Source organism: Oncorhynchus tshawytscha, linkage group LG33 (assembly GCF_018296145.1).
Source record: "Oncorhynchus tshawytscha isolate Ot180627B linkage group LG33, Otsh_v2.0, whole genome shotgun sequence".
NCBI classification, from domain to species: Eukaryota; Metazoa; Chordata; class Actinopteri; order Salmoniformes; family Salmonidae; genus Oncorhynchus; species Oncorhynchus tshawytscha.
In genome coordinates, this window is record NC_056461.1 from 8,734,407 (window position 1) to 8,798,483 (window position 64,077).

General features: G+C 45.2%; 3 protein-coding genes across 7 annotated transcripts in view; 2 read left to right on the top strand and 1 right to left on the bottom strand.

Annotated features, from left to right (window-relative positions):
• Nucleotides 1-283: 283 nt before the first annotated feature.
• On the bottom strand, nt 284-9,291 carry tmem167a (transmembrane protein 167A). The gene is made up of 4 exons (XM_024397180.2): nt 9,171-9,291; nt 8,491-8,600; nt 1,045-1,079; nt 284-840 (listed from the first exon to the last, which is right to left on the bottom strand). Exons 1-4 carry the CDS (start codon nt 9,171-9,173, stop codon nt 770-772), a joined length of 219 nt encoding a protein of 72 aa, XP_024252948.1. The 5' UTR covers nt 9,174-9,291; the 3' UTR covers nt 284-769.
• On the top strand, nt 9,264-40,348 carry xrcc4 (X-ray repair complementing defective repair in Chinese hamster cells 4). Its single transcript, XM_042311262.1, has 8 exons — nt 9,264-9,400; nt 10,931-11,079; nt 11,174-11,361; nt 16,165-16,331; nt 17,026-17,157; nt 18,097-18,227; nt 24,663-24,807; nt 39,017-40,348. Exons 2-8 carry the CDS (start codon nt 10,938-10,940, stop codon nt 39,120-39,122), a joined length of 1,011 nt encoding a protein of 336 aa, XP_042167196.1. The 5' UTR covers nt 9,264-9,400; nt 10,931-10,937; the 3' UTR covers nt 39,123-40,348.
• A 2,313-nt stretch (nt 40,349-42,661) lies between these two features.
• Nucleotides 42,662-64,077, top strand: part of LOC112230844 (versican core protein) — a 33,084-nt gene continuing 11,668 nt past the window's right edge. For 4 of the 5 annotated variants that reach the window (XM_042311004.1, XM_042311007.1, XM_042311006.1 and 1 more), the window contains exons 1-11: nt 42,662-42,872; nt 47,982-48,053; nt 48,754-49,131; nt 50,238-50,412; nt 50,563-50,690; nt 50,798-51,091; nt 56,811-57,791; nt 61,646-61,824; nt 61,995-63,483; nt 63,645-63,758; nt 63,888-64,001. In XM_042311004.1, coding sequence (XP_042166938.1) covers nt 42,854-42,872; nt 47,982-48,053; nt 48,754-49,131; nt 50,238-50,412; nt 50,563-50,690; nt 50,798-51,091; nt 56,811-57,791; nt 61,646-61,824; nt 61,995-63,483; nt 63,645-63,758; nt 63,888-64,001 — 3,943 coding nt within the window. In that variant the 5' untranslated portion in view covers nt 42,662-42,853. The remainder of the gene's footprint in view (nt 42,873-47,981; nt 48,054-48,753; nt 49,132-50,237; nt 50,413-50,562; nt 50,691-50,797; nt 51,092-56,810; nt 57,792-61,645; nt 61,825-61,994; nt 63,484-63,644; nt 63,759-63,887; nt 64,002-64,077) is intronic. The other variant, XM_042311005.1, reaches the window with a different exon arrangement.

Below are 64,077 nucleotides of genomic sequence, written 5' to 3' on the forward strand. Positions count from 1 at the left end.
CCATTTGATTTGATCACGACTGCAATAAAGACAACCTGGAACCTCAACCACAGGGTTGTGTTTCACCAAGCAGGATCGATCAGCTAACTAGGTAACACTAATCAAATACTTATTTTCTGAATGGGAAAGAGAACATACGTTGAATACAGAGTTAATTATTTTGGAAAGTGAACTGGCAAACTCATTGATCCTGCTTGGTAACATACACACACCCTGTGATCAATGAGGAAAACAGACTCCCGTGCACGAGGCACGAGTTGGACCGTCAACAGTGGTCGAGTAGTCTCATCCACCGGGTCTTTAATGTACAGAAACACACACACACAAAAAAAACACAGTCAACTATCAAACACTGCTCTCCAACCTCTGGCCATCTACCACATGGCCCTCATTACAGAGGGGAGGGAAAGACATGGGGCGATCCCTACGGGATAATAACACAACGAAAAACAACAACAAACAACAACTGTCTGTTTACAGAGAGGTCCAGGAGGCCATTTTAACAACTGAATTGTGAAATGGCCACCAGGAGAAGAGGAGGAAAGAGGATGGAAGACGGAGGCTTGTGTTGTTCTCCAGAGAGGGTCCTTGTGTGTCACTACAGTCCGTTATCCACACCCCACATGACACCCCACTCAAATGAAACTGGGGGGGGACAACGGTGTCCCATGCAGGTCTCCTCTGCGATCGCGGTCTCATACTGCTGCCATCTTCTTCAGTCTTCCACTAGGAATCCCACAGTGCTTAGCGTGCGGGGAAGTGTGGGCTGTTAATCGGAGAAGAGGATGGAGAGGGCCATGATGACACAACAAACCGCCACGTACGGACTCTTCCTCTCACCTGGTGGTTCAGAGGGGATGATGGGAGACTTCAGAAGTTAACATGGAAATACTCAATACTTTCAAGGTGTGGTGAATAACCCTACGACAACACTAAACCAAGACTGACTAATAAAAGTGTAAGCAACATATACATGGCCATCACAAGTCTTCTAGAGCTGTGTTCTAGATGATACAACTATTGATTATGTAACAAACAGTGTACCTATTCTGGAACATTTCCAAAAGATACCCAAGAACCTGAAAAGAGGGGAGAGATATGATAATTAGCTACATACTGTTTTAAGTACTGTTTTTACATAACCAGCAATGTTTTAAAGTGGCAATCAGCAGTTTAAACAATAAAGCATTCTACCCGCTCGTTTCGGTAAAAAGCTGAGGAATGGGCCTGGAGAAATGTAACCACTCAAATTCATAGACAGAGGTATGGATGCAAGGACTGACTAAGGCTGTTATGGTGACCATATTGCCACCACACCGGTGGTCACGAGTCATGAAGGCAGTCAAATTCCACGTGACCGTTTAGTCACAGTATTTAGGCTTCTTCAAGCTCGGATGCTCATTTAGTAGTCCACCAAACTTGCTAACTGCCTGGTACTCAGCACTCTAGTGTCCCTCTGATCACTGACATACATGCAAATGTATCAAAAATCTAGTCAAACACTTCCTGAGAGTCAATGAGCTCAAGTTGCACAACATTTCTATAGGCTATGCAATTACGTGAGAAAACAGAATGATGGCCTCTTAAAAAGAGGGGGATCTCATCAACTTTCGCCATTTAAGTGCATAGATGACATGCATCCCCCCCGTTTCGAGACAGGTGCATGATAATGGTCCATTCTAAATCAAAACACACACATATACTAAATAATATATGTAAAGACAAGATTAAGTCAAGAATAGTCTGATGGGTGAGAATATTAGCCTATCACTTGTGAATGATGCCCAGCGTAAGGCAAGAAACAATGCATACCCTATTTTTTGCGACTTTTTCAAATCATAGCTGCACACCTCATGTAGCCTAGCCCATAGGCATATACAGTGCATTCGAAAAGTATTCAGACTCATTGACTTTATATACATTTTTACATTAGGCGTATTCTAAAATGAAATATATATATATATATATACTTTTTTTAAGCATGGTGTTGGCAGCATCATGATGTGGGGATGTTTTTCTGACTGGGACTGGGAGACTAGTCAGGAACGAGGGAAAGATGAACGGAGCAAAGTACAGAGAGATCCTTATTAAAAACCTGTTCCAGAGTGCTCAGGACCTCAGACTGGGGCGAAGGTTCATCTTACAACAGGACGACGACCCTAAACACACAGCCAAGACAACACAGGAGTGGCTTTGGGACAAGTCTCCGAATGTCCTTGAGTGGCCCGGCCAGAGTCCAGACTTGAACCCGATTTAACATCTCTGGAGAGACCTGACAATAGCTGTGCAGCGATGCTCCCCACATAACCTGACAGAGCTTGAGAGGATCTGCAAAGAAGAATGGGAGAAACTCCCTAAATACAGGTGCCAAGCTTGTAGCGTCATACCCAATAAGACTCAAGGATGTAATCGCTGCCAAAGGTGATTCAACGTACTTAAAAGGGTCTGAATACCTATGTAAATCTTTTTTTTATATACATTTGCAAAAATTCTAAAAACTTTTTTGCTTTGTCATTATGGGGTATTGTGTGTAATTGATGAGGGGGAAAAACAATTTAATCCGTTTTAGAATAAGGCTTTAACGTAACAAAATGTGGAAAAATTCAAGGGGTCTGAATCATTTGAAGGCATTGTATGTTTTGATAATGTTTGTATCACAACTAAAGTGGCCAAATAACTTCTTAAAATTAAGCACATTAACACAACGGGTGTAGAGTGTAACTGGCATACATAAGCAGCACATGAGTTTGAAGAAAATGAACCTTTATAATAAAAAGCATTAAATGCATAATCGTATTACAAGTCACTTTTGATAATGGTGTTTTCCCGCTCGCTAATGGAACATTCACGCTTATAGCATATGCCGTGTGCGCATTGCTGTGCTCAAAATGTGAAGAAATAGCCTAATAGTTGATCAACATTAAGCTAAACATTGATCTGCTGCGTGTGGTTGTATTCATTTGGGATCCATCTCATCCCACAACTGTCCCAGTATTTATTTCTTGCACAGAATAGGTCAACTTTTGTACTATGGGGGATAGTAGATTGACCAAGGCTAGTGCTTTTGCTGTTCATTAGGCATACTCATCTTGTTGGCTGCCGAAAAGTAAATGTGGACAGTTCTTCCAATATCTTCAACATGCGCCTCGGAATTGAAAAAGGACACTCGCAGTTGCGTCCCTGATGTTTCTGTCTTCACTTGTAGCCTATGAGAAAGACCCGATCACATGACGGAGAGCCATGTGAGTGAGAGGTGCTTTGGAGCAAGCAGAGAGAAGGGAATTATAATTATTATATTCAGCCCAAGGGGACAGCCACCGCAAAAGGCACAACAGCCACCTCAACATTTATTTTTGTTAGGTGCATCACGGGGAATGCCGCATGGAAATTCGAGGCATTTTCAAGTGCTTGTCAAATTGTGAATGAGAGACTGATGAAGTGTGTACAGCCTGTAAAAAAAACAAAGCAGAGCTCACACCTTTCATGCTACTTTTTTCAAATTTTTAGAGTCACATCATGCAGCCTTAGAATGTATTAGAAATCTAAACATATAGCCCAACGTTTGTATCACAACTAAAGTTAAATTAATAACTCTAAATTAAGCATTATAGGAGCACCTGTTTTTGTTAACCACTCAACACAGAATAGCCGCATTTGCCCACTCCCTCACATCGTTTGGAGAAAATATTATTTATATTTTATTCAATTGTATTCTTCATACTATAAAATAATGCCACGGAAGTCTAAGAAAATCTTGTCTGCTAAATTAACTAGTGTTGCCCACAGCCATATGGCATAGCCAGATCAGTACCTAACATAAGGACAAGTCAGAGTATTCTATTCTGTTCTTCTGAAATAGACTACATTTTCTTCATATCATGTTTCTTTAGACCCGTCTAAAATAAATAATGGATTCATTGTGAAGGTGTAGACTATATTACATGGATTTATTAGACTTAGACTAATACTAATTAGATAAAAAATTGTAGATGTTCCGAAGGTCTGTATCAATGGCTTGTAGGCTGTGTGGAAGCCAGAAGATGCTAAAATGTGTTTATGTTAATTAAGGGTCAATTACCATGAGACCGGAAGTTATCTGCTTGACAATCCCCGGCTGACAATTTCTAGGACTGACCATCCATATTTTTCACAAATATAGATTTAACCATGTTTTGAGTCTATACAATTTTTGTTTAGATTTGCTTTTTTGGAATAAAACAAGCTTATATATGTGAGAGAGAGAGACAGAGATATTCGGGGTTCTGATGGGGTGCGACAGTTGAACTAAGCTGATGAGACATTTATAAGTGATCTTCTTCAAGAACCAATGGGTACATGACATGAATACATGCTACATACATCCAAAAATGTATGTAGCAACTACAGATTGCCCCTCGAAGGAGCAAACTGGCAAAGAGTAGCCCAAGAGAGAGAGAGAGAGAGATTGAGACACAGATCTACACCGAGTGTACAAAACACTAAGAACATATCCTTCTATGATATAGACTGACCAGGGGAATGCTGTCATCTCTTACTTATGTCACTTGCTAAAGGACAGGTTCACCCATTTTTGACCCATATTGTTTTTGTGCATCTCTGAGTGATGTTCTACCAATTCCCTGGGTCATTTCATGTTTTTATGTGTATCTGAGTTATTGGCGTTCAAGCCGGCAGAAATCCGGCCGGTATTACGTAGCACCATGATAAAGTCGCTCTCACTACACTGGAAGTCAATAGGAATACAGCATTTAGTTTACGAAAAAGTCAATCATACATGTCAGATTTCAATATTGGCCGATGTCATAACTGGGGAGGGCGTCTTCTCTCGAATGAGCCATTGATCATATTTTTGCGATACTTCTACCGCGAGAAATGTGTAATTTAACAGAGGGTCTGGCACATTTTTCCTATTCGTCTGCCTCTTTAGTCCAGGGTGGATATCATGGTGCAGTTGCCAGAGATACTATAGAAATGAGATAGGAATCCAATGAATGAAGGAACGTATAAAGCCCCACCCAGCAGCAGACTGTCGACCAATCGGCGTTATGCTGTGTCGCACAGTTGCTAAGCTAATCGTCACGCGGTTGCTAAACTAATTGTCACGCAATCCCTTCTCAAAGTCCGTGTATATGTTGAGAATCAAGCTTATTTTCTTCTAAAGTAAGTCATGTCAAAATGCCAAAGCTATACGATGCTACAGATAGCAAGTGAATTATCTCACACTCAGAAAGGATTTGTAATGTTGTACTTCTTGTTGACAAAATTCGTGCTAATATTGGGTTTTTGAGCAAGTGCCCAATAGACTCCCATTAGGGTTGGGCGATATATCAAATTAATTTTATTAATTTGAATATATGTTTTTGCGTGATATTCCAGGATGATCAATGGAAAGCTGGAGCTCAATTTCAAGTCTCATTGCAAAGGGTCTGTATGTTATTTTACAATGTAGGAAATAGTACAAATAAAGAAAAACCCTTGAATGAGTAGGTGTGTCCAAACTTTTGACTGGTACTGTGTGTAAATAAGGTATGTTTTTTTAATGTTTTTTTATTTGTAATACATTTGCCAAAATTTCTAAAAACCTGTTTTCACTTTATCATTACGGGGTATTGTGTGTAGATTGATGAGTGGGAACAAATTATTTAACCGATTTTTGAATAAGGCTGTAACGTAACAAAATGTGAGAAAGTCAAGCGGCTAGTTCCGAATGCACTGTATATCGTGAATCACACAAGTTTGAAAAAATATTTTTAGGCCACATCGCAATGCCCTAACTGTGTGTAGCTACGTTTGCTAGCTAGCCTGCTAGCCCATAGAGAGAGCATTGCGGATTTTCCATGATGCTACCAAACTTATAATAACACCAAATTTAAACATTTGAATGACAATTTTTGTTTCCCTCACAAAAAATATTGTTGTCACATATTAGTGTTATTTAACACCGTAAATTAAAGGAATAAGTGGTTTTGGGTGAGTTTTTCCTTTAATTCCACTTTAGTCAGTGAAGATAAAGAGACAGGTTAAAGAAGGATTTTTAAGCCTTTTTACAATTGAGACATATACACAATCTGTGTGCCATTCATAGAGGGAATGGGCAAGTCAAAAGATTTAAGTGTCATTGAATGGGGTATGGTAGTATGTGCCAGGCACACCGGTTTGTGTCAAGAGCTGCAACGCTGCTTGTTTTTTTTTTTTACCCTCAACAGTGTCCCGTGTGTATCAAGAATGGTCTACCATCCAAAGGACATCCAGCAAACTTGCCAACTGTGGAAAGCATTGGAGTCAACATGGGCCAGCATCCCTGTGGAATGCTTTCCACACCTTGTAGAGTCCATGTCCAGACGAATTGAGGCTGTTCTGAGGGCACTGTACAGTGGATAGGTCCATATACTGTGCACATTTTTTTTGTTTGGGGGGGGGGGGCCCTAGCACTACACAGCTGATTCAAATTCAAATCACCAACTAATCATCAAGCTTTGATCATTTGAATCAGCTGTGCAGTGTTAGGGCAAAAACCAAAACGTGCACCCGGGGGCTTCCCAGGACCGAGTTTGGGAAACCCTGTGTTAGAGGTCAGAGTGTAGACGGCATGTAAGTGCTCCTCGTGGAGTCTGTCTCCACTGGAGAGGCTTAAACCCACAACAGAGCACACTATCCAGCTCTCCATTCCTCATCGTTGTCTATCTGTCTGTCGAAGGGGTTTAGCCCCCCCAGAACAGCTACTGCAGACAGAGCATCACAATGGTTCAGCCAGCACTCCTACACCCCCCCAAAATCCTTCCTTCTCTTCTCTTTCTTTAGCCAACAGAGGATCAGTGGCTTGTCTAAACACACACTCAGCACCAGATCACTTCTGATACCCGTCCCCGTAGAAATAGAGATGAATAAAAATAATTAAATGCATATCCAATGTTTGGGTTCGTAGAACACATTTAGAAAGCGGGACAGATTGGCCTTTTGTCTTTCACATAATGACAGATAGCATATCATGGTGCTTTTCTCTAGGTTTCAAAGTACTTACATTCTGTGGGGGCATTCCATCCACCACAAATGTATAACATCCAATTTCCCAACACGAGAAATGAGACCAATGGGAAATGGGACTCCTAAGTACTAGCGTAAATAGTCTGTGGCCTGTTAGACCACCATATATCTGTCATCCAGCTGAGCCAATCTGCCATTGGTTTATAAACACTAAGCAGTCAGTCATCAGTCAGAGATTGGAGGGTTAGGGCTCCAATTTCCCTCAAGGCCCCATTCTGGGTCCCTCCCGACACACACACACACACATACATACAACCCAACAACAACACAGGCCTACATTTTTCTGGGCATTGGGCATTGGGCAGTGAGTGAGTGAGTGAGTGAGTGGCATGTTAACACCAGCACTGTAATGCCCAGGCAGTTTGTCAGTCTAATTTGTCTTGGAGAGTGTGTGTGCCGACCTCAGATGACTGGCTCACAATAATTCCCTAATTTCCCCCTAACCCAACATGTGGCACACAGCTTGTTGCATTAGCCTCCCTTACCCACTCAGAGTTGGGAAAAGAGAGAAAGAGTTGAGGAAAATTGAGGAAGAAAAACTGAACTGTTGTTTTTAATCAGCCCCCCCCCCCCAAGAACAGCATTGAACCGATGTGATGTGTATACACTGTGGTCCCAAACACCACACAGCTCTTATTCACTCACTGCTGAGAGGATTTAGAAACAGTCACTTATCTAGTTGGTGACAGTCGTGTTCATTACAGCTGGTAGCCACAAACAATTCCTATTATCTTCAATGGAAAACAAACACAAAGTTCCATTATCCTTCCCAGAGCATTACATAGATGAAAAGGAATACAGTCGACAAAGCCAGAGGATCTGAGTAGAGCGCTACAGATCTGAAGAGGAGTCTTTTGAGGGAGTTAGCTGGCTACCCAGTGTGAGATTTGGTTATGGGTTCAGAGAATAGAGATAAAAGTGCTTGGACAGGCATGATGGGTTGGGGGGGTGCTTAATACAATATATAATAATATAATAATATAATACAATTATTTTATGGATAGGAGAGAGTGTGTGTGTGTGGGGGGTGGGGGGGTGCTTGTGTGTTGATCTCGGCACATGGAAATGTGGCACTGACTCGCTCATGGATTGATGTTTCAGCACTGTCTGAATGAAGACAAAGCCTTCGATTAGCCGTGTGCAACAGGCACGTGCAGTTACAAGCCTGCTAGAGTTAGCGGCAGGCGGATGAGCAATATGAACCGCTGTAGTACGGATGAAGCCTGAGCTGCAATGTGAAGCGAACTGAAGCTTTGGAACACCCTGAGTAGATCTAGCTTCCTTAGCAGTATACCCCTCTGGGCTGTGGAAGGGTAGCTACAGACTAGGACAGTAACTCAGCAGGATAATACTGTCTTATTCTTCTCTGGCAGGCTAGGGGCCAGCTATGGTTCTGAGGTGTGACCTAGAGCTTTAGTTCAGTGCAATAACACTGTCTGTACGTACCCGGTCTTGTTCTTGTCCAGGAGACTAGGGGTCATGGCTCTGAGGTAGGCACAGGTACAGATGAGCAGTAGGATCACTGTTAACAGGCTCTGGAAGTTAAATATGGCAGACTGGAGAGGGAATGGGAGGTTATTACTGGTTCAACATCCATCGTCACTCTAGGATGCATCTATGACTCCACATAACCTGGGTAGCTAAATCATAATGTATGTAATACCTATTGCAAAGTCATCAAATAAGTTTCAATCACAGATAAATACAAGAAAGGCTACTTCAGGGCTGTTAGTTGAAGGCTTTTTAGGTTGTCAACACAAGTTTCCAGGTGTATTGTGTTAAACGTTGGGCTTTGGCTCTCTTTCAGTTGGACACGTTCCTGACTGAATGAGGGAAATCTAGACTGTAAAATAACTGTAAAACAGAACGCCCTATTCTGGATGAAACAAGCTAGCTGGCTACTACTAGCTATCTACTATAGATTGTAATAGGAACGTCTTGTAAAACAGGGATAACGTTACCACTTCCATATTAGACACAAAACATGTATTTATTTGGAGGGTGACGTTAGTTAATCTACTTCTTCGATACGGTTTAATAGCGGTTGGCATCCAATACATGTTACATCACCGCCACCAAGTTATTTAATCAAATGTTATACTTAAGAATTGAATTAAACATTTTACCATGTCGGAGCTAGGTATGCTAGCTAGCTAGCTGCTACGGCGCCACCTCACACTTCCGTAGCGTCGTAGACAGATGACGTTGTACGGAACAAGGAAGAGACGAACTGAAACTGCGGCGTCTGGCGATTTAAACTAGATTTAACACCGGTTGTAGGTTTAAATATCAGAAGTCGACCATCGGATATTAAAAGACACAACCAACTATCTAAAGAAGGCTAGTGCAGTTTGAGGTAGGTGGGACACTGACGTACTTGATACATGTTCAAATGACCACACGTGTGCTGTGCTACGTTGCTTGAGCTTTGTTTACAAACAAGTCTGATGTATGTAAACACACAACTCTAACAATCAACTTTACTGACTTTATTGTCCCCATGGGGACATGTTGTTGCAGTGTCATGTACATGTTTAAAGTGGCGTTTAAATCCAAAACACATTGACAATACAACTTTCATAACAGTTACATACCAATAAAAAGAGACTAGCCTGCTAGCCTTACTGGGTCGATAGGAACATTAGCCCGAGCTATTTAGGAGGGATATCACACCTGGCACAAATGATTGTCTAGTTGTGTTTTTCTTGCCGATGGGTGCCCTATACCTGCGCCTAGAGGGGAGTAGTTCAAAGTCAGAGGACAGAGGGTGGCTTGGGTATAAAATTGGTGCCATTAAGACTCATTTAGCAACATAATCGGCAGAATGAATAATTACAACCATGGCATTCAGTAATGATGGCCAATGAAGTAGTTTACTATGATAATCTCATGTTAGTGGAGCTTTGTCATGCATTCTGCTCGCACCACGTAACATGGCCCAGTCCCAAATCAACCCTTAGACCCCACTCTAGTGTAGTCTACCCTTACCCCACCCCAGATACTTACTGTAGGCTACATGCTGGTGCCAATTGCCTGTCTGTCAAAACAAAATAGAACCTAAAAGGGAAGATAATTCCCAAAGCCAAAGATCGGTGCATCTACATTCTCCATCTCTACTTTGATGGTGTTGTTTTAGTGACTGAATAAAAGAATTCACTAGGAAGATAGGAATTGAGGAAATTCTGAGACCGAGGTTTCAGCACAGGTGTGAACAGGAAAGGGGAGTGACAGAAATATGTGTCATTGCTGGCTGGCTGGGGTGTGGGTACAGGTGTTACTAGGGATTAATGAATGACTGTCGAACAGGGTGTCAGATGGGTGGGTTAAACTCCATGGTTCTCCTTATTTACAATGCTGCACATCTGAACTCTCATCGCGGTCACTGAGCTCTAAGGTGTGCAACTTGGTGTTACTGACTGTCACTGTGGATGAGTATAGTGACTGGTCCAAGGGGAGGGGAGGCAGAGCGTTTTACTGTTTGGCTGGCATCTAACGCAGGCTGTGCTGCCAGCCTGCCAAGAGAATGATGAAATAATGTCCATGAGCTAATTAGCAGGACTGCACTGTCATTTTCACATCCACCCACTGGCGGCAGGTAGCCTAGCAGTTAAGAGCATTGGGCCATTAACCGAAAGGTCAAAACCCCAAGCTGACTAGGTGAATTAAAAAAATATATGTTGATGTGCCCTTGAGCAGGGCACTTGACCCTAATTGCTCTGGATAACCCTATGTCGCTCTGGATAAGAGCGTCTGCTAAATGTAAAGGTAAACAATGATCACAATTGTCACAAATATCCCAACTTTGTTTTTATTTCCAATACTTTGTTTAGAGCCAAACAGAATTACGGACGGAATGACCTCAGGTGCCTGTGCTGTTTTTCTGCAGGTGTGAGATGCATGTGACGGTGCGTGAGGTCTGTATCTCCTCGGAGTCAGAGACTTCCTACTTCCTGCGAGTGGAATGGAGGGGGCGGGACTTAGGCTCTGGCTTCCTGTTACTGCTCACCGATGGACAGAATGCATGGAGAGGAGAGGGTAAACACACACACCTGACGAACACGCACGCACAAACATGACCACACACCTGTCTAAACACTCACCTGAATCTTCCCTCCCTCCCTGTCTGTAGTATCAGAGGATGCAGTGAGGGAGGAGGCTGAGGAGTTGGAGATGCAGACAGATCGTTACATCCAGGACCTCCAGCAGGCCCTGACTGGGACTGGACCCTCTACTGACTACAGCTTCACCTTGACCCATAACCCCGGCCCAATGGCCAACATGACCCTGGCCTACGAGAAGGTGCAGAGGGACATCTCGGTGAGTGGCGTGGCAATGTGTTTTTTGGCCCCAACAAGTTTTTAACGACTATCCTGAACCTTGACCTTTACCATAGCCCTTAACCCTATCAAATGTTTTACTTGTGGTATTTATTTGAGCAAGTTAGCCATCCATCATGTGATATCTGATCTGTGTACAGTGTCGCATGCACTTTGAGGTTCATGTGATGTCGTCACTAGAATGAACACGGATGATGTTTGTATATGATCTCATCCTTAAGAGTTGTTCATGGAAGTGAGAGTGAACTGTGTCTCCCATAGCCTCATGTTGTATCTCGTATCATATCTCATGTCCCCAGTTCCTCTCAGGACCCTCTAACTACCACTAATTGAGCTAATGAACCCAGGAAGACATTCATGTAGTGAAGCGCCGCTGTAGGAGGTTACCATGCCGTAGAAGTGTTGTTCTTATTGTTAGTAACTGTAGTCTTCCCTTCCCATAGCTGTTATAGGCTAGGGGTATTAAGCCCTCCGATAGGATTAGTGTCATATAACTGTAAAAACAAACAAAATGGAGGCCAGTGGTATGATGAAATACAGGTAGTTATTATTATTCCAACAGTGGAATATTTGTCTCTCATCTTCACAGTATATTAGAACACAAGTCAGTCAGGCAGTCATATCAACAGCGGGGTTGTATTGGATCCTTCAGGAGTGTGTTGTTGTTGACCAGTGATGACGCAATCCTAAGATATTGTCTTCCTCCGACTCCCTGCTTCGACAGGAAAATTGTACTGTAGAATACGATCACTATGGAGGTAAAACACACACGTAGCCAACTTAGTGACAGTCCGTGTGCTCAGAGGTCAACCCCACACACACACACACACACACACACACACACACACACACACATACACTTTGTGCTTTGTTGCCATAGTAATAGGGTAATGACAGAATGTAACTCCTAGTGCATGTGTTTCAATAGAAAAGGGAAATGAATAGGACTGACTGCTTCAGAAACGAGAGTTTTGGACCAGGACGTTTACAGAAGTTTCTGTGATGCATCATCTCAGATGAAAAAGTCCAAACTGTTTTCTGTTGCTCAACAGTTTATAAAAAGATGAATTCATTCATCATAGAGATATGACTCATTATCAAATGATCCAAGTCTAATGGCTGGTCTTGCAACAGCAGTGTGTGTGTGTGTGTGCATGTGTGTGTGCCTGTTGTGTAATTTCTGCAGAGAGTGAGCGTTGATTGACACCAGCTGTAAGAAAAGGGTAACCTTACAATACCCTTGTAGAACTGTATACTGTAGAACCATATAGAACCCTGTAAAACAGTCCTGGATAAGGAGAAGTAGGAACATCGGGGTGGTTGTTGTTTGGTAGATGTGAAGATGGGAATGTGATCCTCCTCTTTTTACTGCACCTCACTGGCCCATAGCAACAGCCCCAGGAAGTCTCCCACATCGCTGCGAGGGTATTATCACCATTACCATACCAGCAGTGATGTGTAACCTCAAACAGCAACATGTACTTGACAATAAACAGTCATATTATGGCCCACAGGGCAGCCATTTTCCACTAGTCAGTGGGTTTCCTCGGATCAATGATATTGTGCAACTTTACATTTGATTTTCATTTGGGAGAACCATTCAAGCATTTTTATAGAATGTGAACAACTGAATGTTGTTGACTTCTCATCCTTTCTGTTTTCCTCTGTCATCTCTTCTTTATCTTCTTGTTGATTTTGATGCAGTCTGTCTCTCAGATCTTGTTGAGAGTAGCTTTGTGTGTGTGAGGATATGTGGAATCACAGGTCTAAACGACCCCCTGAACCCGCTGGTCATTCCCTCTGAGACCTGCTTTGAAAACCAACTCCAGAACCAGCATGTGGATCCATTTCACAAGGCCGCAGGGCCAGACGGATTAACATGACGTGTACTCCGAGCATGCGCTGACCAGCTGGCAAGTGTCTTCACTAACATTTTCAACCTGTCCCTGACCGAGTCTGTAATACCAACATGTATCAAGCCGACCACCATAGTCCCTGTGCCCAAGAACACTTAGGTAACCTGCCTAAATGACTACCAACCCGTAGCACTTACGTTTGTCGCCATGAAGTGCTTTGAAAGGCTGGTCATGGCTCACATCAACACCATTATCCCAGAAACCCTAGAGCCACTCCAATTCACATACCGCCTCAACAGATCCCCAGATGATGCAATCTCTATTGCACTCCACACTGCCCTTTACCACCTGGACATCTGTGGATCTGTTGAGAATGCTATTCATTGACTACAGCTCAGCTTTCAACACCATCGTGCCCTCAAAGCTCATCACTAAGGTAAGGACCCTGGGACTAAACACCTCCCTGTGCTTCTGGATTCCTGGACTTCCTGACGGGCCGCCCCTAGGTGGTAAAGGTAGGGAACAACACATCCGCCACGCTGATCCTCAACACTGGGGCCCCTCTGGGGTGAGTGCTCAGTCCCCTCCTGTACTCCCTGTTTACTCATGACTGCATGGCCAGGCACGGCTCCAACACTATCAAGTTTGCAGACGACACAACAGTGGTAGGCCTGATTCCACGATAACGACAAGAGAGCCTATAGGGAGGAGGTCAGAGACCTGGTTGTGTGGTGACAGGACAACAACCTCTCTCTCAACGTGGTTAAGACGTGATTAAGATTGTGGACTACAGGAATAGGAGGACTGAGCATGTCCCCATTCTCATCGACGGGGCTGTAGTGGAACTATCATGGTCCAAACACACTAAGACAGTCGTGAAGAGGGCACAACAAAGCCTATACAAATCAAATTGTATTTGTCACATGTGCCGAATACAACACGTGTAGACCTTACAGTGAAATGCTTACCTATAGGCCCTTAACCAACAATGCAGTTTTAAGAAAATACCAACAAAAAAAGTAAGCGATAAGAATAACAAATAATTAAAGAGCAGCAGTAAAATGCAATAGCGGGGCCATATACAGGGGATATCGGTACAGAGTCAATGTGCAGGGGCACAGGTTAGTTGAGGTAATATGTACATGTGGTATAGTTATTAAAGTGACTATGTATAGATAATAACAGAGAGTAGCAGCAGTGTAGAAGGGGGGGCAATGCAAATAGTCTTGGTAGCCATTTGATTAGCTGTTCAGGAGTCTTATGGCTTGGGGGTAGAAGCTGTTTAGAAGCATCTTGGACCTAGACTTGGCGCTCCGGTACTGCTTGCTGTGGAATAGCAGAGAGAACAGTCTATGACTAGGGTGGCTGGAGATTTTGGCAATTTTTAGGGCCTTCCTCTGACACTGCCTGGTATAGAGGTCCTGAATGGCAGGAAGGTTGGCCCCAGTGACCCAGTGATGCAACCCGTCAGGATGCTCTCAATGGTGCAGCTGTAGAACCTTTTGAGAATCTGAGGACCCATGCCAAATCTTTTCAGTCTCCTGAGGGGGAAATGAAGGACCCTGGGACTAAACTAGAGGTCGACAGATTATGATTTTTCAACGCCGATACCGATTATTGGAGGACCAAAAAAAGTGGATACCGATTAAAATCGGCTGATTTAAAATATATATATGTAATAAGGACAATTACAACAATACTGAATGAACAATGAACACTTTTATTTTAACTTAATATAATACATAAATAAAATCTATTTAGTCTCAAATAAATAATGAAACATGCTCAATTTGGTTTAAATAATGCAAAAACACAGTATTGGAGAAAAAAGTAAATGTGCAATATGTGCCATGTAAAAAAGCTAGTGTTTAAGTTCCTTGCTCAGAACATGAGAATATATGAAAGCTAGTGGTTCAATATTCCCAGTTAAGAAGTTTTAGGTTGTAGTTATTATAGGAATTATGACGCATCGACTATTTATCTCTATACCATTTGTATTTCATATACCTTTGACTATTGGATGTTCTAATAGGCACTTTAGTATTGCCAGCCTAATCTCAGGAGTTGATAGGCTTGGAGTCATAAACAGCGCTGTGAAGCAAGCATTGCTAAGAGCTTCTGGCAAATGCAGTAAAGTTAGAATGAATGCTTACGAGCCTGCTGCCGCCTACCACAGCTCAGTCAGACTGCTCTATCAAATCATAGACTTAATTATAATATAATAAAGACATTGTTGGTTAAGGGCTTGTAAGTAAGCATTTCACTGTAAGGTCTACTACACCTGTTGTATTCGCCGCATGTGACAAATTAACTTTGATTTGATTTACAAGAGGACTGTGTGTGTGTGTGTGTGTGTGTGGTCTATGTGTGTTTAAATGTGTGGAGGTGAATGGTTTTCATCACCAGTAGATGGACCAGTGTAAAGAGAGTCCCTGTAATGACAGACTGTGGCACAAACCAAGGTTCACCACAACACCATTATCTGCTGGCCAGTGAGCTCACCACCAATACACTACCGCTGAATCCCTCACAGCAGAAGCACCAGCATTTGTGGTCACTTTAGGAGCCACCCAGACACCACAGTGATGTAGTAGCGACAGTCTCTACCCGAATAGGTTCTTATTCTCTCCAGTAGTTAGTCACTGAGTCTGAGTTAGAGAGGCCAATACAGAGAGATTATGAAACTGTAGTTTTTCTACGACATCTAATGGAAGCTCTGCTCGAGTACAACATTCCAGAGCCAACTTGGTCCATCATAATACCGGCCAATAGTGTTTGGGGCCAAATCATTATTGACCAATCGTTTTACTGCCCATGTCTTTACCGGCCAACCAAGTAACTGTCCATCTCGTTAAGGTGGGCACGAGTATATGTGTGTGTTTACAGGTGCATATATTAACTCTCTCCCTTCCTCAACCCCCTTCCAGTTCTGCCTGGGTTCTGTGTTGCTGGGTAAGATTCCAGAGCCAGTGGAGGAGGTTAGAGCGTTACTGACTCACGGTCTGGAACGTGGAACCGCACTGCAGAACCACAACCACTTACTAAAGGAGGAGAACCACAGGCTCAAACAGGAGCTACAACACATCAATGCAGAGTAAGACCACACACACACACACACACACACACACACACACACACACAAAGAGCTCACGTCCCTCCTCTTTAAGAGTCATTACCCAATCCCCAAAACTCTCTACAGGGTAGGACCGCCACTGTATGTTGCATTGTCTAGGAACTGATTTTATGAGTGTGTGTGTGTGTGGCTGCTGAGGATGGAAAATAGCTCTGAAAGTGGGCCTTAATGACGCACAGACCTGAGAGCTCAACACAGAGGTCAAGATTGAACACACACACAAAGGTTGAGGGAACCCCTCGCAAGTGAGTGTTGAGGGCAGCTCCCCTCACCTAGACTGAATCCATGTGTTTCTAATCATCTCACTGCTGTAGTTTCTCTGATTCTGAAATAGAATATAGCGGTATTTGGTTGCGGGGGGGAATCTGTCAAGGTTCCCTGGCAACCAACACCAGACGCAACAAACCTTAACCGTGACTGGATTCAGAGGGAAAGAGTGGCTGTTGGCTGCATCAGGGCTGGAGATTTCGATTATGTCCCCTTAGGTTATGTTATGACATAAATGTCCTGTAAATGGCACAGTCATATTTCTATCCATACCAAGCCAAGGATTGTTGCTGTAAATGCATTTTATTCCATTCCCTTGTAACTCACCCTAACCCTGCTTTCTGTAAGCTCAAACACGACCTGTGTGTGTGTGCGTGCGTGTGTGTAGGTTGAAGCGGTTTGTCAGTGGGAAGGAGACACTCGAGTCAGAGCTGTACTCTCGCTTCACCCTGGTGCTGAATGAGAAGAAGGCCAAGATACGCAGTCTGCAGAAGAACCTCACACACCTGCAGGAGACCAGGTACATAGTACACACACGTCCCCCATCTATGACCCAACCTAACGTTACCCCACGGGGGGGTCTGACCGTGAGGAGCCCCTCAAGGTCACAGGATATCACTCATAACATTTCCACCCTCCTCTGTAATAAAGGGGAATGACCAAGAGGGTTTGATTTATCAACGTAGCTTCCTTTGATATATTCATCATCTATGTGATAACCCCTTCTGATATGTCCCGATGGTTTGGTCTTGGTGATTTGGCCATCTGGTGGCACATGCCAGTATGTAAGTGATGAAAGGTGTTATTTAGGTGATGAGAAAATATACAACCTATTGATACCACATTTAATCCCATACTGTTCAATATAAACTGAATACTGTTCAATATAAACTGAATGTAATAGGGTGTTGGGCCACCACAACAGCCTCAGTGCTCCTTGGCGTAGGTTCTGCAAGTGTCTGGATCTCTATTGGAGGGATACGACACCATTCTTCCAATGGGAAATTCTATAATTGGGTGTTTTGTCTATGTTGGTGGGAAACGCTAACTCGGGCGCCGCAATAGAATATTCCATAAGTGTTAAATTGGGTTGAGATCTGGTGACTGAGACATGGCATTATGGTTTATGTCGTTTATGCTCATCAAACCATTCAGTGACCACTCGTGCGCTGTGGATAGGGGGCACAACCATGGTAGCCAGAATAATGTCCAAAATAATGGCATGCCCAGCATTTTTATTCATACATGAACATTAGCATAATGGGGTGTTAATTTCTTAATTAACTCAGGAACCACACCTGTGTGGAAGCACCTGCTTTCAAAATACTCTGTATCCCTCATTTATACAAGGGTTTCCATTATTTTGCCAGTGACCTGTACTCCCAGGATGCACAACCTTCCCAAGTTGTGATCTTTAACACGTGCATGTGCGTCTGTATATCTCTCGTCTCTCTAACAGGGAAGAGGGAGAGAGCAGCAGTCCAGGGAAGGGAACGAAAAAGACGACAGGACAGACCAGAGAGGAGGATGAATATGAAGCGAGCACTGATGATGAGCAGTTACAGCCTGCTTCTATAGAACCCACCCAGGGTAGGGTATAACCCCCTCCACACACACACACACACACACACACACACACACACACACACACACACACACACACACACACTTACTTGCAGTTATATGGAGCAGCTGAGTGGGTTTTATCTGTAGGTAATGGTTGGAAGGGAAAACATTGAGAAGGATCTGAAGGAGATGGAGTGTGTGTGAATGAGTTGGGGTCGACCCCTCAGGTGCCCCCTCAAGTTAACCCAAAGGAAATTCTACAAATATTAACTTGTGTAAAGAAGAAAAAAACATTCAAGTGTCCTAAAAGCTTGTTGAAAGTAAACTTGTCACTGGCAGTGTGTTTGCTTAGTGGTCTCATAGTGATGACACCATAGTGATGACACCAGAGCATGTGTGATCTCCCTCCTGGGGAGTGTTTAGAGCAGATTTACAGTCAGATGTTACTCTGAGTTACATTAGAGCTGTGTGTGTGTGTGTGTGTGTGTGTGTGTGTGTGTGTGTGTGTGTGTGTGTGTGTGTGTGTGTGTGTGTGTGTGTGTGTGTGTGTGTGTGTGTGTGTAAGCGATAGTTGTGTGTGGTCCCCGATTGTAGTCTCTAACCACTATCTCAGAGGAGGTGGCCCTGAGGGAAGAGTTGGAGGGTGAAAGGGGTGGTTGACTAGGAATGATAATAGACCTCACAACACTGCCATCATGGAGCTCAGAAGAACCCCCCCCCCCATGTTTGTGTCCAGCCCAGTGTATGAAAGTGTTTATCCTGTACAGACTCATCATTAACCCTAAATTATAAACTGGGTGGTTTGAACCCTGAATGCTGATTGTCTGACAGCTGTGGTATATCAGATCGTATACCACTGGTATGACTCATCATATACCCTAAATTAACCCACTACACAATGTCTCTGTCTAAAAGTTTACCTTATCTTACCTTATGGTTAAGCTGTTAATTATCTATGCATAGTCAATTTACCCCACCTACATGCAGTGATGGGAAAAGTACTCAACTGTCATACTTGAGTAAAAGTGAAGATACCTTAATAGAAAATGACTCAAGTGAAAGTCACCCAGTAAAATACTACTTGAGTAAAAGTCTAAAAGTATTTGGTTTTAAATATACTTGAGTATGAAAGTAAATGGAATTTCTAAAATGTACTTCAAAATAAAAAGTAAAAGTAAATACAATTTCTACTTCCTTATATTAAGCATTTTTTTCCTTCTTTTTTTCTTTATTTACTGATAGCCAGGGGCACACTCCAACACTCATCATTTACAAACGGAGCCTGTGTGTTCAGTGAGTCGGCCAGATCAGAGTCAGTAGGATGACCAGGGATGTTCTCTTGATAAGTGTGGGAATTGGACCATTTTCCTGTCAAAACGAGTACTTTTGGGTGTCAGGGAAAATGTATGGAGTAGAAAGTACATTATTTTCTTTAGGAATATAGTGAAGTTAAAGTTGCCAAAAATATAAATAGTAAAGTACAGATAGTACTTTACACCACTGCCTACATGTACATATTACCTCGACTACCCTGTACCCCCGCATATTGACTTGGTACCGGTACCCCCTGTATATAGCCTCGTTATTTTTATTGTTCAACTTCTTTTTTTTAAACTTTAGTTTATTTAGTGAATATTTTCTGAACCGCATTGTTGGTTAAGGACTTGTAAGTAAGCATTTTACGGTAAGCGCTACAGTACACAAGTGTAAAGGGATAAAGAATATGTACATAAAGATATATGAATGGGTGATGATACAGAACGGCATAGGCAAGATGCAGTAGATGGTATCGAGTACAGTATATACATATGAGATGAGTAATGTAGGGTATGTAAACATTATATTAAGTGGCATTTTTTACATCAATTCCCATTATTAAAGTGGCTGGAGTTGAGTCAGTATGTTGGCAGCAGCCACTCAATGTTATTGGTGCCTGTTTAATAACAGTCTGATGGCCTTGAGATAGAAGCTGTTTTCAGTCTCTCGGTTCCTGCTTTGATGCACTTGTACTGACCTCGCCTTCTGGATGATAGCGGGGTGAACAGGCAGTGACTCAGGTGGTTGTTGTCCTTGATGAGCTTTATGTCCTTCCTGTGACATCGGGTGGTGTAGGTGTCCTGGAGGGCAGGTAGTTTGCCCCCGGTGATGCGTTATGCAGACCTCACTACCCTCTGGAGAGCCTTACGGTTGTGGGCGGAGCAGTTGCCGTACCAGGCGGTGATACAGCCCGACAGGATGCTCTCGATTGTGCATCTGTAAAAGTTTGTGAGTGCTTTTGGTGACAAGCCGAATTTCGTCAGCCTCCTGAGGTTAAAGAGGCGCTGCTGCTCCTTCTTCACAACTCTGTCTGTGTGGGTGGACCATTCCAGTTTGTCCGTGATGTGTACGCCGAGGAACTTAAAACTTACTACCCTCTCCACTACTGTCCCGTCGATGTGGATAGGGGGGTGCCCCCTCTGCTGTTTCCACGATCATCTCCTTTGTTTTCTTGACATTGAGTGTGAGGTTTTTTTCCTGACATCACACTCCGAGGGCCCTCACCTCCTCCCTGTAGGTCATCTCGTCATTGTTGGTAATCAAGCCTACCACTGTAGTGCCGTCCGCAAACTTGATGATTGAGTTGGAGGCGTGCATGGCCACGTAGTCGTGGGTGAACAGGGAGTACAGGAGAGGGCCCAGAACGCACCCTTGTGGAGCCACAGTGTTGAGGATCAGCGGGGTGGAGATGTTGTTACCTACTCTCACCACCTGGGGGCGGCCCGTCAGGAAGTCCAGTACCCAGTTGCACAGGGCGAGGTCAAGACCCAGGGTCTCGAGCTTAATGATGAGTTTGGAGGGTACTATGGTGTTAAATGTTAAATGTGTTACCTGCCCTCCAGGACACCTACACCACCCGATGCTACAGGAAGGCCATAAAGATCATCAAGGACATCAACCACCCGAGCCACTGCCTGTTCACCCCGCTGCCATCCAGAAGGCGAGGTCAGTACAGGTGCATCAAAGCTGGGACCGAGAGACTGAAAAACAGCTTCTATCTCAAGGCCATCAGACTGTTAAACAGCCACCACTAACATTGAGTGGCTACTGCCAACACACTGTCAATGACACTGACTCTACTCCAGCCACTTTAATCATGGGAATTGATGGGAAATGATGTAAATATATCACTAGCCACTTTAAACAATGCTACCTTATATAATGTTACTTACCTTACATTGTTCATCTCATATGCATACGTTGATACTGTACTCTATATCATCGACTGCATCCTTATGTAATACATGTATCACTAGCCACTTTAACTATGCCACTTGGTTTACATACTTATCTCATATGTATATACTGTACTCGATATCATCTACTGTATCTTGCCTATGCTGCTCTGTACCATCACTCATTCATATATCCTTATGTACATATTCTTTATCCCCTTACACTGTGTATGACAGTAGTTTTTTTTGGAATTGTTAGTTAGATTACTTGCTCGTTATTACTGCATTGTCGGAACTAGAAGCACAAGCATTTCGCTACACTCGCATTAACATCTGCTAACCATGTGTATGTGACAAATAAAATTTGATTTGATTTGATTTGATTTGAAATGCTGAGCTGTAATCGATGAACAGCATTCTCACGTAGATATTCCTCTTGTCCAGATGGGTTAGGGCAGTGTGCAGTGTGGTTGCGATTGTGTCGTCTGTGGACCTATTGGGGCGGTAAGCAAATTGGAGTGGGTCTAGGGTGTCAGGTAGGGTGGGGGTGATAGGACCATATCTTGTCTCTCAAAGCACTTCATGATGACGGAAGTGAGTGCTACTGGGCGGTAGTCATTTAGCTCAGTTACCTTAGCTTTCTTGGGAACAGGAACAACGGTGGCCCTCTTGAAGCATGAGGGGACAGCAGACTGGGATAAGGATGGATTGAATATGTCCGTAAACACACCAGCCAGCGGTACTCCAAGAATCTTGTAAATCTACGTTACACATGGCACGACGGGCAGTCATGGTATAGCTGTGTGGTGAGTGTGCACTCGTGCCTGTGTGTGTGTGTACTGAATCTGTCCGATTCTGTCTATATGACTGGTGTTATTCTTGCACCAGCGATGGCACCAGCGATGACATCAGTGAGTGATCATTGCGTAACCCTCTGTGAGTGAGAAGTGTAGCGGGCCTCTCTGACCTGCCGCCTGGAACACCGCTAACCACAACTCTACTTCTACTGCTGGAGCACTTACCGGGGTCAGGCACCACTTCTAGAGTAGACTGGGCTGGTATAGTGGGTAGGGGGCCCTTTGGGGTGGTGGGTATAGGGCCCCAAGCCCCCCTGTTTCTCCCAGCTGTGTGTTGTGATTGAGGTGGTAAATAAGGGTTATTGTTGGGCTGAGTGGAAGGTATAAATGGGCCGTTCTGGCTCAGACCGAGTTTTATTTACCTTACTTATATGGGAAGATCCCTAGAAGTCTCTTTGTCTCTCCCAGCTGTGCAATGTGATGGAGATGGTGGATTAGGGTTATAGCAGGGGTATTGGGTAGGTAGGTATTGGTTGTGTCCCTCCCTCTAACAGCTGTGTTCTATGACTGATGGGGAAATAGACATGGGTTCCTGTGTTGCTTTGGTTGCCGTGACAATGAGTCAGTTTATTAGTGTGTTGCCAGGAAGGGCATAGAAAATGGGGAAGGGGCAAAGTGGTTATGTTTTCACTAATGAGATTGAGATAAACTGTGTATGTGTGTATGTGTGTGTGTGTGTGTGTGTGTGTGTGTGTGTGTGTGTGTGTGTGTGTGTGTGTGTGTGTGTGTGTGTGTGTGTGTGTGTGTGTGTGTGTGTGTGTGTGTGTGTGTGTGTTAACACACTTTACCAGTTCATTATCTTTCTTCCAGTCTGTTTATTTCTTGGCTAGCCCCATACCAAGCTGTGTGTGTGTGTGGCTGTGTGTGGCTGTGTGTGTGTGTGTGGGGCTGTGTGTGTGTGTGGGGCTGTGTGTTGTTAACTATGTGTGACTCCGGTGTATCAGAACCCAGGTGTCACATTCTGCGCGCTCGTGTGTGTGTGTGTGTGTCTCCTCCCGCACGCGTGTGTGTGGCTGTGGGTTGTTAACTGTGTGTGACTCCAGTTTATAACGACCCAGGTGTCACATTATGGCTACAGACACCATGGATTGACCTCCCATTTACCCAATGTCTCACCCACTCCCGTTGTTAGCTTTTACTTGTATGTTGCCTGCCTGCTTGCCTGCCTGCCTGCCGAATGTGATGAATGAGGCTATTCAGTTTAACACAGTGTTTTTACAGACTGCCAGCCTGAGTGACCAGAGACTCATGTTACTGTTAAACACTGAATAGAACTCTTATTAGACTATGAGTAATAATTCTAAAGCCGGAATATGACCTCCCCTGTACTTGGCTAAATGGACTAATAAGCAAGCAGCCGTTTTGATGCTGGTGATGCTGATGGATTTCTTCTTCTCCTACTTCTCCTACCCCCCCTCCCCATCCATGTGTCTATTTCCTCCTCTCCTCCTCCCTCCACTTGTCTACTTCTTCTCCTACCCCCCTCCCCATCCATGTGTCTATGTCCCCCACTCCTCCTCCCTCCACTTGTCTACTTCTTCTCCTACCCCCCCTCCCCATCCATGTGTCTATTTCCCTCTCTCCTCCTCCCTCCACTTGTCTACTTTGGGCACGTTTCCCTATCCTCTCATCAGTCAAACGTGCTGATCTGTGGAAGGAAGGGGACACCTGAGAGGAGGGGAGGGAGGAGCACACAAACTCCTTCCTTCCTGAACAGACCAGATGTTGGTGGCTGCAGACCCAAACTCTGCTGGTGTTCACTGTGTGTTTAAGAAGCTGATAATCATGTAGCGAGCAATGTAGTAGGTGTTTTTTTAAAAACATTTTACATAGTAGAGTCAAGTATTCTGTTGTGGACGTCTGGAACTCATTTTAGTTTACGACCCAATCTTACAATTGGACTCCGTATTGACTCTGTGACTCAGTAGCTCGAAGGTTACATTTATATACTGTGCGTTCAGAAAGTATTCATACCCCTTGACTTATTCCACATTTTGTTGTATAACAGCCTAAATTGAAAATGGATTAAATATATATTTTCACATAATGACAAAGTGAAAACTTGATTTTAGAAATGTATTGAAAAGGAAATATAGAAATACCTCATTTACGTAAGTATTCACACTTTGAGGCGTCTCTATCAGCTTTGCGCATCTGGATTTTGTGATTTTTCTCCCATTGTTCCTTGCAGATTTTCTCAAGCTCTGTTACTTTAGATGGGGAGCGGCGGTGAACAGCAATCTTCAAGTCTTTCCACAGATTTTCAATGGGATTCAAGTCTGGACTTTCACATTATTGTTCCGAAGCCATTCCAGTGTTGCTTTGGGCTGTTTACTTTCTAAAGGCATTGTATTTTGACTCGTGTGTGTGTGTGTGTGTTCTCTCCTCAGGGACTTCGCGTAGCCGCAGCCCATTGGACGACAGTCTGAATGACATCCCAGACGTGGCACCCTCCCGTAAACGCCGCTTCCGCCACCTGCAACCTCCTGACACCGTTGCTAAGAGACCGACCTCGGAGCCAGCGCAGAAACCGAGGTACGGACACAACACACATACACACACACATATAGTGGCAAGGGTGTCTGAGAAACACATAGGGCTATGACATGACGATGAGTTTCCCAACATGGTCTCCTGGGTAGATCTGTGTGGTAGATCTGTTCTGAACCCTGAGTGCTGGTTTCTGTCTGCCAAACACACCCCCACTGGGCTTTGGTATTTCTCATCTCTGAAATGGGAATGTCACTTTGTTCTGCCCCCCCCTTTCACTCTCTCTTCCTCCCCACCCCTCTCTCCCTACTTTTCTCTCTCTCTCTCTCTCTCTCTCTCTCTCTCTCTCTCTCTCTCTCTCTCTCTCTCTCTCTCAGCATCTGAGACTTTTTCATAGATATGTAAAAGGCACTTGCTTTTCCACTGATATTCTGTCTCTGTCTGTGTTCATGAATGGGAAAATAACTTCATGTTACAGCTTTACACACCTAGCAGCAGGCGAGCTCTCAAACAAGACTGGATCACAACATGGGGAACTACCGTAGCTTTGAAAACCAAACTGTTTTAGCCAAATTCCATATGTGATTGTGTGATTTACATGGTAGCTGTCGTAAACTGGGTCCACTCTTGCCACCTCACAATGGTGCACTTGCGCGTATGTACGACTGCATGTATAAACCTTCTCACACATGACAGGCAGGAAAAACATTTAATCACCAGGCCAACAACGGCCAGAGAGGGTTGGAAGACCTGGGCTTTTAAATTCCCTTAAATAATCCCTATAAATAAAATACTCACCCTATAATACAGACTGTGGCTTAGCGTAGTTAAACATTGTGTATAATGCAACATTAGATGAATCCACAATGCTACGGGTTGTCTTTCGCTATTAACTCATCACTGTTGGTCAGCGGGAAGAAGGAGAAGAGATGACATGAGTGGAGTTGAGAGTAGGAGATGGGGACAAAAAGAGGATCACGAGGTTAGTTCGTAAGGATCTATTCATCATTCTGTCACCACACACTTAACTGTGTGACATCGTTCCCAGTGTCATGGATCTGCTTGTGGCTGCCATACGGTGACAGACGATGAAGACATAATGCCACCACCTCCTAGTCCTGAAGAGAGGAGAAGAAAAAGAGGAAACAAGAGGAGAGGAGATTAAAAGGAAAAGTGTATTTGTTGACCTATAGGCTCTCCATGTTCTAGTTGCGGCTGCTAGGACGTCCCTGAACCTACCCCATCAGCTGGCCTCACATTTTCCACCCCTGCAGTGTGCTAGTGGACAACCCTTACCACGGCTGGCCACCCTCCGGCCCTATCACATCTACACTGCAGCTCACTTTATTAGTGTTAAAATGCCACTGCTCTCCTGCAGGCTCAAACTGTTGGCTGACTGACTGGAGTTAAGTCACTCATGGACCCACCAGAGAGAGTTGGAAGAGAGCTTTTAAAAGCACAAGAAGTACCTTAGGAGAAAAAAACGATGAATAAAAAGACCATTCAATCTACAGACAGTAGCTTGGCATAGTTAAACAAACATGGTGTATGATGCAACGATCGATGAATACACAATGCTACTGGTTGTCTGTCGGCTATTAACACATCACTGTTGGTTTCAAGAGGGGAGGAAGGAAATGAGTGGAGGAGAGAGAGGAAAGCAGGAGACAGGAGAGCAGGAGAAGGGGACAAGGATCTCCTACTCATCATTCTGTCACCACACACTTAACTGTGTGACATTGCTTCCTGGTGTCATGGATCTGCTTGTGGCTGCCATGCAGTGACAGATGATAAAGACATAATAATACTACCTCCTAGTCCCCAAAGAGAGGAAAGGAGTGGAGGAGAGGAAAAGAGAGGAAACTGGTCGTTCCACCTCGAGGAGGAAGGGTCGTTCCACCTCAAAAAGCAGAAGAGGATTTCGACATCCACCATCTCCGACTGTTCTGAAATCATTTCTGTTAGAAACAGATACGATTAGCATTCCGGCAACATTATTTTGTTGAAATATACACTACCGTTCAAAAGTTTGCCGTCACTTAGAAATGTCCTTGTTTTTTAAAGAAAAGCACAAAATAGCATCAAATTGATCCGAAATACAGTGTAGACATTGTTAATGTTGTAAATGACTATTGTAGCTGGAAACGGCAGATTTTTAAAAATGGAATATCTACATAGGCGTGCAGAGGCCCATTATCAGCAACCATCACTCCTGTGTTCCAATGGTACGTTGTGTTAGCTAATCCTAGTTTATCATTTTAAAAGGCTAATTGATCATTAGAAAACCCTTTTGCAATTATGTTAGCACAGCTGAAAACTGTTGTACTAATTAAAGAAGCAATAAAACTGGCCTTCTTTAGACTAGTTGAGTAACTTCCGGCGCCGACAGAGATGCCGCTTCGCGTTCCTAGGAAACTATACAGTATTCTTTTTTTGTCACGTGTTATTTCTTACATTGTTACCCCAGGTAATCTTAGGTTTTATTACATACAGTCGAGAGGAACTATTGGGTATAAGAGCAACGTCAACTCACCAACATTACGACAAAGAATAGGATTTTCCCGATGTGGATCCTCTGTTTTGCCTACCACCCAGGACAATGGATCGGATCCCAGCTGGGGAACCAAAACAACGACGCCGGGCAGGCGAAGCGGTCTTCTGGTCAGGCTCCGGAGACGGGCACATTGCGCGCCGCTCCCGAGTATACTACTCACCAATGTCCAGTCTCTTGACAACAAGGTAGATGAAATCCGAGCAAGGGTAGCATTCCAGAGAGACATAAGAGACTGTAATGTTCTTTGCTTCACGGAAACATGGCTCACTCGAGACACGCTATCGGAGTCGGTACAGCCAGCTGGTTTCTTCACGCATCGCGCCGACAGAAACAAGTATCTTTCTGGTAAGAAGAAGGGTGGGGGGGGTATGCCTCATGATTAATGAGATGTGGTGTGATCATAACAACATACAGGAACTCAAGTCCTTCTGTTCACCTGACTTAGAATTCCTCACAATCAAATGCCGACCACATTATCTACCAAGAGAATTCTCTTCGATTATAATCACAGCCGCATATATTCCCCCCCAAGCAGACACATCGATGGCCCTGAACAAACTTAATTTGACTCTATGTAAACTGGGAACCACATATCCCGAGGCTGCATTAATTGTAGCTGGGGATTTTAACAAGACTAATCTGAAAACAAGACTTCTATCAGCATATCGATTGTGCTACCATGGCTGGTAAAACTCTTGATCATTGTTATTCTAACTTCCGCAACGCATATAAGGCCCTCCTCCGCCCTCCTTTCGGGAAAGCTGACCACGACTCCATTTTGTTGCTCCCTGCCTAAAGACAGAAACTAAAACAGGAAGCTCCCGCGCTCAGGTCTGTTCAACACTGGTCCGACCAATCTGATTATATGCTTCAAGATTGCTTCGATCACGTGGACTGGGATATGTTCCGCATTGCGTCAAACAACAACATTGACGAATACGCTGATTCGGTGAACGAGTTTATTAGCAAGTGTATCGGTGATGTTGTACCCACAGCATTTATTAAAACATGAAAACTGAAAGCGCGAACCACAGCTTTTAATCAGGGCAAGGAGACCGGAAACATGACCGAATACAAACAGTGTAGCTATTCCCTCCGCAAGGCAATCAAACAAGCTAAGCGTCAGTATAGAGACAAAGTACAGTCGCAATTCAACGGCTCAGACACAAGAGCTTTCTGGCAGGGTCTACAGTCAATCAAGGATTACAAAAAGAAAACCAGCCCTGGATCAGGATCTCTTGCTCCCAGACAGATTAAACAACTTCTTTGCTCGCTTTGAGGACAATATAGTGCAACTGACACGGCCCGCTACCAAAACCTGAAGACTCTCCTTCACTGCAGCCGACGTCAGTAAAACATTTAAACGTGTTAACCCTCGCAAGGCTGCAGGCCCAGACGGAATCCCCAGCCGCATACTCAGAGCATGCGCAGACCAGCTGGCTGGTGTGTTTATGGACATATTCAATCAATCCCTATACCAGTCTGCTGTTCCCACATGCTTCAAGAGGGCCACCATTGTTCCTGTTCCCAAGAAAGCTAAGGTAACTGAGCTAAACGACTACCGCCCAGTAGCACTCACTTCCGTCATCATGAAGTGCTTTGAGAGACTAGTCAAGGACCATATCACATCCACCCTACCTGACACCCTAGACCCACTCCAATTTGCTTACCGCCACAACAGGTCCACAGACGACGCAATCGCAACCACACTGCACACTGCCATAACCCATCTGGACAAGAAGAATACCTATGTGAGAATGCTGTTCATCGACTACAGCTCAGCATTTAACAACATAGTACCCTCCAAACTCGTCATCAAGCTCGAGACCCTGGGTCTCGACCTCGCCCTGTGCAACTACGACGACTTCCTGACGGGCCGCCCAAAGGTGGTGAGGGTAAGTAACAGAATCTCCACCCCGCTGATCCTCAACAGTGGGACCCCAAAAGGGTGCGTTCTGAGCCCTCTCCTGTACTCCCTGTTCACCCACGACTACGTGGCCATGCACGCCTCCAACTCAATCATCAAGTTTGCAGACGACACTACAGTGGTAGGCTTGATTACCAACAACGACGAGACGGCCTACAGGGAGGAGGTGATGACCCTCGGAGTGTGATGTCAGGAAAAAAACCTCACACTCAATGTCAAGAAAACAAAGGAGATGATCGTGGAAACAGCAGAGGGGGCACCCCCCTATCCACATCGACGGGACAGTAGTGGAGAGGGTAGTAAGTTTTAAGTTCCTCGGCGTACACATCACGGACAAACTGAATTAGTCCACCCACACAGACAGCATTGTGAAGAAGGCGCAGCAGCACCTCTTCAACCTCAGGTGGCTGAAGAAATGTTTCTTGTCAACAAAAGCACTCACAAACATTTACAGATGCACAATCGAGAGCATCCTGTCGGGCTGTATCACCGCCTGGTACGGCAACTGCTCCGCCCACAACCGTAAGGCTCTCCAGAGGGTAGTGAGGTCTGCACAACGCATCACCGGGGGCAAACTACCTGCCCTTCAGGACACTTACACCACCCGATGTCACAGGAAGGCCATAAAGATCATCAAGGACAACAACCACCTGAGTCACTGCCTGTTCACCCCGCTATCATCCAGAAGGCGAGGTCAGTACAGGTGCATCAAAGCTGGGACCGAGAGACTGAAAAACAGCTTCTATCTCAAGGCCATCAGACTGTTAAACAGCCACCACTAACATTGAGTGGCTGCTGCCAACATACTGACTCAACTCCAGCCACTTTAATAATGTAAAAATGGATGTAAAAAATGTATCACTAGCCACTTTAAACAATGCCACTTAATATAATGTTTACATACCCTACATTACTCATCTCATATGTATATACTGTACTCTATACCATCTACTGCATCTTGCCATCTTTATGTAATACATGTATCACTAGCCACTTTAAACAATGCCACTTAATATAATGTTTACATACCCTACATTACTCATCTCATATGTATATGCTATACTCGATACCATCTACTGCATCTTGCCTATGCCGTTCTGTATCATCACTCATTCATATATTTGTATGTACATATTCTTTCATTCCTTTACACTGTGTGTATAAGGTAGTTGTTGTGGAATTGTTAGGTTAGATTACTCGTTGGTTAATACTGTATTGTCAGAACTAGAATCGCAATCATTTTGCTACACTCGCATTAACATCTGCTAACCATGTGTATGTGACAAATAAAATGTTATTTGATTTGGTATCTGGAGCATCAGCATTTGTGGGTTCAATTACAGTCTCAAAATTGCCAGAAACAAAGAACTTTCTTCTGGAACTTGTCGGTCTATTCTTGTTCTGAGAAATGAAGGCTATTCCATGCGAGAAATTGCCAAGAAACTGAAGATCTCGTACAACGCTGTGTACTACTCCCTTCACAGAACAGCACAAACTGTCTCTAACCAGAATAGAAAGAGTGGGAGGCCCCGGAGCCCAACTGAGCAAGAGGACAAGTACATTAGTGTCTAGTTTGAGAAATGGATGCCTCACAAATCCTCAATGGGCAGCTTCATTTTATAGTACCCGCAATAAACACCAATCTCAACGTCAACGGCGAAGAGGTGACTCCGGGATGCTTAATTTATAGGGTTAGGGTTATAGTACCTGATGTTCGTTTTGTACCATACTTTTTTCTAACAGTAACCAGGGTTTCCGTCCAAACTTTTTATGTGAGTATAGTTTTTTTTCTATAATTTCACTCTTTTGTCCATGACAATAATCTCATCATGTAGGCTATATGTGTGCTCTAAGCAACACTGCCAATACTAGAGTTTGTACACGCTATATATTTTTGTGAGAACCATCAGTTTTTTTAATGCGATGGAACACCATTTAACTTGGATTTTTTAATTCGTTACGTTTAACCGCCAAAAGGTGTTTTATGTACACTGTCATCACTCACAGCCTTTTAACTGTAACAAGTCAATGTGATGGAAACGCATCTCTGGTGGGAAAATTCACTTTCTTCTATGCAGATTTGAGAAGATTCACATGAAAATCTGTAGCCAATTGGATGAAAACCTAGCTATTGAGTTAGACATGAGGAATCCAAAGAAATTGTCAAAGTTTGCATTTGAAACTGTGGCCAGCTAAACAAAACCAAGCATGGGTTGCTGTCATACCTGGTCCATAGCCTGTTTACAGGGTAAGAAAAACAGTATTTACTTTTGTAATTTGGGCGAACTATCCCATTAACAATGATCACCAAATAGCAGGAACAGCCCCATCTAGTGGTCAACCTGGTAATATCAGGATGCAGGATGGGATATAAACCCAACAGCTTAAATTACAAATGTCCGTGAACAGGGGGAAAAACACATGGGTGTCATGGTTTGCTGAAATGTTATGGAACGACCCGGAGAGGACAAGAGAAGGGAGTAGAGGAGAAAGAGAGGAGATTCAACAGAACGAAAAAGTATATTTGTTGGCCCATAGTCTCTCCACATTGTAGCTGCCCACTCGGCCGTTCCTGAACTTACCCAACCAGCTGACCTCACACTTTCCACTCCTGCAGTGTGCTTGAGGACAACCTGTGGAAAACACCACAGCTGGCCACCCTCCGGCCCTATCACGTCTACACTGCAGCTCACTTTATTAGTGTTAAAATACCACTGCTCTCCTGCAGGCTCTCTGGCTTTATGGTACTGCTAATTGTGTTTTAGACTGAAATGCACACACATGCTGGCACACACACACACACAATAGGTAGCTTCAGGCGGCACACATGCATACACATACACACACACACACACACAACAGGTAGCTTCAGGCGGCACACATGCATACACACACACACACACACATCAAATCAGTGTATTGATCACGTGCGCTCGGTAAAGTGAAATGCTTACTTGCAAACTCTTCTCTACTATGCAGTACAATGTCAATATCAATCGAGAATCACACCAGGTAGCTTCAGGCGGTCCAGCTGGTCATGGGAAGATTAGTACTGTACTATACGTCAACTGAAGGAGAACTAACTCTTGGCACAATAAGACCCGAAGCCATGTTTTAACTGCAGCTCTTTGTTCTGAAAGCGGTTGTTTATTTCTCAGCGTTCTTGTTGGTTGCTGATATACAAGCACAGTGTGGTCTAAATATCAGATCACATGTCCGTTGATTTTTATAAAGTATTGTGGGGGCATTGGATATTTAAGAGAAGATTCTGGGTAAAGCTAAGGAGATCGGGCACAGACTGACAGTCCAGTAGGGGCTTTGATTCGAGAAAGTCTTACACTGGGCAAAAATTTAAACGCAATATGAGCAAAAATAAAAGATCTCAGAAATGTTCCATCTGCACAAAAAGTGTATTTCTCTCACATGTTTTGCGCAAATATGTTTACATCCCTGTTACTGAGCTTTTCTCCTTTGCCATGACAACCCATCCACCTGACAGGTGTTGCATATCAATAATCTAATTAAACAGCGTCAGCTTCTTCACCTGCGGGATGGTCTGAGACGAGTGTGGGTGAGCGGTTTGCTGAGGTCAACATTGTGGAAGTAGTGACCCATGGTGTCGGTGGCATTATGGTATGGGCAGGAATAAGCTACGGACAACGAAACACAATTGCATTTTATCGATGGCAATTTGAATGCACAGAGATACCGTGACGAGATCCCGAGGTCCATTGTTGTGCCATTCATCGACCGCCCATCACCTCATGTTTCAGCATGATAAGGCACGGCCCCATGTCGCAAGGATCTGTACACAATTCCTGGAAGCTGAAAATATACCAGTTCTTCCATGGCCTGTGTACTCACCAGACATGTCACCTATTGAACATGTTTGGGATGCTCTGGATCGACGTGTATGACAGTGTGTTCCAGTTCCCACCAATATCCAGCAACTTCGCACAAGAGGAGTGGGACAACATTCCACAGGCCACAGTCAACAGCTTGATCAACTCTATGTGAAGGAGATTTGTTGCGCTGCATGAGTCAAATGGTGTCCCCCAGATACTGACTGGTTTTCTGATCTACGCCCCAACCTTTTGTTAAGGTATCTGTGACCAACAGATGCATTTCTGTATTCCTGGTCATGTGAAATCCATAGATTAGGGACTAATGAATTCATTTCAATTGACTGATTTCCATATATGAACTGTAACTCAGTGCAGTCTTTTGAAATTGTTGCATGTTGTGTCATTTATTGGTGTAAATGGTGTCATACTCAGTGGGGCTTGAGTTGTAGAGAATGTGGATCTGTCCGTTTACTGTTCTGCTGTGCCTCGGCTGATTTTTCCCATGACAAACTAACCCTCTCTGGTCTAGATTATACTGCAGTTCCCAAAACACACACACACACACGTACACACGTACAAGCCCTGTAAACCATCAGCACCGATAATCACTACAAGACAAGGTATTGACACAGCGCTATGTGTTTGCTCGTGTGTGTGTGTGTGTGTGTGGCTGCATGGTGCTGATTTGCGTGGGTTTGTAAACAATACTTGGCACAAACTATTAAAGACTGACGCACACACACACTAACCTTCTCCATCTGAGGTTCAGAGACAGGAATCTGTGTTTACATCAGTCAGCTCTACCTTCTGTTTCATACAGAAGCATTAACCTTAGGGATGGGGGTAAGGTTACTGGTGTGTGTGTGTGTGTGTGTGTGTGTGTGTGTGTGTGTGTGTGTGTGTGTGTGTGTGTGTGTGTGTGTGTGTGTGTGTGTGTGTTTTTCATGGGTGTAACTATTTTCTCATATTGGTGATAATGATTGAAAACAAGTTGGATGGCTTTGCTCTCTGCATACACCACACACACACCGGTGGCCTGTCAGTCAGAGGCTAAAGGTCAGAGGTGAGCCTTTTGTTAATGAGATTATTTACCCGGAGCAATTGGGTGAGGCCAAATGGAGCTCCTCAAAGTGAATGCACCTGAGGAAAGAGAACTCACCTACTTGATTCTTTCTCTCTCCCTCAGTTTGACCTTTTCCGTCTGCATAGTGAAGCGCTGACTGCGCTGTAGCCATGGTTATATTTCGCTCCCTCCTGTACTTTCAGTAGGGAAGAAATCAAGACTGCTGATTTCATCTACACACACACACACACACACACACACACACACACAATTATGACAGTGCCAGGTCTGTCTGCATTGTTAGCCCTCATTAATATTGCGGCTGTGTTTAACGAGTGGACTGCTGGAGGGTAGAAGGACGTGAGTTAATCGTGTTAAAGGGATACCTCAGGATTTTGGCAATAAGGACCTTTATCTACTTATCCAGAGTCCGATGAACTCGTAGATATCATTTTTATGTCTGCGTGTGCACTTTTGAAGGAAGTTTCTAACTAGCGCCAGGGCAAATTGCTAACAAGCGTTAAGTCTATGCTTATCTATGCTTATCTGCTAGCAGATTCCCATAGACATCCAGCATGGTAGCAGATTCCCATAGACATCCAGCATGGTAGCAGATTCCCATAGACATCCAGCATGGTAGCAGATTCCCATAGACATCCAGCATGGTAGCAGATTCCCATAGACATCCAGCATGGTAGCAGATTCCCATAGACATCCAGCATGGTAGCAGATTCCCATAGACATCCAGCATGGTAGCAGATTCCCATAGACATCCAGCATGGTAGCAGATTCCCATAGACATCCAGCATGGTAGCAGATTCCCATAGACATCCAGCATGGTAGCAGATTCCCATAGACATCCAGCATGGTAGCAGATTCCATAGACATCCAGCATGGTAGCAGATTCCCATAGACATCCAGCATGGTAGCAGATTCCATAGACATCCAGCATGGTAGCAGATTCCCATAGACATCCAGCATGGTAGCAGATTCCCATAGACATCCAGCATGGTAGCAGATTCCCATAGACATCCAGCATGGTAGCAGATTCCCATAGACATCCAGCATGGTAGCAGATTCCCATAGACATCCAGCATGGTAGCAGATTCCCATAGACATCCAGCATGGTAGCAGATTCCCATAGACATCCAGCATGGTAGCAGATTCCCATAGACATCCAGCATGGTAGCAGATTCCCATAGACATCCAGCATGGTAGCAGATTCCCATAGACATCCAGCATGGTAGCAGATTCCCATAGACATCCAGCATGGTAGCAGATTCCCATAGACATCCAGCATGGTAGCAGATTCCCATAGACATCCAGCATGGTAGCAGATTCCCATAGACATCCAGCATGGTAGCAGATTCCCATAGACATCCAGCATGGTAGCAGATTCCCATAGACATCCAGCATGGTAGCAGATTCCCATAGACATCCAGCATGGTAGCAGATTCCCATAGACATCCAGCATGGTAGCAGATTCCCATAGACATCCAGCATGGTAGCAGATTCCCATAGACATCCAGCATGGTAGCAGATTCCCATAGACATCCAGCATGGTAGCAGATTCCCATAGACATCCAGCATGGTAGCAGATTCCCATAGACATCCAGCATGGTAGCAGATTCCCATAGACATCCAGCATGGTAGCAGATTCCCATAGACATCCAGCATGGTAGCAGATTCCCATAGACATCCAGCATGGTAGCAGATTCCCATAGACATCCAGCATGGTAGCAGATTCCCATAGACATCCAGCATGGTAGCAGATTCCCATAGACATCCAGCATGGTAGCAGATTCCCATAGACATCCAGCATGGTAGCAGATTCCCATAGACATCCAGCATGGTAGCAGATTCCCATAGACATCCAGCATGGTAGCAGATTCCCATATACATCCAGCATGGTAGCAGATTCCCATAGACATCCAGCATGGTAGCAGATTCCCATAGACATCCAGCATGGTAGCAGATTCCCATAGACATCCAGCATGGTAGCAGATTCCCATAGACATCCAGCATGGTAGCAGATTCCCATAGACATCCAGCATGGTAGCAGATTCCCATAGACTTCCAGCATGGTAGCAGATTCCCATAGACATCCAGCATGGTAGCAGATTCCCATAGACATCCAGCATGGTAGAAGATTCCCATAGACATCCAGCATGGTAGCAGATTCCCATAGACATCCAGCATGGTAGCAGATTCCCATAGACATCCAGCATGGTAGCAGATTCCCATAGACATCCAGCATGGTAGCAGATTCCCATAGACATCCAGCATGGTAGCAGATTCCCATAGACATCCAGCATGGTAGCAGATTCCCATAGACATCCAGCATGGTAGCAGATTCCCATAGACATCCAGCATGGTAGCAGATTCCCATAGACATCCAGCATGGTAGCAGATTCCCATAGACATCCAGCATGGTAGCAGATTCCCATAGACATCCAGCATGGTAGCAGATTCCCATAGACATCCAGCATGGTAGCAGATTCCCATAGACATCCAGGATGGTAGCAGATTCCCATAGACATCCAGCATGGTAGCAGATTCCCATAGACATCCAGCATGGTAGCAGATTCCCATAGACATCCAGCATGGTAGCAGATTCCCATAGACATCCAGCATGGTAGCAGATTCCCATAGACATCCAGCATGGTAGCAGATTCCCATAGACATCCAGCATGGTAGCAGATTCCCATAGACATCCAGCATGGTAGCAGATTCCCATAGACATCCAGCATGGTAGCAGATTCCCATAGACATCCAGCATGGTAGCAGATTCCAGCATGGTAGCAGACTTCCAGCATGGTAGCAGATTCCCATAGACTTCCAGCATGGTAGCAGATTCCCATAGACATCCAGCATGGTAGCAGATTCCCATAGACATCCAGCATGGTAGCAGATTCCCATAGACATCCAGCATGGTAGCAGATTCCCATAGACATCCAGCATGGTAGCAGATTCCCATAGACTTCCAGTCATTGCGCTAACGCTAGTTATCATTGGCTCGCAAAACTACCTCCCATCTTCATACTGGACACAGAGACATAAAAATGGTACGCACAAGTTCATCTGAATGTGGGGAAGTAGATAAATCCCGATGTGTCCCTTTAATGTGTTACAAGTGTCTGCTGTCAGTTCGGCATATGACCAATAGCTCTGTTAAAGCGGTGTGTATCAAACCTGTTTACTCGTTAGCAGTTACTGTAGTGTGTTACAGTGAAGTGACTCAGCTCAAAGACGCGCGAGCGCACACACACAGCACTGCAAAACCTGCTCCCAACTATTGACAAACTGTTTCCACAAAGGAGAGAGCTCGGGAGTGTGTAAATGGTTTACAGGTGTTTGAACATTCGGGGTAAGAATGGTAATGGGTGGTGTGCTGTGGTGTGGTGTGGTGTGGTGTGCTGTGGTGTGGTGTGGTGTTGGTGTGGTGTGCTGTGGTGTGCGCCTGCCTGCATGCACTCTATAATGGAATCAATATCTCCCTGTGTGTGTTGCCTCCAGGCAACTTGCAAAACTACTGATCATTTGCTAAAGTCAATGGAACTTTTGGTAGTAGCAGGCAATCTATGGTAACTATGGTAATTTATACTTAGAATGACGTATTAATATACCGTATAAATGTTTTATATCTGACCATGAGGTTCTAGTAGAAAGACCATGAGGTTCTAGTAGAAAGACCATGAGGTTCTAGTAGAAAGACCATGAGGTTCTAGTAGAAAGACCATGAGGTTCTAGTAGAAAGACCATGAGGTTCTAGTAGAAAGACCATGAGGTTCTAGTAGAAAGACCATGAGGTTCTAGTAGAAAGACCATGAGGTTCAAGAGGAAACGGCCAAGTGATTGATAAATGTATCTCGTCTTATATGATTATTTTATATATTTTATATGTGATATGGCCGGAGATAATTAGACAGCTGTGATCATCTGAAATTCTCCAAAAGGCCAAAAAATGACTTAAAAGTTACCAAAATGCTTAAAGTTTACTGGTAAACTTTTGAAAAAGTTACCAGTAATATACCCTCCCTCTGCAACCCTACTTCCAGGGTTGATATGAGGAGGGTTTGAAAATGAAAAAATTCTAAAAACCAGTTTTTGCTCTGTCATTATGGAGTATTGTGTGTAGATTGATGAGGGGAAAAACCGATTCTATCCATTTTAGAGTAAGGTTGTAATGTAACAATGTGGGGAAATGTCAATGGGTCTGAATACTTCCCGAATGCACTGTATGTCTATGGTTGGTTGCGGCTGTCAATTTGCCTTTAGCAAATTTCTAAATACGCACGAAAAACATAGTTTGGAAAGCAAATGCTGTCATTACTAAATGTGTATTGTTATAGACATTAAAAATAATGATACACACAAAAACATTTGACTAAATATTCGATTAATCGGTCTCCTAAAAGCAATCTTTGCAAGAGGGAGGGTATCTGATTTCATTGGTCCTCAATAAATGGAGTTAGCTACCCCTGGAGAAGGTAAGTTCTGAAACATTTGTTGCCAAATACTTCATGGTACCAGTTATCCCGAGTTGAACTCAGACTTGACCAAAGTTACCTCGCTAACTCTTCAAACCTGATTCCTAGTATAGGGCTCTTCTCTCCTCTGTCTGTCTGTATGGTGTGTGTGTGCTTGTGTGTGCACTTATGTGTCGAAAAGTGCAGACAGCCCTAGGTTTGAATGTCAGGAGTATGCATTCAATGTGGTTTTTCATACAGGTAGACAGCCATTGGTTAGAAAATAAAACCTTGCACACACCCCGACGCAATACATTTAATAATCAGTACAGTCAGCAACAGTCATTGCTTTCCTGCTTGGATTAGACTGACATTTTTGTTTGTTTTATTGTCCAGGAGGGACCCCCTGCCATCATCCAGAGCAGCAGCCAATAAGGACCAGGCTCCCCAGCATTCTAGTGATGTCATTCCTGATGCTGAGGACCTGTTTGAGGACATCTGAGTTCTGACCACTCACTCCTCAATCAAATTCTTTCCCTCCCTCACTCCTTTCATCTCTCTCTCCCTCCATCACTTTCGTCTGTCACTCTATCAGCCGGTCCCAACTCTCTTAGAACCCCTTCCCCTAATTAACCCCTTCGATGTTTGGAGATCTGAAACATCTGGATAGGTGTAAACAGTGCGGTGATGGAGCTTCCATCCTATTCCTTCCACCTTACAGATCCAAATGTAAAAGTGTATTATTAATATCATGAATTTGGCATCCTATTTATGGTGATAATGGTAACTCATTTTAAAATGACAAAGATCCAATCAACTATGGATAGTATACCTAGTTTCACTCTGCATACATAAATCTAATGTGAGTCGGAATGTACTTTCACATACACTGTAAAATAAATAAATATATATATATATATTCAGCGTACAATTGTAAGGTAACCATCCAGGCCCGGCTCGAGGAGGACATGACCGAGGGAACATTTTAAATTCATGGGGGGGGCTCTTCGACCCTCCGAACAAGTTACCTTAGTCTGAAGCTATTGATGTGCACACCGGTGGCAAACTTGTCCGCAGTATGTATAGGTGCGTTGATAAACCGCAATGTGATGCTGAATTGGAAAAGATTTTCCAGGAGGGCACCGAGGATGCCAGCTCCAAGGAAACGATGGAGACAACTCTGCGAGAGTAGTGAGAGTTGAAAGCACAAAGCATTTTTTTAAATATTTTTTTTGCAAACAGACAGAAAATGTGTTTTGAAAAATGTTTTGCCAAGCTCACAATCCTATTGCAGCTGGTTGCCTTACAATTGTACAATTTAATCAACATATATTGTTTTAATTATTTATTTTAGTATACAGCTATTTTCAGAGGAGTTACTTTCAACGATTCAATGGTAGTCTACGCAGATGAGTATGAAAGTTGATCGATGTCTAACTGTGTTGACATGATAGCTCAGCATATACAAGCTTGTTACCAAAGCTAAGTAGGATACATGGAGGTAGGCAACTAGATGATAGACTCCTTCTCACTGAAGTGCATTACCCCTCATATACCTGTAGGAGTCGCTGTTCAGGCAGGAATTGTTGGAGTGGCTTCACATTTTATGTCAATATACACTATATATACAAAAGGATGTGGACACCCCTTCAAATTCGTGGATTTGGCTATTTCAGCCACACCTGTTGCTGACTGGTTTATAAAATGAGCACACAGCCATGTAATCTCCATAGACAAACATTGGCAGTAGAATTGCCTTACTGAAGAGCTCAATCATTGGGTGCCACCTTTCCAACAAGCCAGTTCGTCAAGTTTTGGCCCTGCTAGAGCTGCCCCGGTCAACTGTAGGTGCTGTTATTGTGAAGTGGAAACGTCTAGGAGCAACATCGGTTCAGCTGAGAACTGGTAGGCCACACAAGCTCGCAGAACAGGACAGGCAAGTGCTGAACCGCATAGCGGGTAAAAATCGTCTGGGTTTCCATGGCCGAGCAGCAACACACAAGCCTAAGATCACCATGCGCAATGCCAAGTGTATGCTGGAATGGTGTAAAGCTCACTGCCATTGGACTGGAGCAGTGGAAACACTCCTCGAGTCCAATTGGCCTAATCGCCCAACATCAGTGCCCGACTTCACTAATGCTCCTATGGCTGAATGGAAGCAAGTCCCCGCAGCAATGTTCCAACATATAGCAGCAAAGGGGGACCAAGTCCATATTAATGCTGATGATTCTGGAATGAGATGTTCTACGAGCAGGTGTCCACATACTTTTGGTAATGTAGTGTACCTCTTTATTTAGGTTGATGGCATGATGTTGAAATGTTGACTTTGATTCAAACATTCCATTTTACTCTCAACATTGAAACAACAAATATAGGATGACAAAGATTTTTACCGTTTCTATGTGGAGTTTTCAACACAATTTCAACATTTACAAAGTTCTGATGATTATGTTGAAATTAGATTGTTAGTCAGGTTAGTATTTAAGTTGAATCTGTATCCTAATTTCAATGTTTGCAATGCTTGTTGAAATGTGATGAAAACCGCATTAGTTTACTTTTTGAAAATCCAAATGTGCTTTCCACGTGGATTCCACGTCCGCAATAGGTTGACAAATGACGTTGAAACATTGGTTCAACCACTGTGTTCCCAGTGGGTCGCTTCAGTCTCTCTATCCCTCTACACAGGGGTGGCCAACACCTGGTTCTACTAATCAGCCTTGCTAGAACCTGACTGAGCATGTCAAGGTCCTGGATCGCGTCCTACCCCTTCCTCTACCTAACCTAAGGACCACCAGGACCTTGACATGTCGCATAGGGTTCTAGCAAGGCTGGAACATTAGCCTGAATACCTAGCTCAACACCTCTGCGCAGCCACCCTTCCTCTACCAGTATTACTTCCCGCTCTTCTCTAGCCTCCATCTCGCTGTTAATCCTCCACCACTCCCTCCCGTCTCCACTCCCTCCCGTCTCTATCACTGTCACTACTCAGCCCAGCCCACTACGACGCAGAGGAAGTCAAAGAGACCGTTATATAGAGAGAAGGGAATTAGACATATATATTTGTTTGTAGTGCACCATTTATAATAATTTATAATGCTGTAACAAAGGGGATCTTTTTGTACTCGATATGGACAAAACATTAACTGTGTAAAGATCAGTCTTTGTGCTGTTTTTAGTATGATGAAGAGAAGTGTTGGTTCTTTATGTGTATGAAACACGAGTAAAGTGTAATAAAAACGTAGGTTAACAACATGAAGTATAACAAACGTTGTTGTGGTCTTTAGTATGTTAACTGTGGTACGGTAATGATCGGTTCTGGCTACTCTACGCACATAATGTGTATGTTAAAGCTACACATGTCTTATATCGCATCCCGGAAGACATTGAAAACATTGTGAAATTATTCCCGGAGTTTGGGATTCCGCCAGCGACCTACTGAGTCATTGAAAGTTATAGAGCACAAATTGGGGCGTCTCTCTCTCCTCTCTCTCTCAATTCAATTGAAGGGCTTTATTGTCTTGGGAAACATATGTTTACATTGCCAAAGCAAGTGAAGTAGATAATAAACAGAAGAGAAATAAACAATAAAAATGTATTGTAAACATTACACTCACAAAAGTTCCAAAAGAATAAAGACATTTCAAATGCCATATGTGCAAATAGTTAAAAGTACAAAAGGGAAGATAAATAAACAGAAATATGGGTTGTATTTACAATGGTGTTTGTTCTTAACTGGTTGCTCTTTTCTTGTGGCAACAGATCATACATCTTGCTTCTGTGATGGAACACTGGGATTTCACCGAATAGATATGGGAGTTTATCGATATTGGGTTTGTTTTCGAATTCTTTGTGGGTCTGTGTAATCTGAGGGAAATGTCTCTCTCTATTATGGTCATACGTTTGGCAGGAGGTTAGGAAGTGCAGCTCAGTTTCCACCTCTCTCTCTCTGTTTTCTGATACGGGGCGGTATCAACATTGGGGTGTAGGACGTGTGCCCCTCCTCTTGCTGGTGACAGATAATAGTAGCGGGTGTGAGAAGGATTTGAACTTGCAACCGAGGCAGAGTGGAGGAGACTCCTAGTTGATGACCGAGCAGACTGCGCTCCGAAGAGAGAGGAAAAGAGAGCGCTATAACAGCTGGGACCAAAACATCTGTGCGCTAATCTACTCTTCTGGACCTTGTTCTGGGACTGGAACCCGGGCTCTTTGGAAGCCAGATCGAATACTTACTTGATGGATATCAGGACCCAAGGTATGATATTATAAATGTTAATTGAATAGCTTTTTTATGTAGGCATATTGTATTTTATAATATACTAAGGTTTGTCTTATTATGCCTTTCAAAGGCGGTTTACTCCTGTCGCTTAGCCTACGAGTCGATTTGCAGTTTCACATCGATATCTGTTCATTGACTTGTCTGACGCTTTGCTTGCTGTGATTTATCACCAGAGAGATGTCAGCGTTATGGTGACCAGGTTGATTTATGTTCTCACACTGATAAAGGACAGCTGATCACCGATGAGCTGGTCACAAATAACCTTGTCAGCACAGCTGCTGAGGCTGATCGCGAGGCGAGCGAGTTTATCAATTCAACTTCGGGGACACCTCCGAGTGGCGCGCGTCACAGGCAGCTGTCCAGTTGCGCGCGGTAACGTCCGTAGTAAAGTCGTCCCCAGTTTCAGCCTGGTGTGTTTGTCTTAATCCCGTGTCCACGGAGCTGCTGGACTGATGTTGTCCCTGCTTGTCGAAGCGGTTGTCACAGTGTGTCATTTCATTGATTGTTACAATACTACTCACCTTAATCAAAGCAGCGCCCCACCATTTTTTATTTATAACGTATTTCATGGAATTCTTCTCGTTTTTGCCATAGGGCACAGATGCCGTTTTTAAAGCACATTCCCTGCAATTATACCCATTTTGCCTTGAGGTGGAGATACATTTTTACAGTTTTAAAGTTAATTACCTGCAATTCTACACATGACTTACGCCATGTTAATGATATTTGAGTGAGAGTGACTAACAAAATCAATGGGGGCCCTCTGGAGGTCAGGGCCCCTGGGCACGTGCCTTGCGGGGTCCGTATTTGGCCCTGATTACTACAAGTTTAAGTAATTGCATAGACTAACTTACCAAGCAAAAAATTGTTAGCTGACGTGGCTAATTTAGTAACTCAGTGACTAACAGCACAAGAGAAAAACTGCTGATGCACAACCAAATGTTTAACTTACACCTTGTGTATTCTACTATTCGAACTAAACAGTGAGTTGAGCTCCCGACTGAGTTCCTTAAAAAAATAATTTATATATTTTGTTTTGGGTCGGGGCCCCCTAGTGGCCAGAGGTCGAAGCAAACGCTTATGTTGCTTATGTCTGGAACCTGCCCTGACTATGGCTCCCTAGCTCTGCGTTTGTGTTTTACTGAATCATTTCATTGTTGTATTGAAGTGAAGTAGGTTGAAGCAAGTTTAGCATGTAGGGTTTTCAACACTGAAAGCCTAAACAACAAGAACCATGTCTACTGTTGTGGCAGAATTGGGGTGAGCTGTTGTAACTTCTTAAGCATTATGCTCCGTTCAACTGTGACGTCAAGGCCTTTCATAGACTCCTGTTATGTCTGCATCCTAACACAAGGCCATTGTGTGCTGGAACAGTTGCTTGTATAAAATAGCTGTTGTGTGACAATATGATTGTATTATCACCTCTCACTATATAAGGGACATGGAACCATTTACTTTTGGAGCTCCTTCCCTGACTGCGATCAGAGAGGGATACGAGTCGATTTGCCGTTTCACATCGATATCTGTTCATTGACATGTGTGACGCTTTGCTTGCTGTGATTTATAACCAGAGAGATGTCAGTGTTATGGTGGCCAGGTTGATTTATGTTCTCACATAGATAACCTTATCTGTGATCAGCTGTCGAGGCTGAGCGCGAGGCGAGCGAGTTTATCTGTTCAACTTCGGGGACACCTCCGAATGGCGCGCGCGTCACAGGCAGCTGTCCAATTGCGCGCGGTAACGTCTGTAGTGAAGTCGTCCCCAGTTTCAGCCTGGTGTGTTTGTCTTAATCCCGTGTCCACGGAGCTGCTGGATTGATGTTGTCCCTGCTTGTCGAAGCGGTTGTCACAGTGTGTCATTTCATTGATTGTTACAATACTACTCACCTTAATCAAAGCAGCGCCCCACCATTTTTTATTTATAACGTATTTCATGGAATTCTACTCGTTTTGCCATAGGGCACAGATGCCGTTTTTAAAGCAAATTCCCTGCAATTATACCCATTTTGCCTTGAGGTGGAGATACATTTTTTTGCAGTTTTAAAGTTAATTTACCTGCATTTCTACACATGACTTATGCCATGTTAATGATATTTGAGTGAGAGTGACTAACAAAATCAATGGGGGCCCCCTGGAGGTCGGGGCCCCTGGGCACGTGCCCTGCATGGTCCGTATTTGGTCATGATTACTACAAGTTTAAGTAGCTGCTTAGACTAACTTACCAAGCAAAAACTTGTTAGCTGACGTGGCTAATTGAGTAACTCAGTGACTAACAGCACAAGAGAAAAACTGCTGATGCACAACCAAATGTTTAACTTACACCTTGTGTATTCTACTATTCGAACTAAACAGTGAGTTGAGATCCCGACTGAGTTCCTTAAAAAAATAATATACAGTTGAAGTCAGAAGTTTACATACACTTAGGTTGAAGTCATTAAAACTCGTTTTTTAACCACTCCACAAATGTATTGTTAACAAACAATCGTTTTGGAAAGTCAGTTAGGACATCTACTTTGTGCATGACACAAGTACTTTTTCCAACAATTGTTTACAGACAGATTATTTCACTTAGAATTCATTGTATCACAATTCCAGTGGGTCAGAAGTTTACATACACTAAGTTGACTGTGCCTTTAAACAGCTTGGAAAATTCCAGAAAATTATGTCATGGCTTTAGAAGCTTCTGATAGGCTAATTGACATAATTTGAGTCAATTGAAGGTGTGCCTGTGGATGTATTTCAAGGCCTACCTTCAAACTCAGTGCCTCTTTGCTTGATATCATGGGAAAATCAAAAGAAATCTGCCAAGACCTCAGAAAAAAATTGTAGACCTCCAAAAGTCTGGTTCGTCCTTGGGAGCAATTTCCAAACGCCTGAAGGTACCATGAACATCTGAATAGACAATAGTATGCAAGTATAAACACCATGGGACCATGCAGCCATCATGCCGCTCAGGAAGGAGATGCGTTTTGTCTCCTAGAGATGAATGTACTTTGGTGCGAAAAGTGCATATCAATCCCAGAACAACAGCAAAGTACCTTGTGAAGATGCTGGAGGAAACGGGTACAAAAGTATCTATATCCACAGTAAAACGAGTCCTATATCGACATAACCTGAAAGGCCGCTCAGCAAGGAAGAAGCCACTGCTCTAAAACCGCCATAAAAAAGTCAGACTACGGTTTGCAGCTGCACATTGGGACAAAGATTGTACTATTTGGAGAAATGTCCTCTGGTTTGATGAAACAAAAATAAAACGGTTTGGCCATAAAGACCATTGTCGTGTTTAGAAGTAAAAGGGGGAAGCTTGCCAGCTGAAGAACACCATCCCAACAGTGAAGCACGGGGGTGGCAGCATCATGTTGTGGGGATGCTTTGCTGCAGGAGGGACTGGTACACTTCACAAAATAGTTGGCATCATGTGGGAGGAAAATTATGTGGATATGTTGAAGCGACACCGCAAGACATCAGTCAGGAAGTTGAAGCTTGGTTGCAAATGGGTCTTCCAAATGGACAATGACCCCAAGCAGACTTCCAAAGTTGTGGTAAAATGACTTAAGGACAACAAAGTCAAGGTATTGGAGTGGCCATCACATAGCCCTGACCTCAATCCTATCGCAAATTTGAGGTCAGAACTGAAAAAGCGTGTGCGAGCAAGGAGGTCAACAAACCTTGACTCAGTTACACCAGCTCTGTCAGAAGGAATGGGCCAAAATTCACCCAGCTTATTTTGGGATGCTTGTTCAAGGCTACCTGAAATGTTTGATCCATTTAAACCATTTAAAAGCAATGCTACCAAATACTAATTGAGTGTATGCAAACTTCTAACCCACTGGGAATGTAATGAAAGAAATAACAGATGAAATAAATCATTCTCTCTACTATTATTCTGACATTTCACATTCTTCAAATAAAGTGGTGATCCTCACTGACGTAAGACAGGGAATTTTTACTAGGATTACATGTCAGGAATTGTGGAAAAACTGAGTTTAAATGTATTTGGCCAAGGTGTATGTAAACTTCCGACTTCGACTGTTTATATTATGTTTTGTGTCGGAGCCCCCTAGCGGCCTGGGGCCGAAGCAAATTATGTCGCTTATGTCTGGAACCTGCCCCAACTATGGCTCCCTAGCTCTGCGTTTGTGTTGAAGCAAGGTTGAAGGTTGAAGCAAGTTTAGTATCTAGGGATTTCAACACTGAAAGCCTAAACAACAACAATCATATCTATTGTTGTGGCAGAATTGAGGTGAGCTGTTGTAACTTCTTAAGCATTATGCTCCGTTCATCTGTGATGTCAAGGCCTTTCATAGACTCCTGTTATGTCTGCATCCTAACACAAGGCCATTGTGTTCTGGAACAGTTGCTTGTATAAAATAGCTGTTGTGTGACAATATGATTGTATTATCACCTCTCACTATATAAGGGACATGGAACCATTTACTTTTGGAGCTCCTTCCCTGACTGCGATCAGAGAGGGAACTACCTTGCAGCTGCTTGATTGAAATATTCACTGTTCTACAATTCAATTAGTCTCTGCCTTAATCTTTGGATCGAGTTTTCCACAACACTACATAGGCCTACAATATGTTATTTCCCCAGATTTGGTCAATACTTGCAAAAACTGACTGTATAGTTTTCCCAATAGGGTCATGCAATAGGCTCCTGGAGTCATACTAGGGGTTATTCGTGTGTGTGTGTGTGTGTGCGTGTGCGTGCGTGCGTGCGTGCGTGCGTGCGTGTGTGTGTGTGTGTGTGTGTGTGTGTGTGTGTGTGTGTGTGTGTGTGTGTGTGTGTGTGTGTGTGTGTGTGTGTGTGTGTGTGTGTGTGTGTGTGTGTGTGTGTGCGTGTGTGTGTGCGGGTGCACAGATAGAGCTTTCTCTATTCTCAGTGAATGATGTGCCTCCACTTCCCTGAGGCTGAAATTGTCCCTGTGATCACAGAGTCACTGGTTCAGGGCTCACTCTGGCTTCTCCCCCTTAATCACTACCGTTTATGGATCATGCTAAAGTAATATATACTGTATATACCGGTATAGAATTCATGACCATTTGGATGTGATGAACTCGGTGTGTGTTTTTTGTTCCACAGGTTTTGTAGAGATGTTGCATCTCAGGCACCTGCTCTGTCTGGTGTTTCTTTGTCGTGCGTTCGCTGAACAAGGTGAGTCTTGCTGTGTGTGTGTGTTTCACTCTGGACCAGAGTCTAACAAACTGGGAACAGGTCATTGGTTTCACACAGAAAACGGAGCTAGGCATTCACTCAGCTCCATCCATTTTCCCTCAGTCCTTTGGAAAAGGGTTTCTCAAACTCGGTCCTGGGGCCTCCAATAGGTGCACCTTTTGTCCCCCCCTCAGCACTACACAGCTTATTCAAATAATCAACTCATCATCAAGTTTTAATTATTTGAATCAGCTGCGTAGTACTAGAGCTAAAAACTAAACGTGCACCCCTGGGAGGCCCCGGGACCGAGTTTGAGAAAGCCGTGCTCTTGACATGCGCACACACACACACACTTCCACTTACCTCCATCTGGGGTCAAGTTAATCACACTGTAAGCTATCCGGATCACATACAGTACAGCCCTCCACTGAACCCATCCACAAACGAACCCCATGCTCTGTCTATCTGTTTGTTCTGTCATTTGGTGTCCTGAATTAAACCCATCCACCCTCTGTGCCTTCTGTCCTGATTTGACTTTACACGTTCACTCCGTAGTCAAATATATTAACCCCTCACCTTGACCCTCACTCAACCTTACCCCTAGCCCTGACCCCAAAGCTCATGTGCTTGCTTTTTGATAAAATAGCCATTTTGTCCTTACTAGCATGGCTAGATAGTAACACCCTCTGTCTCTCTCTAGATCCATCATGGAGGATGAAGGTAGAGAAGGCTGCCCCCGCTAGTGGCTCTCTGGCTGGCAGGGTGGTGCTACCATGCCACTTCTCCATCACCCCCACCACCCACAACCCTAGCACACAGGGCCCAGAGGACCAGCTGAGGATCAAGTGGACAAAGCTGGAGGAAGATGGGGAGAGTGTGGTGCTGGTGGCCCAGGGAGGAGTGATCAAGGTGGAGCAGGAGTACAAGGGCAGGGTGTCGGTGCCCAACCACCCCCAGGCATTAGGCGACGCCTCACTGATCGTTGCCCGCCTGAGGGCTAGCGACGCTGGGCTGTACCGCTGCGAGGTCATGCATGAGATGGAGGACACCCAGGATACTGTTCATCTCAATGTCAGCGGTGAGTGGACACACACATGGGAGTAGACACACACACACTGCGCACACATTTCGCCTATTGGGATGGGTCCATCGGTCCATGTGCTATTGTCATCAGCTACGGGAGTTGTTGGGTAATATAAATATAAATCATGTAAAAGTCTCTAATGTGTCGACCTCCTTTGTGTCTTTCCCTCTCAGACATTCTATTCCATAGGGAGCCTTTAGGTCACGATTCCCCAACTGACACCCCCGAATGTCCTGTGCAAATTCAATGTTGGACATGAAAGACTGTACAAACCACTAAGAAATCAGCTCCGAGTTATTGAAATCTGTTTCCAACTATTCCCACGCGTAATAGGATGATGCGTGTTCGTACACAAATGACAGCAAGGTTTGAAATGCCTACGTGTGTTTTAGTCAAATATGATCTGTTTGGGCTTCTACAGATGATTAGCAATTATGTTCCGCCCTATCAAAACTTTTACAGTACATTGTCTTATGTAGCTCATGGTGGAGGGGGGGGGGATACAGTATACTACTGTGTGGAATTCAAGCTGGGTATCTTTCATAAGGAGAAACCCCCTGAATAACCTAGATTGTCACATAGTGTGCATTAGAGATGAACAACGGTCTGTTGGTACAACGGTCTGTCGGTACCATGGTCTGTTGGTACAGTCTCTGTGTGTAGATACAACCAGAGACAGCTCTCTCTGACTAACAACTCTTTTTAATGCTCGTCAGTCTATTCAGCGAACTCTACAACTGGAGCCAGTTTCCTAGAGGGTGAAACAATGAACTCTCTTATGAACTTGGAAAACAGGGCTCTGATTGCACCAGGCGAACATCCTCGGGCAGTTCCAGGATGTCAGAGGGGCTAAAGTATTGCAGGGCAGTCTTCTTCCCTGTCCTATCTGCAGTCTGATGCTCGTGTTACTTGGTCGTCTCGGTTTCCTTATTTGAATGCACTTATTGTGCAGTAAGTGGATCTGGGCGACAGTTTTTTTTCTAAATTGCTTGTGAAAGTGGGCTCGCTGGTTGCGTCCTTTCGGTAACCGTCTCGATACTCAACACAGGCACTCACCACACAAACACACACACTGACCTCCTGTCTCTGTCTCTCTCCAGGTGTGGTGTTCCACTACAGGTCTGCTTCTAGCCGCTATACCTTTTCCTTTCCCGGGGCCGTTGGCGCGTGTCGCGCGGCCGGGGCAACCATCGCTACGGCCGAACAGCTGACTGCCGCCTTCGAGGACGGACTGGACCAATGTGACGCCGGCTGGATGGCCGACCAGACAGTCAGGTGTGTTTGCGTGTTACACAACTCTCAACTGCTGTGGCTGGTGATGAAACCCAATATGTTTAGTACCCGTCTCAAGGATACCTCCGGCCCTGTCAGAGTATGTCTGGTAAACTACATTTCCCATGCTCCCCCTCTCGCTCTTCCCTGTAGATACCCAATCACGAAGCCCCGTCCTGGTTGCATGGGCGATATGATGCACAGGCCTGGGATCAGGACGTATGGGCTCAGAGACCCTAAAGAGACCTACGACGTCTACTGTTACGCAGACCAACTACACGGTGAGAAAGTGTGTGTGCATGAGTGAGTTTTAGTGTTGGGTGTTTCCTGATGGCGAGTTAAAGCGTGTGTCTCATTGGGTAAAGTGTGCATACTTCTCCCCCTGCAGGTGAGGTGTTCTATGCTCCTATCCGTTACAAGCTGACCCTTCGCCAGGCTAAGCGCGCGTGCGAGACGCAGGGGGCGGTGCTCGCCTCCCCTGGCAACCTGTTCGCCGCGTGGCGCGGAGGCCTGGATCGCTGTGACTACGGCTGGCTGTCAGACGGGAGCGCCCGCTACCCCATCTCGGTCCCCAGGCCCCAGTGTGGAGGAGGGCTGCTGGGGGTCCGGACTCTGTACCGATTCCCCAACCAGACTGGCTTCCCCAAACCTATTGACAGACATGGAGCGTTCTGCTTCAAGGGTAAGACTTGTGTAAGGCTACTACCACCACGGTTGCTAAAGCTACTGTCGCTGCTACTATGGCGGCGATGACAATGGTGATCACAATGATTATATTGAGAATGGGGAGGAAGAAGAAGAAGAGCGAGAGGAGGAGCCAGACATTGAGATATGGGAGAGAGAAGTAGTGAGAAGGGGGGAGAGAGTAGACGTGTTCTTAAGGAGGGAGGGGGAGGGAGGGGGTCGCAGGCTAGAGAGGAGCTGTTCCCCTAACAGACATTCAGACTTGGCAGGCCAGAGTAGCATCAGGGATATTTATGTGGTTTCTCGCAGGCTCAATGAGTTATGGCCCGTCCTGTGTGGGGATGAACTCTCACCTTGTTTTCACTTCCTGCTGAGGGTTGTTTAAACGACCGAGCCTGCGGGGACAGAGCACCACTATGAGACAGAGAAAGGGTTGTGTGGGGGGAGAAGGGGGAGATGGAGAGAGGGAGAGGGGCAGAGAGAGGGAGAGGGGAGGGAGTTAGAGAGAGACGATCAGAGATAGAGAGAAGAGGATGGAAAGGCTGGTTAAGGTGAAACTGTTAGTTTACAGTAAAAGGCTGAATGCTTCCTTGAGCAACACACAAACTTTACATTTTAAATGTTCGTTTTCAGTTGACATGATTTGTATTGTAGTTCAAGTTACAGGCATTTGTTAGGATGTGTGTGTTTAAAGCTTTTAAAAGGACTTTTATTGCGATACCATGTTGGACACATCTGTTTGCACAGTAAGCATGTACTTTACATCTGGAAAGACAATGGCCACTCCTTTCCGCTCCTTGCTTTACTGTATCACCCCATACTCCCTGCCTTATGCTTAACTGCAATCTCTAACCCATACATCATCTTCCTTTCCCTACATTACTGCAGTATGCAGTGTCCCCTTCCTCTCCCTGCATTACTGCATTCCCCTACCTCCTGCACCTCTTCTTTACTGCAGTCTATGAGTCTATGAGTGCAGTCCCAACCAGTCTCCAACCTCCCATTCCTCTCTCTCTACCTTACTGCAGCCTCCAACCTCCCATTCCCCTCTCTGCCTTACTGCAGCCTCCAACCTCCCATTCCCCTCTCTGCTTTACTGCAGTCTCCAACCTCCCATTCCCCTCTCTGCCTTACTGTAGTCTCCAACCTCCCATTCCCTTCTCTGCCTTACTGTAGTCTCCAACCTCCCATTCCTCTCTCTGCTTTACTGCAGTCTCCAACCTCCCATTCCCCTCTCTGCCTTACTTCAGTCTCCAACCTCCCATTCCCCTCTCTCTGCCTTACTGCAGTCTCCAACCTCCCATTCCTCTCTCTCTGCCTTACTGCAGCCTCCAACCTCCCATTCCCCTCTCTCTGCCTTACTGCAGTCTCCAACCTCCCATTCCCCTCTCTCTGCCTTACTGCAGCCTCCAACCTCCCATTCCCCTCTCTGCCTTACTGCAGTCTCCAACCTCCCATTCCCCTCTCTCTGCCTTACTGCAGCCTCCAACCTCCCATTCCCCTCTCTCTGCCTTACTACAGTCTCCAACCTCCCATTCCCCTCTCTGCCTTACTGCAGTCTCCAACCTCCCATTCCCCTCTCTCTCTACCTTACTGCGGTCTCCAAACTCCCATTCCCCTCTCTCTGCCTTACTGCGGCCTCCAACCTCCCATTCCCCTCTCTCTGCCTTACTGCGGTCCTCAACCTCCCATTCCCCTCTCTCTGCCTTACTGCAGTCTCCAACCTCCCATTCCCCTCTCTCTGCCTTACTGCAGTCTGCCACCTACCAACCTCCCATTCCTCTCTATCTTACTGCAGTCTCCAGCCTCTTCATCCTCTCTATCTTACTGTAGTCTCCAGCCTCTTCATCCTCTCTATCTTACTGCAGTCTCCAGCCTCTTCATCCTCTCTATCTTACTGTAGTCTCCAGCCTCTTCACCTTACTGCAGTCTGCAACCTGTCCTTCTTCTCTCTACCTTACTGCAGTCTGCAACCTCTCCTTCTTCTCTCTACCTTACTGCAGTCTGCAACCTCTCCTTCCTCCCTCTACCTTACTGCAGTCTGCAACCTCTCCTTCCTCCCTCTACCTTACTGCAGTCTGCAACCTCTCCTTCCTCCCTCTACCTTACTGCAGTCTGCAACCTCTCCTTCCTCCCTCTACCTTACTGCAGTCTGCAACCTCTCCTTCCTCCCTCTACCTTACTGCAGTCTGCAACCTCTCCTTCTTCTCTCTACCTCACTGCAGTCTGCAACCTCTCCTTCCTCCCTCAACCTTACTGCAGTCTGCAACCTCTCCTTCCTCCCTCTACCTTACTGCAGTCTGCAACCTCTCCTTCCTCCCTCTACCTTACTGCAGTCTGCAACCTCTCCTTCCTCCCTCTACCTTACTGCAGTCTGCAACCTCTCCTTCCTCCCTCTACCTTACTGCAGTCTGCAACCTCTCCTTCCTCCCTCTACTTTACTGCAGTCTGCAACCTCTCCTTCCTCCCTCTACCTTACTGCAGTCTGCAACCTCTCCTTCCTCCCTCTACCTTACTGCAGTCTGCAACCTCTCCTTCCTCCCTCTACCTTACTGTAGTCTGCAACCTCTCCTTCCTCCCTCTCTACCTTACTGCAGTCTGCAACCTCTCCTTCCTCCCTCTACCTTACTGCAGTCTGCAACCTCTCCTTCCTCCCTACACCTTACTGCAGTCTGCAACCTCTCCTTCTTCTCTCTACCTTACTGCAGTCTGCAACCTCTCCTTCCTCCCTCTACCTTACTGCAGTCTGCAACCTCTCCTTCCTCCCTCTACTTTACTGCAGTCTGCAACCTCTCCTTCCTCCCTCTACCTTACTGCAGTCTGCAACCTCTCCTTCCTCCCCCTACCTTACAGCAGTCTGCAACCTCTCCTTCCTCCCCATACCTTACTGCAGTCTGCAACCTCTCCTTCCTCCCTCTCTACCTTACTGCAGTCTGCAACCTCTCCTTCTTCTCTCTACCTTACTGCAGTCTGCAACCTCTCCTTCCTCCCTCTACTTTACTGCAGTCTGCAACCTCTCCTTCCTCCCTCTACCTTACTGCAGTCTGCAACCTCTCCTTCCTCCCCCCCTACCTTACAGCAGTCTGCAACCTCTCCTTCCTCCCTCTACTTTACTGCAGTCTGCAACCTCTCCTTCCTCCCTCTCTACCTTACTGCAGTCTGCAACCTCTCCTTCTTCTCTCTACCTTACTGCAGTCTGCAACCTCTCCTTCCTCCCCATACCTTACTGCAGTCTGCAACCTCTCCTTCCTCCCTCTCTTCCTCCCTCTCCAACTTCACGACTGACGTAACCCAATGTCTTCCACATGGTTGGCCCATTCTTTCAGGGTCAGGGCTTAGGACTGGATCCTGGCTCGAAACATGGCTCTGATTTGGTGGGTCATTAGACAACGATAACTCTAGGGGGGGTCACAGCAGAAACCCAGTGACAGTTAGGAAACCAAAGCAGTTCATAGTGTGGGGTTGCAAGGTGAAGGAGAATGAGTTCAACAGAGAACCAGCGCCCTGTTTAACTCCACCGTGCTTGCTCCTCTCTCTTCTGTTCCTCCCGTTTATGAGCCTGTGTGTGTGTGTGTGTGGGTGTGTGTGTTTTTTATTTATTTTTTACTAGGGGAAAACCCAACTCATGCTATCTACACGGCGAGAAGCACAGAGAGAAACAGGACAGGTCCCTAATGCATTACAGCGGGCCCCTTCCCAGAGAGAGAGGGGAACATGAGAGAAAGAGGGAGGGCAAGTCTTACTTGCCCAAGAGTATCATTCTCATCATGATCATCATCATTATCAGATTACCAGTATCAATTTACACACTTGCAACCCTCTTTTTGCAGACACTAAATATTCTGTTGCAATCTAGTGGTTTCTAAAAGACCATTTGATGAAATCCATAACATAATGCACATGAAACGGTAACGTCTCCGACCGTGTGTGGCTGATTCATACAGCTCAGAAACTATATGTGAGCAGGGTCTTGCATTTAGCCTATAGGGCATGCGGGCTAATGCATAGTGGAAGTGACATGGCTAACGGGACTCGGGACAGACTGCAGGCCAGCCAGATGGCCTGGCCCAGCCAAACACGTGACATCAGACCAGGGCTGGAGATGGAGCTAGCTTGGCTGGGCTGGATGCTGGACTGTCCACGTCCCCTCACAGTTTGAGTGAGCGGGTGAACTCTCCCTGAGTGCCTTTGCTCAGAGTCCTGCCAGCTATACACACCTCCAACACACAGAGAGAGAGAGAGGGGGATGGAGTGAGGGGTGGAGAGTGGGGGTGAAAGAGAGAGCGAGAAGCAGAGAGAGAGAGAGAGGGGGATGGAGTGAGGGGTGGAGAGTGGGGGTGAAAGAGAGAGCGAGAAGCAGAGAGAGAGAGAGGGGGATGGAGTGAGGGGTGGAGAGTGGGGGTGAAAGAGCGAGCGAGAAGCAGAGAGAGAGAGAGGGGGATGGAGTGAGGGGTGGAGAGTGGGAGTGAAAGAGAGCGAGAAGCAGAGAGAGAGGGGGAAAGAGAAGTGGCCAAAGAAAGGGAGGAAAAGAGAGATAGGGAGTGTGGGAGAGCGGAAGGGGTGGGGGTGAGGGGGTGGCATCCAACATTTTGAGAGGGTGGGGGCTAAAATGGAATATATACATTAAAACATAATTATGACATGACAGTATGTCGGTAAGGTTAACGTGCATGCGTCAGCTGTCCATGAGACAAGCAGCGAGCACGTTACACAGGTGCATTGTGGATGTGGGCGACACAGAGAGGGATGTTATGACTTTGCATGTATGTAGGCCTTCCCTTTTCCACTGATGGTAAAGGGTTACTAGAGGAAAAAAGAGACATGTTGCTATTTTCTACCGGAGGAAAAAGAGACATGTTGCTATTTTCTACAGGAGGAAAAAGAGACATGTTGCTATTTTCTACCGGAGGAAAAAAGAGACGTGTTGCTATTTTCTACCGGAGGAAAAAGAGACATGTTGCTATTTTCTACCGGAGGAAAAAAGAGACATGTTGCTATTTTCTACAGGAGGAAAAAGAGACATGTTGCTATTTTCTACCGGAGGAAAAAGAGACATGTTGCTATTTTCTACCGGAGGAAAAAAGAGACGTGTTGCTATTTTCTACCGGAGGAAAAAGAGACATGTTGCTATTTTCTACCGGAGGAAAAAGAGACATGTTGCGCCAGTGTTGGAACATAGCAGGTTGTGCGTAGCCGAAAGAAACGTTTCAGCACATCTAGGTGTGTGTTTGCGGGTGTGTGTGTATGCATACACGCTTATGCCAGGGGAAAAGGGAGGTCGGAGGTTTACAGTTGGCCTAAAACAACCATTTTTAACACAGTTCACACGCCATGCAGTCTAAAAATACAGACCTCCTGGCAGAGAGAGAAAGAGAGACATTCTGACAGACTGACCCCCGCTGGCACTGACACTTAATGATTCTTAACGGCTGACGTCGCTCTTTAAAAAATGTAACTCTCTGGGTTTGATGTCCTTTTACAGCCTGCTGCTGTGAGCTGACGCCGTTCGGATTCTGACAACACCATGTTTAGCGTTCCCCCGATAAGCATTCTGTTTCTCCGTTGTCTTCGATTTACTATGGCACTGCATGTTCATTCGTCTTTCTATTTGCCTCGGAGTACACGACTGTGATCTCAGGTGATGTCATCTGAGAGACCACCTCATAGTGGCAACGTGAAATGTGTTGTGCTTAAACCCCTCCTCTCTGTCTCTGCAGGTAAGGAACCAGAGATCCCCCCTCCTGGACCTGTGACGACCACGGATGCTCGCAGGACAGACACGGCCACAGATGAACCTCGCACTACCTACCACGCAGGCGGACCAAACCTTACAGGCTCAACTCCCGCAGACAGAGCTGACCGCACAGCTGCAGACAAACCACACCAAACAACTGGCCAAGACAGAAGTGAGCATACAGGTGGACCACACGATACCGCTTATACAGGCACAGTCCGACATTACACTGCCACTGACGGAACACACACCGCCAAAGACGAGCATCGCACCACTGACCGCGAGACGACAGGCAAAGACAGAACTACCCAGGTAGGAGACAGAACGACAGACCAAAAGACAGACTTCTCTGTTGGTACCACTCAGTTCCCTGAGTACGATGGGGAGGACTTTGTCCCAGACCTAACCAAGGTAGAGTCATTGCCCCCCATGGGTGATCCCCTGCTCCCCCTGCAGCTGCCCCCTCTCCCCACCATCCGTTCCCAGCCCACCCGCCCCCAACTAGACATCAACCAGGGGGGAGACAAGGAAGAGGGGGAGGTTCAGACAGGCTCAGGCAGGGGGGAGAGCAGTGGGAGTGGGGAGGGGAGCAGTAGTGATGGGGAGAGTGAGGGGGATGACCGGGGAGTGATGACTCCCACACAGGGCTTCACGGCAGTCACAGGACTGGGGTCGGACCCCTCACGCCCAGGACAACCAGGGTACCCAGGACATCCAAAGGGGTATCCAGGGTTGGTCACCCCAGAGCATGGCCCATCAGGTGGGGACAAAGTGACAGGACAGCAGCCTGCTGTGGTCTACAAGGAGGAGGAGGGCAAGAGCTCTAGAACAACAACCCACAGCCAACCAGGAGCCACGGAATCATACGGCATGGACAAATCGGTGGCTACCCATGAGGAGGCCTCGCCCACCAAACCACCAATCCACCTCATCATCGTCGACGTGCACGACCGGAACCAATCAGGTGAGAGTTTACAGTCGACTCTGATGACAAGGTAATGTTCCATTTAATAATACACAACCAAACAAACTCTTATCTCAACACTGCTAACTCTGTGTATGTGGACATAACACCTCTGTTTCCAGGTATGTTCTCATGATTGTATCGCCAAACTATGAACTGTCTCAGGCACCTTGTGAAGTGACTGTAATAAGTCCTGTTTTATAAACTGGGTGGTTTGAGCCCTGAATGCTGATTGGCTGACAGCCATGGTATATCAGACCATATACCATGGGAATGACAAAACATTTATTTTTACTGCTCTAATTACATTGGTAACCAGTTTATAATAGCAATAAGGTACCTCAGGGGTTTGGGATATATGGCCAATATACCACGGCTAAGGGCTGTATCAAGGCACTCCGCATTGCGTTGTGGATAAAAACAGCCCCCATATACCACACCTCCTCTGGCCTTATTGCTTAAGTATACTCTAACATTATGAGTCTCTGTGGGCGACTGTGTGTGCTGAAGGACTCTCTGGGCTTCAGAGTGAGCTGCTTGTAGTGACGCTCTGTCGGATCTCGACAGATGTCCAGTGTAGGAATGGTCAGTCAAAGATAGTAGCATGGAAAGAGAGTATACAGTACACATGGCTAAAGAGTGTGTGTGTGTGGGGCATGGACAGGAAGGAGACAGTGACCACCTTTTAACCAGGCTGGACAACTGTGTCCTAAAACTGACCTGATGCATCTCCATAATATATGAATATCTCCGTTATTAAAAGAGATTTCCAGCCTTGGCTGCTGTAGGAGTTCAGTATCTGTGGGAACATTTTAGATTTAGGGATGACCTAACTTAGCTGTGTTTCTCTCTGTGTGCGTGCATGCGTGGGTGGGTGGGCGTTATGGTGGGCCTTAGGGGGCCGACCATACCTCCTTGCCCATCCAAATAAAATATTGGTATATTTATAACTTATTTGACCAACACACGGCCAACAGAAAGATGCATCAATCTCATGAAAGCATCTGAGCGAGCGAGTGAAACGGCACCCCTCTGTCCCAGTATGTGTAGACCACGTATCTGATCATGTCTGCACCAAAAGAGTGGCGTGTCATACTATTTCTGTCCAGACAACATCAGACACATGGGCCACATATAGAAGGCCGCTGTTTCGCTTGCGTGGGTGCTTTCTCCAGTGGTATGCTTAGTTCCAACAGAGAGGAAGAGGTGAAGCAAGAGGGCTCACTTTCACCAAATAAAAGCCCAATGCGTTTCTATGGGAATAACATGCTTGTCGCCTGCCTTCCCGCCTTTGGGACCAAAGACTCCCATTGTATAGGGCGGGGACATGAGCATCTCGTCATTATATACAGGATCTCTGGTTTCAGCCAAAGGAATTTGGTGGGTGCAGTGCACTGTTAGGATGTTGGATTGTCCTAAAGTAAATGTATGTTTCGCCAAAATCGTATAATTTCTCCTGTGTAAATAAACCCATTCAAAATACTTTACCAAATTGTATTTTTTTGAAGATAGAAAGGAATGCAGACAGGCGCAGTAGATAGATTGTGATTTAAAGAACCAGAATTTTCAGCAGGATATTTTCTACTGCTTTTATTTTCCCCCGGCTTTAGGCCTCTATGTATTTGACTTAAATTGGCGATGGAAGTTTTATGCCTACTGCTGCATCTCTTGAGCTCTGTGCTCTCATTTCTTTCGCCGCCAATGGATCACAGTGTGTCAATGGTCCCATGTGATAGAGGCTAGTGGCTCTGGGCAAAGTCCAATTTTTACTTCAGATTTTTAGGATTTAACCAGGTGACAATGATTTTTGAGAAACGAAAACGTCATTATTGAAATTCAACTGTTCCAATAAAAAGCACATGTTGAAATAATCAGAATTGGCACGCAGATGGGTAGAAACGGTAGGATAAATTGTGAGCTTCCCCAAACTTGAATCCCACATGCTGCCTGTGGTCTTTACTACTACAGCCATTTAAAAAAAAAAAAAGCATATGAGGTCCCGTGGGAAAGAAACGTGGAAATCAAAGGCCCGTCCAACTCATTATTTCTGCCTCCGGGTCTGCTGTGTGTGCCTGCTTTGTGTGCTTCAGGTGATGTCTTAAGGAAATCTCTGTCCTGACTGAGGATCACCTCTGGATCCTTTCCAGCTGTTTGTTGTCTTGGTTTAATAGAGAAGTTGTGTCGTTATCGTCTCTGTCCATTTGCAACCCGTTGACATGTAAGCACACCCGCAGGTTCTGCACAACCAGATGTGGAAACACGTTAAGTCATTTTTCGTCTTGTAGCTTGGCAGTTACTTTCCCGCGAGGGCGGGAGAGAGAAAGAGAGGCATACGTGACCCCGAGGTCAAATGGCAGAGCCTCTCTCAGATCAGTCAGCGTTGTAATCACTCTCAACTAAATGCTCCCTCGGTCTGCTTCCTTCATCGACCCTCTATAACATTCCCATCTCTCCCTTCATTCCTTCCCAACATTACACCACACCCCATGCCTCTCCCCTTTTTCTCTTTTAATGTGTGTGAGTCTACCGGCTCCGCTACCCGATCCAAGCCATAACGTTTATGAATGCCTATTGTTTATTATTAAAGGGACATATTGTATATTGGATCCTGTATTGGGTCATATTTCAACCAGTAACTCAATAAGAGTTTAGTTCCTCAGTGGGTTATACTTCCACAATTTCTACACAAGTAAAGGGAATTGAGACATTGAAATATGGAGTATTACAGATGGATCTTAATTTCATCACCCTTTTGTTGCTAAGAATTGTCCTGCACAGCAGGGATTGCAAACTTGTAGTGTATTTGAGTCTTAAAGGGTTCTAAAGTTTGTAATTGTGACATTTCAGACTTGATTTGCCCGAACGAAAAATGTATCGACCCCTACTAAAATGTCCATTAATTATAAATCACATAATAATTCACATTTCCTGTTGCAGCAGGATTATTCTCCTGTTGTAGCAAACTAGCTCAAATTAAGATCCTACATCTGTGTAGTTAAATCTTCCTGTTTCGCATATAGTAGATAGTATATGATCAGTATCTGATTCACAACCTCTTTAGGTTGGGTTTGGGTTTTATTAACATGGTTAAGTATGACAAATACACACACACACACACACACACACACACACACTCATTCAACGGCAGATTAAAAGTCTACCGTCTCACATGGTTTTATTTGTCCCCAGAGACATAACTAACCTCAGGTTTAGTGCTACCCTGTCCAAATGTGCTTCCCCTTGCACCCGTTCCCGCAATATAGGTTCCATGTGTACCATAAAGACCTAATGAAGACACAAACCTGCATTGTTCAAATAATGCTTCTGGCTCTCATTGAACCAGTCATAAGCCAACACACAGCATACACTATTAAGTCTTTGTGGATAGTATAACAGCATATTGGCATATTGCAATGCTGAAACAATTATTATTTATCAACCATGTGCATTAGTGTTTCACTGTGGTGTGTTTCTGGTAGACCTGAATCTGTAGGATTTGCAGGTCATTATGTTCACACACACACACACACACACACACACACACACACAGCCTTGTACAGCTAACCTTGTGGGGACACACAATTCAGTCCCGTTCAGAATCCCTAACCTTAAACCTAACCTTAACTCTAACCCTAAACTGAACCCTAACTCCTAACCTTAAACGTAATTCTAACCCAAATTCTAATCTCAACCACCAACACCCTAGAAATAATGTCACCAGTTCTTTTCTTCCGTTTACTATTCTTGTGGGGACTTCTGGTCCCGTCCACACACACACACACACACACACACACACAGACCGACAGACACACACCCTCACTCTTTCTCTGACTGGGTTGTTCCTGTGTTTCCAGTGGACCACATCCTGCAGATTCTGGGACACCCTTTAGGGGGTAATGGAGATTTCCAGTCCCCTCTCATCCCAGCCTTCCCAGTTACCCAGAGTGAGGCCATTCGCGGCAGTGAGGACTCTGACGGCATGCATCCCATCCCTTTTCCCCCAACGCTCAGCTTCATCAACGGGAAACACCAGGTCAGATTTACTGTCTGGATGTGTGAGAGGTGTTTAGCCTCTCTTTCAAGGACAATGGAAGTAGAAAAAGCATAATTGAGATGGGTTGCATGAAGTGATACGACAATAACAACAATAAATATTCATTCATTCATTCATTTACTCATTCATCCATTCATCCATTCATTCAGCAGGAGGCTAGAGGAGACCAGTTTGAGATGGCCACACCAGTCTATGGTGAACTGGGAGGAGAGATGGAGCAAGGAGAGGAGAAAAGCCCCACTCCCTTTGACTATGACTCCATCCATACTGGAGAGACCAGCCAGTCCACTGCTACAGACACAGACGGAGATACAAACAGACACACAGAGGAAGACACGGACAGAGGCACAGGCAGAGACAGGACAGGAAAGACGGAGAGCTCCAATGGAACAACCCCTAATTCCCAACACACATCCCCAGTCTCTTCACCAGTCTCAGCCTCATCCTCTGGTTCCCCCCATACTTCCCCAGATGGCGTCTCGCCTGACGAGGACATGGAAGGGTCAGGCGGCCGTACCCAGGAGGGCTCAGCAGAAGACACCCGACCCACCCCCGCCTCAGACAGCCAATCAGGCGTGGTCACAGACGAGACGGAGATTGGAGGGGCGGAGAGTGTCACACACGCCCCGTCTCATACACACTCTGCTCACACTAAGGACACAAACACTATTGATACTTACACCAAGGACACACACACTCCATCGCACGCACACTCTACTCGCACTAAGGACACAAACACTATTGATACTGACACCAAGGACACACACACTACATCACAGACAGAGGCAGGAGACTTCGAGGGGTCTTCATCGGCAGAAGAGGAAGGCTCGGCACAGGAGGTGTACCCACCTGAAGACCCCAGATACACTAGCCCCGGCGGTCCTGGAGCCATCGAAGCTCCCCCGGTGGGGCCTGGGGTTGAGGGACAGGTGACTGTTACACCCAAACCAGAAGTCAGACCAGGAACCATGCCAACCCAGGCAGGAGAGACTGTAGGACACCACCCTGGACATCACACAGACTCTTCTACACAGCACAGAGACCACTCCCGCCAACCTGCCACACAGGAGAAAGATCTCTCCACTCATACTAAAGCTCAGACCAGACACCCCTCTTCAGATGGGAAGGACCAAACCAATCAGCATAACACACACGATAGCAATCACTCCACAGACACTCAGGATGGATCCATGTACCCTCCTACACAAACCACCCAGCATCCAACACACGTTAGGGATCCCACCAAGAACCAGACCACATACCATAGAGATCACTCCACCCACACTAAGGACCAAACAGAACAGCCCTCTCACCCTAGATTCCCCCCCACCCACCATAAGAACCAAACCAGTCACTCTACTACAGATCAGAAGACCCCACAGCACCTGAACCAAACACACACACCCCCTGCACACACCTCCACTCCACCTCCCTCCCGCCCCATCCACGACTGGGCCCAGACCCCCCAGACCCCCCAGACCCCCCGGCCTGAGGGAGAGGAGTTTGTGGATTATGACCGGGCGATTGGTCCTCCTCTGCTGGAGGCCGGCCCCCATGCTCCTAAAGAACCTCAGACCACATACCAACCTGAAACAGGAACTGACTACTACATCGTGGACCAGACTGTCGATGTCAGAGGTAGGTGTAAATCTCAGAGTCTATTCAGTGGTTTAACAATGGGTTGGTGACGTCATCATGGCCGCTGTCATCTCTGCTCTCATGGTTGTTGTTGAATGTTGATGATGATAATGATGTTGTTGATGACGACGATGAGGATGATATATATGTGTGTGTCTCAGGACTGCAGCAGTGCACAGTGAATGTGTGTTTGAACAAAGCATCCTGCTACCAGAGAGGCAGAGCCAGCATCTGTGTGTGTCCAACTGGATACACTGGACAGCGCTGCGAGACAGGTACACACACACACACACACACACACACACACACACACACACACACACACACACACACACACACACACACACACACACACACACACACACACACGAGCAGATATCATATTGTATCTGTTATTTGTGTAGATGTTGATGAATGCCAGTCCAACCCATGTCGTAATGGAGCCACCTGTATGGACGGAGTCAACTCCTTCACCTGTTTGTGTCTACCCAGCTACACAGGAGGGCTCTGTGAACAAGGTAACACCCACACACACACACACACACACACACACACACACACACACACACACACACACACACACACACACACACA

Bases quoted from the DNA above. Each gene is read 5' to 3' on its own strand.
- tmem167a (XM_024397180.2), bottom strand. The intron at 1,080-8,490 runs GTACGTACAGAC...CCCTCTTTTCAG, and splicing joins CTGGACAAGAACAAGACCGG to GTTCTTGGGTATCTTTTGGA. The intron at 841-1,044 runs GTACACTGTTTG...CTGAACCACCAG, and splicing joins TTGGAAATGTTCCAGAATAG to GTGAGAGGAAGAGTCCGTAC.
- xrcc4 (XM_042311262.1), top strand. From the start codon at position 10,938: ATGCATGTGACGGTGCGTGAGGTCTGTATCTCCTCGGAGTCAGAGACT. The intron at 11,080-11,173 runs GTAAACACACAC...CCCTGTCTGTAG, and splicing joins GAATGCATGGAGAGGAGAGG to TATCAGAGGATGCAGTGAGG. The intron at 16,332-17,025 runs GTAAGACCACAC...GCGTGTGTGTAG, and splicing joins CTACAACACATCAATGCAGA to GTTGAAGCGGTTTGTCAGTG.